The following is a 54,324-nucleotide window of genomic DNA, read 5'->3' on the forward strand; positions in this document are numbered from 1 at the left end:
CCCTTCCAGCCACAACCCATCTCTGGGAAACATCCACACACACTCATACACTATAGACAATTTAGCCTACCCAATTCACCTGTACCACATGTCTTTGGACTGTGGGGGAAACTGGAGCACCCAGAGGAAACCCACACAAACACAGGGAGAACATGTAAACTCCGCACAGAAACACCAACTGACCCACCCGAGGCTTGAACCAGCGACCTTCTTGCTGTGAGGCGACAGCACTACCTACTGCGCCACTGCGTCGCTTAAAAGAACTAGCAACAACCAATTATTAGGCCTAAAAAAACTGAACATTTTTTTTTACTGAAAATCTAGACTGAACCTTTACTAAACTACGTATTTTGAACTTTATAATGAATTAATTAATCAAAGAATTCATCTTTTCAAATTAACCTACATTCAAACTGTGATAAAATTAAAATTGTACAGTGTTAATATGGCAAGTTTTAAATGAATTCTGTAATTGGGGACAGTTGCAACCCTGATTAAACTGTCTATGCAAGGGAGATACAATGCTTTAATGCTTGATAGCTATACCCATTTAAAGCTAAGAAAACAGTGATGAATAATGTTTTTTTTTACAAAAATAAATAATGTTTTACAAAAACAGATCAGACAGTATGAGAAATTTTCTGAACATTAAATAAAATACTTTTTTAACCTCAAATTGAGTTTTATAATGAAGGAATTGTGACATTTGACTAATTTCTCTCAGATTGAAGGAGGTTCTAACTGAGAATATGTAGTATGAATATAATCACTCTAGCTCATTCCTAGAGGAATAAGTCTTGCTGCAACTGCCCCGTGTTGAAACCGTCCCCACTCTCCCCTGTAATTCTAAAGTTGTTTACAATTATGATGATATAATAACAGTAACAAAAATATTAAGAAATAATGTGACATTATATAGAAAACAATTAGTCTAATATCACATAAGATCTGAGGCATGCTGTCTTTCTGTTTGTAAACATTCAAAGTTACAGTTGGCTAAATTATAAGTCCACAAATAGCCCACATGGTGTTTATTTTGTGTCAGTAAATTGTTTATCATATTTGTATCTGTTTAAAGCGATATTGTTGCCAACTCCTTTTAATATATTCGATTTATGCTGCTCTCCTGTCTCAACAAAACTATCCCCGACCCCTGGCCTGTCCTCTTGTAAGATCACAAGATCTTGTTAGTGTTGAGAGCGCAGCAGCCCATTCAGCGCATGCGCACCAACCCATGTATTCATGTGCACTAAAAACCGGACCCTCTTTGAATAAAAAAAGAAAAACTAAACGGAATTAAATTAATCTCGAGTTGAAGAGATGGATCTTAGGAAATGAGACGAATAGCATTTCCTGAAGAGCGCTGCAGGAGTGGCTTCGTAAACATTGTATTGTTCGGCGGTGCGCGCGCTGTCATGCAGGAGTAAAGAACTGCGCGCTTCTTCCACGCGCGTCAACTACATTTCCACTACTGGATTTGATGTATTCCCATAATAACGACGTGTAGTACCTGACAGGAATGAGAGGAGACAGCAATCATGCCATTAAAGCGAATTGGGTCCTCCAACTTTTCTGCATCTCCCTCCTGACTCCATTCGGGACAGGAGAAGATGGGTCTTGCCATGGAGCCTTTGATTTATATTTTGTGTTGGATCGGTGAGTTTGACATGCCTTTGTAGGTTTATATGCCCATGTTTTACAGGCTGTGTGTTTATAAAATGTACAAACACGTGTTCTCACACTTGACTGAAATATTATCAATAAAATAATGACTCCAGTGAGTTCATTAGTAGTCCTGGTATTTTTAAGTAGCCCACAATTTATTATTTTTTTCTGCAAAGCTCTCAGGAGCCCTTATATGGCCCTGTTTATCTTGTAAAGCATTGAGTGTTCACCATCATTCTAGGTCAGGCAGTGTGTCTGACAACTGGCTGGAGATCTATGGATTTGTGGAACAACTTACGAATCGTTTTGTAAGGTAAGAAACTAAACTACTTCTTAATAAGTTCATTTTTTATACCAATCAAAGCTATTGGATGGGTTAAAGAGTTAAAAGTCTTGCCTTGTACCACTTGCCTAACCTCCTGCACATGTGTTAAACTAAATATAACTTAATTTCAGATTACTATGTTTAACTTCAGTGTTTGTAATATGTGTGTTTGGATTAGTGTGTGGTATGGTGACCCAGTTAATGCAAGTTTAGAAATGAGGGCACAATGGTCAACCTCAAATAGTGCCATAGTAGTAATTTACACCAATCATGGCACTGCTAAACAGTCACAGTGTATATGATACAGTATAATTTTTCTTACTCATGAAAAGGGTAAAGGGCCGGATATACTCAAGAGAAAGTTTTTTTGTCTTTCTTTATTTGAGGAATAACTAAAATTCTTAAATGCCCAAGTGGCAATACTGTTAGCAAATATGTTGAGAGCGACTTTTAGACTAATATCTGCTATGTTTTGTATTGCCTTAAACTGATTTTACAGTTCTTAACTGATTGTCTTCACTTTCTTTAGCCCGAAAATGAGGGTGTCCTTCATAGTCTTTTCATCTAGTGCAGAAATAATCTTGCCTCTCACTGGAGACAGGTGTGATTTCATTTATTATGTTGAACCTTACCACAGTAAAATTCTTTCTTTACCACTGATTAAAAGCATAAAGCTTATTTGTGTGTGTGGGCATTTAGGGTGGACATAGATAGTGGTCTGCAGCAGCTGAGCAAGATCAGACCTGCGGGTGATACCTACATGCATGAGGGTTTAAAAAAGGTAAATAGCTAATATTTTCTCATCTAAAAGCATTCATTGATCTACTATGTGGTCATAATAGATGTAAATATATTTTAGGCAATAGAGCAAATGACTTCCCAGGGTGCAAGGGCATCCAGCATCATTATTGCACTGACTGATGGAAAGCTGGAGGTGTTTATGAATGAACTTGCTATAAAAGAGGTACAGTAGCAAACCACATATATGTGGACATTTGTGTTGCATAATCTATGGAAGCATTGAGATATTGTAGGGGGTCTTATTATGCTTTTCACACTGTCATCTTCCTAACGTTCTAAATGTTCTGTATATGTACATTTTGTGAATGTGTTTCTGATGTGAATGACACACATCATCTGTTTAATGAAAAAATAATCTATTATTGTGCATAGAGATTAGCGTGTATTTTACAAACCATAAATATTATGTTTTGTTAGGACTTATGTCTATTTCATGTTGGAAAGCTAAAATAAATGCAGTTTTTTTAAAAACATTGATATACAGGGTGATTCAAAAAGAATACCACAACTTTTGGGTTGATGTCACTCGAGTATCTGGAGGGGGTCATATTGAACATGTATGAACTTGTTTCCTACTGAAAAAAAAATGTTCATTGATTAATTACACAAGGTTCCATCATGTTTCTTTGATTAAATAGATTCACAAAGTTATGGTATTCTTTTTGAACCACCCGGTATTATGATTTATGACAAGGGTTGAATGCATCTTTTTCTGGCTCATTACAAGTCATTGCAAAAAAAAAGCTGATTTGAGTTTAGCAGCAGATCACGTGACACACTGAACATTCTAATCACACCAGTGTGATTGTATGCTGATCATACTGGAGTGATTGTATGTGTTAAGAGGTTAAATTAACATTATTCACACCTCCTGCGTGTGTTTTGTGTGGGTTTGTGTTTGTGTGTGTGTAACTGACCTGACGCAAAGAAAACATTAATTTAGGTTTAAATCTAATGATACAGTTGGCGCCAGTGTCCTGTCCATTAAAGGTTAAAAACGGCCCAAAAAATAATTATTAAAAAAAGTCATGATGCAGTGCCATTTTCTGTGTCCTTGCATCATAAGAAATTAAATTGACAATACTTTAAAATGCATGCAGATGTTTATTTATTTATTTTTTTGGTTGTTGGAGTAACTGAAGCACAGACTAATTATGAGCTGAAACTCAATCTTGGGACATTTGTGAGTTATTTTAACAAATAATATGACCCCATTAACTTGTTCCACCTTGTTTGCGATGCATTTGTTCATGCTTCATGGGTATATTTAAATAAAGTGTGCATTATTTTTTTAAAAACAGTTATTAACAATCATTTATTAATTTATTAATTAATTAATTTATTTATTCATTGATTTATTTATTTATTTATTTATTTATTTATTTTCATTTTATTTTCATTTTATTTTCTCAGGCTGATCTGGCGAGACAATATGGAGCAAGGGTGTATTGTGTTGGCGTAAAGGATTTTGATGCAAACCAGGTAAGACTTTTGAAAAGTGAGATGAAGCCATAGAATATGTTTAAAAATAGGGCTTAATATTAAATGTTGAAAACAGCTAGAAAAATCCATATTCTTACATCATATATATTATCAAGACAATATAATATCATAGAGAATTAGAAGTGGACCACTCTAGCTACTTTATATATAACAACGAACACCCTTAGTATGTCAGCAACATCTGGAAACCATCGAAAAAACTCAAACATAAGTGAAGCTATCAGAAAAAAAAAATCCAGTTTATAACATTCTCTTCAGTCTGAGTCTATTGTTGTTCCTCAGTTGTTAGCTGTGCATGGGTTTAATTGTTGAAATGAGAATTTTGTTGTTGTCATGACAGTATTGTTTTATTTATATGCAGTAGTAAGAGCATTAGTGCAACAGAGGATCTTTTATATTGACTTTGGTTGATGTGTTTGTCCGGGCAGAATGCTGAGAGTAATTGGATTCTGCAGAGCACTTTCCGGCCCATTTTACATTAGCAAGAGCTTGAGTCTGCTTTGAGGAATGGTAGCAGTATTTCATCAAGAACTGAGACCTGGGTCAAAGACAAGATGTCCCATTTTGGTCAATTTACATTTTGAAAATAAAATGTCAAAATATGGGTCAAATAATGACCCATTCATGGACTGTAACTTATTCTTGTTGATAAATCGGTAAAAAATGGATAAATAAATAATTAATATTCTATGATAGTCTTTTATCATGTCATCAAATGATTCAGCTTACAGAAATTGCAGACAACAAAGATCAAGTGTTTCCTGTGGTGGATGGATTCCAGGCCCTCAAAAACATTGTAAATTCGGTGAGATTTATCATCAGTAAAAATGCCATTCATCACATGCAGTTTATCTGCTGTTTTCTAACACATATATGTATGCACAGATTTTACAGAAGTCCTGTGTAGAAGTTTTTAAGCTTGAGCCCTCCAGCATTTGCGTGAATGGTATGAAACACATCTTAGGGTATGTTTACACAACAGAGATGCACTAAAAATTGAAAAGTTTTCGGAAATGTGTTTTTGAAAAGATGTCAAAATGATCCTCATTCATTCAGTAAAACGACAAAACAATTATGTATTGTTCATGCAAGTCCAGTAGACAGCCCTGTCTCTTTTGTACAGAAGCGATATGTAGTCCACCATTGTTGCTGTTATTTTTAATGCAAAGTATGTAGGATTAAAGTATGTAGGCTAAACTAGGTATTTCAGTCCAAATTCAAAATATTGGGAAGTGTTTTTTTCACCCAGTCGCTCTGAAGTCGGGTTGGCGCAAACTCAGGTTGCCAGATTGATTACACATACAATGCAAGTATGCAAGAATGCCTGACGATCAAGCCTTACAATTAAAGATGCTCAGCTAATGTTAACAATTGTTTTATATATATTATTTGCTAAAATAATTCAGCCACACCCACATACATTGAGGCAGATTTCATGACTTAAACTAAATATGCTGTTTTCCACCTAGGCGACCTGGGATGTCAAAAATATAATTGGGTAAACTGGCAGTGGGCAGGTTATCGAGACCAAAACAAAGACAGGCATTTCAACATTCATTCATTAATTTTCTTTTCGGCTTAGTCCCTTTATTAATCCGGGGTCGCCACAGCGGAATGAACCGCCAACTTATCCAGCATGTTTTTACGCAGCGGATGCCCTTCCAGCCACAACCCATCTCTGGGAAATAACCATACACACTCATTCACACTCATACACTATGGGCAATTTAGCCTACCCAATTCACCTGTACCGCATGTCTTTGGACTGTGCATGTTTCTTAAATATATGCAGTATCTACATATTATGGTATTTTTCTGCTTCAGAAGAGTCAAACCATTTTACAAAAATAACACCATTGAAGTCTGCACAAAAAAAAAAAGACTTTTTTTAAAAACTTAATTTTCAGGCTACCAAAATGCGTTATGGTTTCTAATTTTATTGTAAAATTATGTTGTGTAAACAACCCATAGAAAGATCCATGTAAACTTTTCTCCCCTTTGGATTCAAAGCCATGACTAATTTCAGCATAAACGTTGTGTTCTAGAATCCTTCAACATTGTTTTGAGAGGAAGAGGGTTTACTCAGGGAAGAACCTCAGAGGGTGTGGTCTGCACATTATCTGTCAATCAACAGGATCCTTACAGTAAGACATTCAGTGCATTCCATCTATTATGAAAATAAAAAAGACCGCCCGGTCTTACAAAACAATCCATATAATTCATCTCCCTATTCAACAAATGAACAAGAGGCATGGAAAGCCACAGAATTTATGGCAAGCCATTTAATTATGTAATATGTAAAAAAATGCTAACAGTTTTGGGTTAAATATTAATATATTACAATCTTAAGATCTTAATCTTACAAAAATGCAAAAATAACACATACTTTTACAGTGCTAATGTAAAGTGTGTGTTATGTTATTTTTCTACAATTATTAATATTAATATATTTATTAACAATTTGACATGCATACATTTTTTAATATATTACTTTTTACCCATCAGTACATACTAATATCTATATTCATGCTATTAGTACCTATTTTTGGATACTATTAACTATTCTATTAAATACTGCTTATTCTTCAGGTACTAGTATGTAATAATAAGCACTACTATATAAAGAATAAGTATTACTAAGTAACAAATAGGAGCTAGTCTGTTCAGATTACTGGTATCTAATGATTAAGTACCAGTATCTAATAAATAACAACTAGTATCTTTTAAAAAGGCACTAGCAGCCAAAGCACTGGTAGCTAATCCTTAAGTACCTAATGGAAAAGCTACTAGTATTTTTAAGGAAATAGATACTAGTACAACTTATAGATCAGATGTTAATAAGGCTTGCCAACAATGCTATTATTTTATTTGGAACCAAGTGAGATCCTAAAATCCACATGGCCTCCAGAAGCTCTTTTTAGCTGATGAGGGAGCAGTACTGAGCCACATCCTTAAATAAAGCCTCTGTGTTTCCACCAGTATTTGGCATTTCACTATAGTCTCATGCTGCTCTCTCTTCCTTCTAGATGAGAGGCCGAGTATAGTGAAGGATAATTACGTGCTGTGTCCTGCTCCAGTGCTGACCGAGGTTGGACAGTAAGTGGCAATCGGAGAACAGTGGCCCTCCATTCAGAGCAGCAGCTGTTACAGGCCGACATGCAAAGACAGCGAGTTCATCATTTTTTCTCAGGGGGTTTATCTCAGTTTCTGTTTATAGCTTAGCTAATAGACAACTGATAAGAAGCAGGCTCAGCACAGGGCTGAAACAAAGCACTGTGTGTGACGGTGGCACAGTTTTGTTTGCCGTGGTGGACTGCCTTGACGTGCAAAATGAATCACCGTTTGGCAAATTTGTTTTCAGAAAATGAAAGCCACTTCTTACAAAATACAACAATTTCAATGTAGCAACGCTAACAACCAGCTAAGGACATGCTTAAAACATTAGAAACATGCCAACAATGTGATAAAACATATATGAAACATAATATGTGTTCAAAGTTTTAATGTTTTTTAAACCTGTTAGTTACATGGTAGCAGCATGCTAATTCATTAGCATTACTTCACCTGAGAAGTACTAAACATTAGAAACATTTGAACATGCTATTTCAACTTTTAGCAGCATATTAATTCATGTTAACATTATTTTAACAACATGCTAATTCACACAAGAAACATGTTAGCAATGTTAGAGCTAATATGCTAATATATGATTACAATTTGTTAATTAATGCTAGAAACATGTTAAAACATTCTAGAAGCAAGTTATTAATGTGCTAATTTATACTAGCAACCAGTTAGCCATCTTAGACACCAATGTTGTTTTAACATATTGGTAGCAAAAAAGGAAACATGGTGTCAAATGTTAATTCATACTGAAAATATGTTATCCATGCAGGAAGGATTCTGAAAATCCTTGCTAATTCATGCTGACACTATGTTGATCATGTTATAAAAATGTTAGCAATAGTCATGCTAGCATTGTGAATAAAAATACTGTAGAAAAATGCTAATTAATGCAAGCAATGTGCTAATATTGTAAATAACATGTTAGCAGTGTGTGTGAAAACACTAGCTGGCTAGCAAAATGTTAAGACATTATGGTAATAAATTGAAACATGTTTTGCCATGTTTTTAATGTTATTACAGATTTTCTCAGTGGCTTTGGTGCATTTCTCACTACACTATTTACATTTGCACAACAGTTAATGCATTTCTCAAAACAATTAGTCATTTGTGCACATCATAGTAGCAGTTTCTCATTCCTTCGAGCAAATTGCAAATGCTTTTGGACATGCATCAGTTGGTTTCATACAGCTCTCTGCTGTTTTATAACATCATCATTTGCTTATGTCATGTCAGTCAAAATGAACTAAACTTGTGAATGCTGAATAGTCATTCCATATAAAGCTAATAGTCCTCATTACATTACTTGAGTCATTACATACAAAATGTTGAACTAGTTGTCAAATCTGTCAAGCAAACTTTATAAAACATTTTAAATCTTTTTTTCCTGAAAATGTCTTGTAAATTGAACAATTTCATGAATGATTTATAGACCTATGTATGTTTTAATATGTACTGCAATATTGTTTACAGTTGTGCACAGCTATACCCCAAGGAAGTTTATGTTTGTTGTAAATAAGCGTGTGTTTATTCTTTTGCACAATGCTGTGAATAAATTAGAATTGCAAAGAGCAAATGCAGTAAAAATGTGAAACATACATATTCAGTGTCTTGTGCTCAGATACCTCACTAAATGCAGTGATGTCTTATTTTACTGTAGTTTTCAAATGGCTGTGCAAATAGTATATAGTGCTGTCTTGAGCATTTTCAGGAAATGACACCAAATTCAGATTTTTTTGGATTGGAAAAAATTGGATAGCCATTTGACTATCTTGTTCATAAACAATGTTGTCAGGACTTTTCATCTTGATGACACTGACACTTTCATTGGCATGGATACTTGCTTTTGAGGAATGAACTACAGTATCCATTTTAAACAAGTGATGCTTTTGTAGGTTATCAACTAGGTTTTGCAGTTTGTGCTAATTATTTTGAGAAATGCATTAACTGTTGTGCAAATGTAAACAGTATTGTGAGAAATGCACCAAAGCCACTGAGAAAAACTGTAATGTGCTGCAGCATGCTAGCAAAAGGCTAACAAGACATAACTACAGTCCTCAGCATAATTGAGTACACCCCGTTTTGAAAATGAATATTTGTATCCAATTCTCAGTGAATATAGGCAATGTATTTTGGTGCATTTAAATAAAACAGATTTATTAAACAGGTATATTTATTAAAATAATATTTTAATCACCATAATACAATTACATTCAAGCAACATATTGCAAAAAAAAAAAAAAAAAAATACAAACTACAACATTTCAACAAAATGTTTCAATTTTTTGCTTCTCTTGATTTTTCCTTTTTTTTAATTTTTTATATTTAATATTTTCTATAACATAATCTTGGGTGTGCTAATTTTTGGACAGTTGTTGTAAGTTATTTTGTTAGATAAGCTCCAGATTTGGCTTCGGTACTGACTAGTATAGCTTCCTATTAAAGTATGAATTTAAAAGAGAGATTTGTGAGGGGTATACTTATATACAGTTTAAGTCAGAATTATTAGCCCCCCTTTAAATTTTTTTTCTCTTTTAAATATTTCCCAAATGATGTTTAACAGAGCAAGGAAATTTTTTACAGTATGTCTGATAATATTTTTTCTTCTGTAGACAGTCTTATTTGTTTTATTTCGGCTGGAATAAAAGCAGTTTACATTTTTTAAAACATTTTAAAGTCAAAATTATTAATAATTGCTTATTTTTTTTCCAAACTGTCTACAGAACAAACCATCATTATACAGTAACTTGCCTAATTACCCTAATCAGCCTAGTTAACCTAATTAACCTAGTTAAGCCTTTAAATGTCATAGAAGTGTCTTGAAAAATATCTAATAAAATATTATTTACTGTCATCATGGAAAAGATAAAATAAATCAATTATTAGAAATGAGTTAATAAAACTATTATGTTTAGAAATGTGTTGAAAAAATCTCTCCGTTAAAAAGAAATTGGGGAAAAAAATAAACAGGGGGCTAATAATTCAAGGGGGCTAATAATTCTGACTTCAACTGTATGCTGAGCACTGTACATGCTAGCAGCATGTTACAACACAATACAGTTCTATCATGATGCTAGAAACATGTTAACATTGTATACCTCATGTTAGAAAAACATGCAAGCAGTGTGCTAAGATGTACTAGCAGCAAAACTTTTAAATTCGGCATTCTCAAGCACACATCAAAGCTTGCTTACAGTTTATCTGGTTCTTTTGCATATATTTTAGCAATGCTCTGTTGGTCTGATTGACAAACAGTGGCCGTCTATCATTTAGTCATGTTATAATGGACTTTCTTTCTCTCAACAGATCAATCGATGTGCTAATTAGTCTAAACAATGGCCAGTCTTTCATTTCAACTCCCATCACAATATATGCCACCACATGTGTGAGTACATATTATGTATGGAAATAATTAAGAGACCAATAGAGAATTCTCAGTTTGGATTCACTACATTTATTAGGTAGCCTATGGGTTTTGATTAAAATGTTAATATTTGTTTTAGTCTATAAGGGTCCGATAACATTTCTTCTGAATTTCAAGTGAAAATATTGTGATTTAGATCATTTGTTGACAATTAGTTTGGTCAGTTTGGTTTACTTCACCAAATCCAGATTTTCAAACTCTTCCTCAGTTCAAACTATTTTATTTTATTTTATTTTATTATGTTGCCTAAAACGAATATAAACTTGTCTGAAATCTTTTGTGTTATTTTGTACATTTTAATTTTAAATTCAGACAAAATTTCAAGAGCAGTTTACAGAATAAAACCCAAAAGAAGTTTTGCTCAAGCACATAACTCCTGACATTTACATGTTTAGTCTATCATTTCAATCGTCATAGTCTGATGGGATGGTGGCGGTGATTGTGATCCTGGTGCTTCTGGTGCTGGTGGGTTTGATTCTGCTCTGGTGGTTCTGGCCTCTCTGCTGCACTGTGGTAAACACCAGATTAACTAATCATCTATTTATTTCCACATACATGCATATTAATGAGAAAACTTCACAAGGGTTGTTTTTCTTCCCCTATAACAGGTTATCAGGGATCCACCACCATCTCGCCCGCCGCCTCCTCGTCCAATACCTGTAGGTTTACAGCAGCTTAAAGTATATTTGTTTTAGCTGAACTGGTGATTTATTTTGAAATGCTTGGTGTATGTAGGAGCCTGAGATTGATCCTTTGCCGAAAAAGAAATGGCCTACAGTGGATGCATCGTATTATGGTGGCAGAGGGCCTGGTGGTATTACACGCATGGAGGTAACTCAGCATTTTTAAGGTGACATATAATTTTTCCTTGTTTGAAGGCTTAGGGCTGGGACACACCAAGCCGATGGTCGGCTATTGGGCTTCGTTGGTCCATCTGTCAAGCTAGTTGGTTTGGTTTGTTCCACACGTCGTTTCTCATCGGGCTAATGTCAGATCATGGATCTCTGTGGAATCTGTCGGTCATTGGCTGAAGAGAGTGCTCTGATTGGTTATTTAATAACCAGTCAGAGCATGGGTTTGATGTAGTGAAGTTACATAGCAAGTAATCAATTCAAGCCAAGAAAGGTAACAACGAGGCCCGCTGTAATTTTGTTACATTTCTCAAATATTTGTAAATGATATGAATTATATGATCATTAGACATATTTGCCGGACTGAATCCCTCAGTGGTGAGTGATAATTACTGTGATTATGGTACTGAACACTGCTTTGTTTATGCTTTGACTGTGTGCATCAGAATTTCCCTTGCTCAGAATGCCGCTCTCATTTCGGTTGGCTTTTGTCTCTTTGGTGTGTTCACACGCCACTATTTGGTCCAGACGCGATCCAACGCAAGGCTACAACACAATTGAGTTTCGTTTACACTGATTGTTTGGCTTCGCTTGATGTGTCCTTGCCCAAGTTCACCTGAGTTCACCCTGAAAACAAAATTCTGTTAAAAACGTGCAAATGAGTTGGTGCTATAGCCTAGTGGTTAGCACGCCAAAATATGGTGCAGTAGCACGTCAGCGCGTCTCAAGTTTGAATCCCAGCTTGAGAACATTTCCCTACCCTACCCCCCTCTCTCTCTTTCTCCAACTTCGCTTCCTGTCTAAATACTGTCCTATCCAAAAATAAATCTTAAAAAAATGTGCAAATGAAAATTAATTATCCTCATGTCATTCCAATTCTCTGAAATTTACAGTAAAAAAAACCCAACTGTAGTTATGACTTTGTTTGGCTCTATCTTCTATCCTGTGTCAGGTCATGGTGTGCATTAACTATGCGCAACACACAAGCTTTATATGCCTGTAGTAAATGTGAGGACATTGGCGAACAAACTCATATTTACAGTTATTTGGTGAACAAAAGTGTTCTTGGAGCTTCGTGTGATTACAGTCGATTCACTGAAGTGACATGTAATGTTTTGACAATGTTTTTGATCATTTTCTGGATCAGGTTCGTTGCTTATTTTACATCTTATGAAAAACATAATATGTCACCTTTAATACAAGACATACATGCAAAAAGTAAATTTCTGTGGATATACTAATATACTATATGGTGGCACTTACAACATCTTTAGGTTCGCTGGGGTGAGAAAGGCTCTACAGAGGAAGGAACGCGGTTAGCAAAAGCCAAAAATGCTGTGGTCAAAATGCCAGAGGAGGAGTTTGAAGAGCCTGTAATAAGACCCCCTCCCAGACCACCACCAACATTTCAGGCCCCGGTCCCAGACAAGTGGTACACGCCCATTAAAGTAAGTTTAAAGTCAACATGTTGGATGATGTGTGTGTTGAGCAATATGCTTTTGATAAAGCATTGTTGTGTATTTTACTGTAATTTTAATGTTTGGGCATTTTTAGGGACGGTTTGATGCTGTGGCAGCATTGCTGCGGAGACAATATGACAGAGTTGCAATCATGAGACCTACAGCAAATGATAAGGTACAGTAGCCATGTTTCCATTAAATAAAGTTTGCATTAGCCTATTTGCCTTATTCTGTGATAGAAGTTAGCTCTTTTCTGCGATCGAGGGCTTACGATTCATTTGGGGAGTTCTTTAAAAATGAAGATGGAGTAATGCTAGACATGCTATTTATTGTGAGTTTGGATTAATCCGATTGGCTTGCTAATGATTACAGGTGAGAGACCAGCCTCGGTCAGTCATATCACATGCTCCTCTCGAAATTAGTTTGTGAAACTTCACTTATGGTAATACATAAAAATAATATAACAATCTTTTTTTAATGCCTAAAACTCAATAGAAGATTGAAACAGGAAGACTTGACACAATTAGGTTCCAATGGCTGTACACACTCTTATGTAAGAGAATAAAATCAATTGCACCAAGTGAAAACTGCATTTGACCTGAATAAAAAAATCACTGATAAATCAAATTTGTGTTTAAATCATATTTTATCATTTAATTTTTAAATTAAAAATACATATAACTAAAGAAGGCAGTGTCTAGTGTTTGTACTGTACACGGATTGGAATTCTTTTAATAAACATTATAAATGTATTGAAATTTCTGTCGCTGCACAACAAATTCTTTACAATGAACAATTTTCAGATCAGAACATATTGTTGTGGGATCCCCATAAACAATAATTAATAACTCATAAACAATAATTAATTATAATTAATTACCATAAATTTGCCTTGGCAATTTTATTTTTGGCATAGTTTTCTTGCAGTATATATGTTGCTTTATACAACTTATGTTCTTGAAAATATTGTAATATGTAAGCTTTTTGCTTGCCAGTTTGTTTATTTTAATCAGGACAAAAATAGTTTTTTTAGTTAATTATTTAATTAGCAAAAGGAGTAGATCTTATGAAAACGTTTGATCTTATGATCTTTTGAAAAAACTAATTAAAATGTGAAGTAAATAATAATTTAATAAATAAAATATTAAATAAATAAAATATTTATTTCAAAACTTGTCTAATGACCATTTGAAATATTCTACATAGAGAACAAATGATGTGGCATAGAAGTAGCACTCTTCCTATTCACCTTATCCTCCGCGTATAAGCGGGCGCAGCCATTTGAATCTTTTAGGCTCGAAACTTCTGGTCTTATTCACTTCCATTCATTTTTAGAGGTTAAAAACAGCTTGTTATGCTGCTTGATGTTGCAAACTGATCTTTTCATATTATATTATTCTACTTTTTATGTATTGTATACCGTTTATTATTTCTAGTCATTTCTCCCATAGGCAACTGAATCGGAAGTCCTAAAACAATCACAAAAACGAGCGCACTTCCGTGTTGTAGAATAAGCTCAATAAAAACAGCACTCTTAAAGTGATAGTTCACCCAAAATTGAAAATTCTGCCCTCATTTCCTTAATTTGTTCCAAACCAGTTTGAGTTTGAGAAATCACTGACTTCCATTTTGTTTGTTTTTCTTACTATAGATCAATGGTTACAGGATTCCAACATTCTAAGTTAAAAAATGAGTAGATGATGGGTGAACTAAAGCTTTACTATATAGACAATGTATGACACTTATCATTTTCAATAGAATGCTTTTGTTGATATTTTGTGTAAGAAAGCCCAGCCACTAAGAGCAACTTAAGCATCCTTATTAGTGTCTGCATTGCATGCCAATGACAGTAGAACTGAGGGTCTTAAATTTGGTGCCATGACCCAGATGGGTGTGAGGTCTGGGGGGTGGGGGTATGATGATGTCCAGCTAAAAACAAACTAGTAACTGACGCTGGAAAGAGCAGTATTTAGTGTCTTTATAAAGGGGCCTTAAAATGCTGCATATATAAACATCTCACTAGGCTTTTAAACAGAGCCATTGTGTTGCTCATGCAGCCACTCGGACCTCATTTGGTCCTGCTGAAAGGGCTCATTAGCACTAATAAGCTGCTCAGACGAGGCTGACAGTCCTGTCACAGACAGAGCAGATCACGCACACAAACACACTGTCTGGTCATACATCTCGTTAGTTGTGTTGGGTGCTCTGACTGGTCATGAGCTGACCCTCAAACACACACTCATCAGGGGAGTCGTCGCTATTACAATCATTAGGTTGGCCTGACTGTCAGAGTTCAAGTTGTCATTGACGCGACCCTCGTCTGACACTTCACTGCCGAGAGTGACCTCTGACCTCTCGCTGATTTCACTGTCACACTTAGTTTGAGTTCAACCCAACGTCCTTCTAGGGCACAATGTGAATATTGTTGAAGTGTTTGACTGTAGGCGGTGGTAGAATATTTTGGAAGTAGAGCAGATTATTTTGCTAAAATGCGTAAATTTTCAGTTTTTCTTAAAATCGAAGAAAAAAAAATAAGAATATAAATATTAGGGCAATATTAATTATGGAAAATAAAGCAAATTTTTCCTCAGGTATCTGGAAACCATCTGTTTAATAAGACAAGTTTTGCCCAAGAGATTAGAACGATTTAAACAGATACTTCCAGTCCTTGATTCTGATTGGTTGAGCCTTGTCACCTGTCTCCTTCCGGCATTGTGTATGCTGATGTGTCTGTGTTGCAGCCACAACAGTTTCTGAGGAACTCCATTATTTGGTGGAAGAATATTTCTTTTTTCATTTTATTTGTTCATTCATTCATTCATTTTTTTTTGGCTTAGTCCCTTTATTAATCTGGGGTCGCCACAGCGGAATGAACCGCCAACTTATCCAGCATATGTTTACGTAGCGGATGCCCTTCCAGCTGCAACCCATCACTGTGAAACACCCATACACACTCATTCACACAGATACACTACGGACAGTTTAGCTTACCCAATTCACCTATACCACATGTATTTGGAATTGTGGGGGAAACCGGAGCACACGAAGCAAACCCACGTGATCACGGGGAGAACATGCAAACTCCACACAGAAATGCCAACTGACCCAGCCGAGGCTTGAACCAGCGACCTTCTTGCTGTAAGCGACATCGCTACCCACTGTGCCACCGCGTCATCCATTTTATTTGTTTTGTTTTGTAAATCTTGTTACATATATGAAACAGCTTTTTAATAAAAAGCAATAAGCCCTGTGAAGCCATGGTTTAGAACTGCCATGGTTGTGTTCTGATTTATGTCTAGCTTCTTAACTGCTATAAATTCACTGTAAACCATGATTATATGGGGCTTATTGCTTTATCACATAATTTTTTTATTTTTTATTTTATTACTAATTGTATGGATTGAAATGGAAATAAGAATTAAAAGAAAACTTTGGGTACAATCTGAAAATGAACATGAAAATGGGTTTTAAAGAGGACGTTTTTGTAAACGCTGCTATTGTCTTGTATATGTAAACATGAAAACACCCAAAAACGAGAGTCTTTGATACATACTTTGCGCATCTTACACACATTGCAAACTTCTAGATAAACATCAGTGCAGAGTCACCAATTGCACGACGTCACTTCCTTACAGGTACTGTTTACTAACAAGGTGACTGCACCAAATGCTGGCCTGGCTTATGTAATGCAGTGTTTTTGCCCATATTGTGTAAACGTGGGTCATTTTGAAAACATTATGGTGTAAATGTGACACTTTTTTTAAATGCAAGAGAAAAACTTTTTTATTTTTGGCTATGTTGTTGTAAAAATGAAGCCTAAGTAATACAAAAACAATTCAAAGCATGTGTAATCTTAATAATTTTGTCATCAGTATGGCCAAATGTTTACAGATTTGTGAATTTTATTGCGATACTTTGTAAATGTCAATCAAAAGAAACTGCATTTTATATATATATATATATATATATATATATATATATATATATATATATATATATATATATATATATATATATATATAAATGCAGTTTCTTTTGATTGATATATATATATATATATAATGCAGTTTCTTTTGATTGATATATATATATATATATAATGCAGTTTCTTTTGATTGACATTTACAAAATATAACAATTTGGGGAAAAAAAATACAACACAGACTCATTGAAAATACATGCTTTAGCCTACATTTTTTTGTGAAACTGCAAAAACGAACTTCTACATGAGTTTGACTGCAGTTTCTAGGTAAAACAAATGCTACAAGGCAGGATGATGCCAACAACTTATCACACTAATGATATTTATCGGTACATATTATCAATGAATAAAGGATTTTTTTTCACAACGACAAATAAAAACCACAAACAACTTAACGGTGTCTATGATTTGTAATCATATATGTTTGCCTCACCTATCCATCTCTTCATATAGACAATCTTCTGATGTGATGAGTTTTTTCGGTGGTTCACTTTGTAGAGTGTTGTACTTGTGATACAGAGTGCATGGGTTCAAGTTTGGTTACGTAGGCTTCTACAAAAGAGATAAAAGCAATGTAAAAAAAAAGCTGGTGTCTTGCAAAGTTTACGTTCAACCCCAATCAGACACACCTGGGCTAGCTAATCGAGCTCCTGCTAGGCTTTCTAGAAAGATCTGTCCAGGTGTGTTGAGGCCAGCTGGAGCTAAATTCTGCAGGACACTGGCCCACCAGGACTTTGGGGGCCCCTGGGCTAGGTGATCTGTATGACAAGCCCCGCCTTTTCGTGGACGTGTACAAGAAGGACATGTATCTGAAATGTATAACAAATCATTCTGTAAGTAGCATCTTTCAGATTTGCAAAACTGTAAACAGTGGATCTGTCATTTGAAACGTGGAACGAAAGGCAACAGGAGCAATGTGTTTTTTTTTTTACATTTGTTAAAAAATGTAGGCTGAGGCACCTATTTCCAATGAGACTCTGTTGGAAGAATCGCAGACACAGGACAAGGATGAATCTTTCCAGCGTTCATGTGTATGAAAAAGACTGTACTTTTAACTGCAAAAGCAATGTTGACATGCTCAATTTCTACAATCATTCATTCATTCATTTTCCTTTGGCTTTGTCCCTTTATTTATCAGGGATCGCCACAGCGGGATGAACCGACAACTATTCCAGCATATGTTTTACACAGCTGCAACCTAGTACTGGGAACATTTCTACAATCATTTTGTATAAAATCTTGTTGGATATGTTTATTTCCCATCAGACATGTTGTAAATCAGCCTTTAATTTTAAATACTGGTACCTGTTTTGCTTTCGTGGTACCAGATCTGTCCAAACAGCGTTTGTCAAGCATTAGTGTTGCTTGATCAACCTGTCTGATCTCCATCACTGCCGCTTCTTTACCACCAATTAAAATCACATCTCCTCTCCATTGAGCTCAATTATTCCAAATTAACGTACACGTCAGCGTGACAAAAATATTGTCAAAACAATTATTTTTTACCATATGACGTGCATTAAAAAAAATCCAGCATGGGTGATTTAGCATCAGTACTGAGTTAATGTGATATGGACTAGTCAGTGAATGGTGGAAGAACGGTCTTTCACCAGTCTCAAAATGAGGGCATAGCTTGTAACATGAGGCAGGGACATTAAGAGATCTGATTTGTCATATTTCACATTTATGAGAGATAATGGGCTAAAAGGATTGTGGAGATGAGTGTGTTTGTAAGAGGGGGTTAAAGGATAGTCAGTCCTCCATTATGGATCTGTAATGTACAATAACATCATGCTTTTTTCTTTTCTTTTTTGTCTTTCAGGGGCGATGCATTAAATTCACGCGGGTGCAAAGGCACTGACCACATACAGTGAGCTTGGATCAGTTTTAAGATACTATCAGGAAAGCCTAGAAATTTGGAGTGTTTGTACTTGTAAAGTATATACAGAGGGTTCAAAAAGGTCATTTTTTTCTGGCATGTTCAGACTAGGTTTGGGGAATCTGTTGGGATACACTGTGCTAGGCTGTACATCTGAATTATGTTTGTTTTGGAGTTTGTTTATATATATAATTGAAGTCAGAATAATTAGCCCCCCTTTGAATTTTTTTTTCTTTTTTAAATATTTCCCAAATGATGTTTAACAGAGCAAGGAAATTTTCACAGTATGTCTGATAATATTTTTTCCTGGAAAAAGTCTAATTCGTTTACTTCGGCTAGAATAAAAGCAGTTTTTTTTTTTTTTTTTAAAACATTTTAAGGTCAAAATTATTAGCCCCTTTAAGCTATATATTTTTATATTTTTATAATGAACCATCATTATACAATAACTTGCCTAATTACACTAACCTGCCCAGTTGACCTAATTAACCTAGTTAAGCCTTTAAATGTCACTTTAAGTTGTATAGAAGTGTCTTGATAAATATCTAGTCAAATATTATTTACTGTCATCATGGCAAAGATAAAATAAATCAGTTATTAGAAATGAGCTATTAAAACTATTATGGTTAGAAATGTGTTGAAAATAAATCTTCTCTCCGTTAAACTGAAATGGCGGGAAAAAAATAAACGGGGGCTAATAATTCAGGGGGGCTAATAATTCTGACTTCAACTGTATATATCCTGCTGATTTTTGCCTTTAAATATGTTTGACTTTGCAGCTTTTGTAACAGTTACCTTTTTAAGGTTTTCTAACTATAAAACAATACAGTGCCTTCTTGTGAATGTGATATGAGTGAATTTGAAAAGGAAGGAAAATGTCAATTATTTTAATGTCCATCATTTCTTTCATTCTTATTATGAAAAGATGTTAATTTTCCAGTTTATTTGTAGATTTTTTTTTAATTTTTTAATTGACGTGTTTATTTATGACAATTTCTTTTAATCAGTAATTAATTATGGAAAAAAAATGCATCAAAAATAAATCACTGCACTTGTGAGAGTGTTTTGTTAACGAAATGTTTTTTCAGTTACATGTATCCAAACTAACATGTAACCTATATTAGCATAAAAATAACATGTAAAGTGGTTAATTTGTAAATTTCATGAATTTTTGATTACTGATATGCTTGATTTATATAGACTGTTGACAATGAAAGCAAAAATCTGCTGGGCATCAGAGAAATTATTTAGGTAATCAGGGATTAATGTGATGCACAATCAACAGACTGTTTAATGTTTGATCATGGCATATTAGAGTGTCTGGATATTACAAATGATAATCCTAATCTCTTATCTTGTGGGTCATTAAACTGCTGAAAAGTAAAAGGGGATTAGGAAGCAGACAGCAAAATTAATATATATAAATACATACATGTATGTATACTCTAAAATAAGAATTTTGTTGTTTGTTCAAACTACTAATTTAAAATGAGTTGAGAACACTATTCTTAAACTTTTGGGGGACAACTTGATTGTTTAAGTACAATTCACTTAAATTTGTAAAAACGATTACATTAACTTAATCAATTTGTGTTGGGACAATGTGAAGGAATTGGGTGGAACAGAATTTTTTTACAGTATACATGTATTTGTGGGGGGAAAATAAGACTGCATAAAAAAGTTCAGTTTCTTTTAATTATGATTTATAGTTACGACAATACTTCTTTTTTTATTATTTAGTTTTTATTTATCATACCTCAAAGGGTGGAAACCACATACTTTGTAAGCTATTCAAAGGAAATCTATGTTAGTGTAACCATTAGCCTTCTGATTTGGGCAAAACCTAATATTGTTTTGTCTTTTGTTCATTTGCTAAATATGATTTTGAGACGTGTATTTATATATCAATTCAACTAAAACAAGTTACGTTAATGATTGTTTGATTTCTTCGCATACGCTATGTAAGCTTTTTCAATAAAATAAATCCCCCTCCTTTTTTGTGAAGCGAGAGTGATTTTCCGTCGCACTGTGTGTTCGTCGCAGGATTTTAATGTCACACACTCACTTTAGCCTTTAGCTTGACGGCTAGTTGCCGGGTCATCAACATGACGCCCATATGGTGTTATTAAGTAGAAGATAAGGAATATAAAGGACCGAATGGGATAAACAGCAGGTGTTTACCTGGAGGTGAGAGGTTTGCTGTAACTACAGAGAGATCTAATAGGTTTAAAAGCCTAATCTAATCCTCATTGAAGCGCAGTTGTTAGCATACAGCAGCGAAGCAATCAAAACATTTATACACGTTTGATATCGGCTTTAAAGTAATAAATGGAAATGTTTTGCTTTTTTGTTTGTGTTTATGATATATTAGCTTCTATGGTATAGTAAAACCACTGTTTTTTAGAATTATAATTTAAGATATGCAGAATATGAGTCCAAGTAGTCTCTTTTTATATTAACATTGTGCTGTACTTTTAGCACTTTCGCTTGAGATGTTTGTTTTCCTCCATCAAAGATGCCTACAGTATTTTGAGACATCGCTATAGCATATTTACATCTATACTGTAACGTTATTTACGTAACGTTAGATATTGAAGTTTAGTCCACTCAGAAATGAATGAAATGATCTCACTATAGTATAAAATATATTTCCTCGTCCTCTAGTTGTTCTTAACTTGCATTATTTACTTTCTTCTGCTGCTCAAAAAATTTTATATTTCTAAGACTTGGAAACCGAGCAGTTTATGGGCCCCAATTTTATTCTCACAATAGCTATAGTAGTCAGTGGTCCCCATCAACTGTTAAGTTGCCAACATTCTTCAGAATATCTTCTTTTGTATTTGACAGAATACAAAATTGTGTCAGGAATTAATGACGCAAATTACAATTTTGGATAAACTTCCCTTTTCTTTCTTTTTAAAAAACAACATTTTCTTTCTTATTCCAGCCACATGAACCAAGATGCCTCAAAACATCCTGAAAAGCACTCATTACATTGAGCTGGGCAGCTATCAGTACTGGCCAGTGCTTGTGCCGAGAGGAATCCGCTTGTACACCTATGAACAGATTCCCATGTTTCTGAAGGAGAATCCGTACATCACAGATGGATACAGAGCACACCTGCCATCAAAACTTTGCCTCAAAAGGTGCTTTACTCGCCGTACTCTTTAATAAAGTGTGTGGATAATTATTATTAAGCAAGTAGACATTGGTTGATATTCAATAATTCAAAACATCCTGTTAATGAACATTACAGTATCGATACTATAGGTACTTAAAAATACTGTGGATAATAATTAATTATTGAAACTTTTAGAGTGCTTTTTAAAAATATTCAGTGGCGTTCATAACAGCACCAAATGCTCGGAGATTCAATCGGTCAGCTTAACATTTAAACATTAACATTTTCACATAATCTGGACTACAAGCATTATAATAAATCTATATTAAAAAAAATATTTGATTTTTTTTTTCTGTTCGTAGATTGGCTTAAGTTTAAGTGCTGTAAAAAAATTGGGGAATTTTTTTCAAGTTACTTTGATATGTTGCCATATGGCAACAACATCTAATAGTGGATCTAACTTAATAAATTCAAATTTAGAACTTTCATTATAATTAAGAATTTTGTTGTTAGAAATTATTTAATTGGTGTTGCACTAATATAAGCTTTAACATACACACTTTCCAACAACTCATATTCCAACAGTTTTGATTTATTCCATTCTTTTTTGCTGATGATGAATATTATTGAATACAAACATAACATTGTATATAAATATAAATATTTCCTCCAGTAAACATTACAACAAATAAAAACAAGTCTAGTATATCCAGAAGCAGCAGAATAATGTAGCTACTAGCTAACAATGTTTATATATAATGCTATACTACACCTGTCTTATCTGCCTCTGAGCAAACTCACTTGAACTGTCTCCATCACCACACTGTTCCCTGTGTTTTTATCTAATCAAAAGTATTGCCATTAAAATTAGATTTTATCCATAATGTTATTGCATTAACATGTGACTAATCAACATTATATTACTAGCATTCATGTTGTTATTGTTACAACTTAAAACATCACAGCTGACCTTGCTAACTAGCTAACCTACTGCAATATTGCACATTCCACTATTGCACCACATACATTTGATTGATTTACAAAAAACGAATTAGATAGTAACTTTTTTGAGTTGTGAATATGTCATCATAACTAACTGGAGGTGATATCTCAGATTTATTTGTGGATTTGACATGAGTGGATCCTTTGTTTTATTGACATTTTTGAGAGTTAAAGCACATCATTGGCTAAACTAAGGTCTTCTCTTTCCAATGAAAAAAATTAGAACATCGGTCTTAAAGAGCCCCTATTACAGTTTTATGAAAATGACCTTCCATGCGGTGTGTAACACAGCTCTAAGTGAAGTGAAATAACTTCATATGAAATTACGGGAGTTTTCCGGGAGAAATAACAAAACTCGAGGGTGGCGGGAGATGGGTCTGAAATACGGGTGACTCCAGAGAAAAACGAGAGTGTTGGCGGGTATGCTCACACTTACACTCTGCACTCTGACTACTACAAAATTTTTGATGGGGAAATGAACATAGATATCATGTTGCCATATGGCAACACCATGCGGTAGAGGGTTAAATATTGATTTAAATTATTGTACCAATTTTTTTAGGACTATTGTACATTGAAACACTTTACGGTAAGGCTCCAATAGGCAATACGGATCCAAAAGTTTACAGTAGTTAATTTAACTAAACTCGCAAAGAAAACTACAAAAGCTTTTATTAATCTTACGTGATGGTAAATTCTTAGTTAATGCTTAATAACACTTTGAAATCATAGTTGTAATCATGTTATTAAATGTAGTTAATGACTTATAAAATTCTGTTGTTTTTAACTGAATATTAATATTGTAACTGTCTTTTTCTATCTGTTGATTTTAATTCAGTAACTAACTTTTACTAATGAGATTTTATTGTAAAATGTTCTCTATTGTACTTTTATAATGGTTTTGCACTAATGAAACATTTGTGTACTCTGTGCATGTGTACAATAAAACAATACATTAAGTATTGTTTGTTATTATACCTGTTAAAGTAATCTTTTTTGCAGCTTAGGTCAATATTGTCACAATACTGTAATATACCGTTTTCACAAGTAGAACATTTTATACTGCCATAAGCTTATATGCAAGTCAATATTCTGATCACATTTTTTAAATTTGCACATGTAGTCATTATTAAGTCTTGAGCTTCTTGGTGGCTCCAAGCAGGCTGCAGTTGTGGAAAAATGGTGGTATTGGAGACAGAAGGGTTCCTGATGGTTTCATTCATGGTTTCACACCTAATTCTAGACCTTAATTCTTCAAGGCCAGGTTTCACAGACAAGGATTAGCTTAAGCCTGAACTAGGCCTCAGTAAAATTAGGATATTTAAGCAGCTTGTAGAAAAATGCCTTAAATACTGGTGTGCATTTGGAAACAAAACAATAGCGATGAGGGCCAGGCGGAATCTGCGGACATTTTTTCTACTTCTGCAGAGAATTTTGTTAAATATATGCGGATTTACGCGGAATGATTTTGGGAGTATCATAACTAAAAACTTAATATGTTAAATAAAAAATAATACCTTTTAAAATTTTATTTTATGTTTACAATGCAAATCCATTTAGATCCACTTTATTTGGTAAACAAACCACGTCTCTCATATAATATATCTACTAAAAGACAGAAAATATTACAGTGCAAACTGTATTGTAAATAAATTATTTTAATATTTTCATATTAGTCAATAATTATATTTACACACATTTACTCAGGTAAATAAATAGAATCAATGATGGGCTAAAAATCTGCAAAATTCTACAGAATTCTGCGTGTGCAGATTACGTGTGGGCCTATGACATATTGTAATATGTCTTTGCAAGTTGTGTAAAGTTAAGACGGCTCAAACATGACTTAATCTGAGACTAGCTTTAAAGTCATAGGGTTCATTTAACAATTGTAATTCTCACCTTTTATTCACACTCAAGTGGTTCTTTTAAAACTTTTAATTAATGTCAAACACAAAATATGATAGTTTGAAGAATGTTGAAAAACTAGCACTAATTGACATCCATAGTAATAAATAAGTCTATATAAAAATATAATGGAAGATAATGGCTGCTACTTTCCATCACTGTTCAGAATATCGTCTTATGTGCTTAACAGAACAATGAAACTGATTTGGAAGTTGTAGGATGAGTAGTTGATGCCAGATTTTAAATTTAGAGTGATTTATGATCATCCTGCTGCTCCGATCAGCATTTCTAGTCCAGTGATTATAGCTTAATTTTGCAATTTCCATAGTATTGCATCATTCTTGTTTTAGACATTTTAGAATTTTTGACTTTTCAGTATATTACATTTACTTTTGGGGCCATTTTACATGGAAAACCTGCATAATTGTGATGTGTTCATATATCGAAATAGATGTGTTCCATATCGGAATTACTGTAAATACAAAAATAATCTCCTCGTAGAAGTTGTAATGTGTTGTAATTGTGATTTTCCTCAGAGCCACATCTTGTGGAACCTGAGAAAAACTATACTTTCAATAGTAAAATGTTATTAAGCAGTTATGTCATACTATTTATGTTTATAAAAATGCACGAGCCTTATGCTGGCAATGGAGCAAGAGAGAGGAGGAAAGCTGGAAGCCATGAGTAGATGGGCAGTGGCTTGGCCACCACTGTCGACCCACCAGCTGGAGAGTGTTGTGGTAAGGGTCGAAACACTCAGGGAAGGTTGGGAACCATCTGATGACATCTACTTGTGGCAGAAAGCTATGGTTACATAGTAGAGTAACCAAAGGAAGCACCAAAAAGGTGTATGTCATAATTTATAAAAATGCATGTAGTTGACTTTTGTTAATGTGAATGTGTTAAAAATTTAAAAGTATTGTGAACAATAGAAAAATATTAATCACAGACTTTACGCTGAAATGTTAATTACAACATGAATGCAGCACAATTACATTTAAATCTATTATGACGTATAATGATTATATCCAAAATTAATAGTAGTTAATAAATGAATATGGTTTGGAATTGGTACGGGGTGGATAATTATTATCCATTCACTGTATATTCAGAGGTTGCACTGGCAATCATTTACTCCATATTTCTCATATTGTGCAGCATATTCTTTCTGTCCAACGAGACGGTGAACATCTGGAGTCATCTGCTGGGCTTCCTGCTGTTCTTCTCTCTAGGAGTGAATGACATGGCCACAGTCCTGCCATCTGCAGGGGCGTCACGAGAGGACTACGTCATTTACTCAATAGGACTCTTCTGTTTTCAGGTGAAGTAGGAGATTTTACATGAAGCTCTCTTGAATTGAAATTAAAGATGCTAGTATCAGTATGCTAGTCATAAGGATATTTGTAAACTAGTGTTCTTCAAAACAGTTACAAAATTCACATTTAGAATATGCAAACGTCCAAAGCTTGCAGTTTGTCACTTCCGCCTAAATGGATCAACAGTTTCTTTGTAATTACCTCATACTTCAATTTCTCATCAGATCTTCTGACCAATCAAATGCTCTACAGTATCTGACATGCCCCGCCCCTTCAAGATCTCATTTGCTTTTCATTTGATGCGCTTGAGCTCAAGCACTCTCACTGGCAGAGCTGTAAGTAAGCAAGCATTTATCGTGTATGGACGTACACCCAAAGCACATCACAATCATGAGAGAGGGGTCTCCCCACTCCACCACCAGTGTGCAGCATCCACTTGGATGATGCGACCGCAGCCACAGGACAATGGCTCCAGTGCGCTCACCACACACTAGCTGTAGGGGGAGAGAAGAGACAGTGATAGAGCCAATCGGTGGATGGGGATGATTGAGAGGCCATAATGGTGAGGGCCAATGAAGGAAATTTGGCCAGGACACCAGGGTTACACTCCTACTCTTTACAAGATGTGCCATGGGATTTTTAATGACCACAGAGAGTCAGATCCTCGGTTTAACATCTCATCCGAAAGACGGCTGTGATAATAACAAAGTGCTATTGGCTGTCTTTTAAAGGGGAGGAGCTACTCTATGTCCCATCCTGTCTTCATGTTTTAGTTAAGATTACGTCAAACAGTTGGCGCCAGTGTTGTAGTGGTTAGTGCGTCGACGCGAGTTTGATTCCGCCTCGTGGTCCTATGCCAATCCTTCACTTCTCTTTGCTCCCCATGCTTTCCTGTCAATACTCTCTACTGCCCTATACAATAAAGGTGAAAACCCAGAAAAAAATCATTAAAAAAAAAAAGATTACGTCAAACACTGAATAAAAAAAAAAATCACATTTTAAAGCACTTCACATGTCCTTTAAAGCTGCAGTTTTTACTTTTTAGGTAAAAATTATGCAAAATGAAGGAGTTCATCTTCATCCAAATGAAACGAATGACTGGTTTGAATGAACTGTTTGTCTTTTGTTTTCCCATGGGGTGCCAAGGTGTGAAAGACCTCTGACCAACACTTGCAGAACTGTATTTATTGCTAAAAGACAGTACCAGCATTTTGAACTAACCTAATCAGCATTGGCCCTGTTGTCACCATCATGTGACAACGAACCTCAAACTCATCAAACTGGTTTTTGCCATGTGTCTTGAAGACACAGAGGAAGTGAAAATCTTCTCAAAATTCTACAGAAAATTACATTACAAAAATAAACACCAAATGGAGCAAATCCACTTCATATTCATTCATATAACTCTACATGTTACTAATGAGGGCATATGAATACTTGGGTACAGATCAACAATACAAAGTGATGATTGGTCTACTCAAAATGTTTAAATTAATTTCCGAAACTGTTTTGGAAAGGGGATTATGGAAAATATTTAAGACGCAATTCTAACTGTGGACTTGAACTATGTAAATATTGTTCACACCAGGATAGGGCTCCACGATTAAACGAAAAAAAGATTGCGATCTCGATTCAACCTTACACACGATCTTAATTCAGCTTTTCTACGATTCAGTCAATTGTATATTCAAGGTCAGGAGAGAAGCCTACAGGCGGTCGCACAAGACTTCATATTGTTTTATATACATTGCTCAGCAACATGGACACTTCCAAATGGTGTTAAAAGTGTCAAATACTGTATTCATAAGGTGTAATTCACCTCAAAATGTAATTTCTGTCTTAATGTAATGATGTAGTCGCGGCCGCGGAGTCACACATAAGCTAACACGCTGTTTGTTTACTACTGAGAGGATGCCCGCGTGCCTGTGAATGTCTGCTTTATTGAACAGAACCTGCATAGACTGTGAATAACAGGTAAATAACATTCAGTTTTTTGCACAGTGTTTGGGAGCCGCGCGGGAAGTATGATTTGCCTGCATGTTTTTTTCCATGATAGTAGCGCACGCGACAGTGAAAGTGAAACCGGCGAGCACATCATTCAAATGATCATATCGCATTTAACAATCATGATTACGATTAAGTGTTGTGAGAAAATAAATGTTTACTGTGTCGGTATAACCAAAGAGCTTGACCAAGAGGGGACACTCAATAGAACATTCTATTGCAACAGCAGCGCCCAGCAACAGCCCTGGATTCCGCCATTTTGGAGTGAAAGCGGTCGGCTGTCCATTGGATCTTATTGCTGTCGCGATGGCAAGCACAATCAGCACTTTTAATAGTTTATTTTACAGACTTAAAATATGCTGGTGTTCTATTGGAATTTTCATTCCAAAATGGCCGCCCCGCCATATAGTGGCTGTTTCCCAAATCGCACTAGAGTGTCGCCTTTAGGTGATTCTATGGTCTTTGGTATAACTACTCCAGCCTATTTAATGTTGAATATAATGCAAGAGGGAATCTGATAATGACACATTTCTCAATTTAACAGTAAATAAAGGGTCTAATAATATTGTCAATGACAAATGACGAGCATATGTTCAAACAATAATTCAGCTTCAGAATTATGAATAATTGTATTCTGATGTCATCACTTTACTGTGAATTAAAAATCAGGACATATTTAAAGTCTGTTTAAGTCCGCCATTCCAAGTCTATACAAAATTTAGCATTTTAACCAACAGTAGACCAACACAAAGGCCTAATATTATTATTTTTGTTTAACCATATGTTTAAAAAAAAAACAATAATAGCCTACTCGTATTAATTTTTATTTTACATCCACAGAATCTTGAGAAAATCGTGATCTTGATTTTATGCAAAAAAAAATTGTGATTCTCATTTTAGCCAAAATCGTGCAGCCCTACACCAGGAGTGATCACTCAGAGGCCAGCGTTATCCAACCACAAGGCTGCATCTGAAAGGCAACCTTTCGTTGCAATTACCTCCTATCTTAGAAAAGATAAAAATGTGGTAATGTTTACAAAGTTGTGTCATAAGGAATTTAGAATTTTTTTTTAATTGCCAGATGTTGTTATATTTCAATTTTTGCAATTTCAGATGTTATCACAAGAATGTATATTCTTTTAGTTCAGAGAAACACAATGCATATAAAATAATGGCCCAATCCCAATTCTATTTTGTCCCCCTTCCCCTTGGCCCTTGAAACAGAGCTTTAAAATTTACCTCTTAAGAAATAGGACAGCACTACAACACCTGCACACGTCATCATATGTCATTGCAAAGTCTTGCTTCATATGAGATCGACAGTCGCAACTGCTGTAGTTATTCCAGTTGTTATTTTTTTTTTTTGTATATCTTCAGGAAATCACTGAAGACAACGATATGTTGTTATAACAATATAATGTGGCAATAAGATCGTAACTTTACTGTGTATTTCCACCATGGCCATATTCATCTATGTAAACACACAATAACAACATTAACATTATAGCAGACACTGTAAAATGCTCATTCCCAGCCACTAGACTTTTTCTTGACAAGGTATTCGAGTGTCATCGAATGACAGAATGTTGTGGGACTGGTATACAAGAATTATTATTATGGATTATCGATAGCGAAATTTTGCGTTTTTTATTTTAGCTTATTTTTTTTAAAGCATGACGGTAAAACATGAGCGGTTATGAATGTATTAAAACATGCTTGTTTGTTGTAAAATTTCCTAATAATGACAAAAAATACTAATTTGGGCATCTCCGTGTGCAGCCACGCTGCCGTTGAAGATGGTGTATTCTGGGAAATTTTCGTACCCTTTGGTTTCAAGTGTGGTCCTGAAAAATTTCTGTTTCAAGGGGTATCTAGCCCTTCCCCCTAGCCGTACATTTTTAAGCTAAAGAGAATTGGGACAAGGGGAAGGGCTAAGAGGTAGAATTGGGATTGGGCCAATGTCAAGACATACCTTTCTAGATGATCTCTTATCATGCACAATAATTAATATTAAGCATTATTTATGTATTTTTGTGCAGGTTTGTATGCTGTGCTCTGTGGGCTACCACTTGTTCTGTTGCCATCGCTCAGAGAAGACGTGTCGCCGCTGGCTTGCTCTGGATTATGCTGGAATATCAGTGGGGATTTTGGGATGTTATGTGCCTGGAGTCTTCTACGCCTTCTACTGCAACAGTGTATGATGCACATCTTTTTAAACAAGGAGCTATATGTATACTGTATATATCATTCTTTTATACATTAATAATACATTATTATAGTTATTCCAATTTGAAATGTCGGAAACAGAAAATCAGTATTCCAAATCTTTTAAAAGGTTCTGCATGTCAGCTGAGAGAAGTTTGACATTTGTACTGGAAGATCCACTTATGAAATTGATTAAAAACAATTATATGCAGAAACGAATAAGATCGTGAACATTTTGCAATTAGTTTTATTGACATAAATACTTATTATTTTTATTTAAAGCATATGCCATGATATTATCACATTACACGCACAGCATTGTCTGTGGAAAGTATAATATAGTTATGATTAAATTTACAAATGTAGATTTAAACTTTAAACATTATTGTTATATTATTGGTAACACTTGCTGTTTGCTTCAGTTTTGGAGGCAGGTGTACCTGCTGACGGTGCTGGCTCTGATCTTGGCTGTGTTTGCGGCTCAGATTCACCCGCTCTACCTCAGCCAGCAGTGGAAGAAGCTGCGCTCGCTCATGTTCTGCTCAGTGGCTGCATACGGCATCATCCCAGCCTGCCACTGGGTCTGGATCAATGGCGGATTCTCCTCAGAAATCGTAAAGGTGACCTATTAGCTTGTGTTATCTATGCATCACTTGTCCCCGATAAGACTGCGCTGTTGATATGATATAAATGGTTGAATCACTTGATTGATGAAGCACTTTCTGTCTTTGCAGGTGTTTTTTCCACGAGTCATGATCATGTATTTGATTGCAGCCTCGGCGTTCCTTTTTTACGTCAGTAAAATCCCAGAAAGATACTTCCCAGGTAATTAGTTTTCTATATTACACACCTATCTAATATTTAATTCTATTCTGTTATGACAACTCTTGAAGAGATTTAGCATGGTAATAAATATGCATCTGGCAATGTTGATGTGTTTGGTTTTGGCAGCATAGATCTGCTACGCTGCTGCTGCTTTTATTATTTGGAGAACAAATGGAACTCGATTCTGTGTATAAACAAAGTTCCATCAACAAACATGCATTTATCCACACAAGTTGACTCAAATAGAAAAATTAAATGAACACCCCTTAAAACAAGCAGATCTATAGCCAAGGCATGCATTTCCCCCCCCCATTATGGGCTATGGGACCACATGCCTTACTATCTATGTGCACCTGGGCTACCTTGCTGACCAGTAAAACACTTGTTAACTAGACTATGTATGCCTGGGCTACCTTGTGGGAATGGCTTAACACTACTGAACTAGACTAAACGTGCACCTTGGCTACTTTACTGACCTGCCAAACACTAGTGAACTAGACTATGTGCACACATTGGATACTTTACCGACCGGCTTAACACTAGTGAACTAGACTGTGTGTACCTTGGCTACTTTACCAACCAGCTTAACACTAGTGAACTAGACTGTATGCGCACATTGGCTACTTTATTGACCAGCTTAACACTAGTGAACTAGACTATGTTTGGGACCTGTCTATTTTACCGACCAGCTTAAGACTAGTGAACTAGACTATATGTGTGCCTTGGCTACTTTACTGACTGGCCTAACACTAGGGAACTAGACTAGGCACGTACATTGGCTAATTTACTGACCAGCTTAACACTAGTGAACTAGACTGGGTGCACCTTGGTTACTTTACAGGCCAGCTTAACACTAGTGAACTAGACTATATGTGTACCTTGGCTACTTTACCGATTGGCTTAACACTAGTGAACTAGACCAGTGGTTCTCAAACTGTGGTACGCGCAGTTGTGTGCTCGCAGTTGTGAAAAATAATGCGTGTTTTCGATATATAAAGTTAATTGTTTTGTAAAGCAGCGTGGCTTTCAGTTTAGTTTGTTACCTCAGATTTAGGCTAAGTAATTTGGATGTGATTTAAATGGCGCAAGACACACAACATAGACTCAAGCAACGTTGCCATGCTTGAAGCTTAGAGGTAGGGAGACGGAGAGGACTGCGAACTGTACCCGAGTCTGCTTGAATACAGTGGTCAGTGTGCGGTTAGCGCAAACTTCACAGTTCACTTAAGATGTGATCTCATTCACACCGAATCAAGGAAATACCACACGTATGAATTAGTCAAGCACTGTATATATGCATTTAATCACTTGCTTTTCTTACACACATAGGCCTACTGTAAATGCCCAGCAGCAGATCTAATTTCCAATTTAAATATGTAATTCCAAATCATATATTTAAAAGTTACAAGTTAATGTTTGGATTTCAAAGATACAAATATGTCTTATGTAAATGCAACATGTTTCAAAATGTATAAAAAATTGTATATATATGTATGACATATAGCATTTATTTATCAGGTCCAAGCTACATTTCCAGGTTTTGATGAATAGGCTATTTTTACAAGTACAGCAGTTTTCTTTTTACATTTTAAGAACAGTGCCATTTTTTATTAACTTTTAAAAGCACATTTTAAGTTTTTTGTTTGTTTGTTTTTGTCTGCAAGTACAGTTAATGTTCAGACTATTTGTTTAAAGTGGCTGACAATAATACATATTCTTAATAATAGTAATTCATCTGCCTGGTTTTTGAACTGTGCAGTGCTGTAGCTGCTTAATTAGGCCTATTATGCTACTGCATTTCAATACTGGTCATTATAGTGGTACATGGAGAGACAATTTTTTTCCTGAGATGGTACTTGGTGAAAAAAGTGTGAGAACCACTGAACTAGACTATGTGCGCACCTTGGCTACTTTACCAATTGGCTTAACACTGGTGAACTAGACTATGGCTGTTTCTCAAAAAACAAGCAGGGGGGCTAATAATTCTGACTTTAACTATATATATATATATATATATATATATATATATATATATATATATATATATATATATATATATATATATATATATATATATATATATATATATATATATATATATATATACACACACACACACACACACACACACACACACACACACACACACAAAAACTTTACTAATATACTTTGCACAATACAAATAAAACTGTTTTTAATATCAATCTCGGCAAATAAATACTCTTAATGTGCTTTTTATTAAGATTTTCATGTGACTGTTTACTTTCACTGTCTCATTTAGGGAAATCCTGAGTTAAATAAGTTATCTAAAGTTATCTAAACTAATAATAAATCTATAAATGCTGCACCTCCCACCTCCTTTATTCAGCCGCAATGACTTCTGGGATTTTTAGAGCGAGTACTATATGTTTGCCTTGGCTACTTTACGGACCGGCTTAACACTCGTGAACTAGAATATGTACTGTATGAGCCTTGGTTACTTGCTGCGATGTGAATGCGGCCTAAAGAAGTCCTCTAATTACAGCCAAACACATTGTGACTAGATTCAAACTGAAACACTGGCAGAGCAAATACTAACATCCCTTTTTGTTTTTTCTCCCAGGGCAGCTGAACTATGTTGGTGCCAGTCATCAGCTGTGGCACGTGCTGGTGGTGGTCATGTTCTACTGGTGGCACCAAACCGCTGTTTACATCATGAACTACAGACACAATCAGCCCTGCGGCAGCACTTAAGCACGCTTATCAGTCTTTCTGAGCCCTTTAGCTTCACCATATCCACTTGTTTGGCATTATTTTAAAGTCGCGCTAATAGAATCGAACCAAGTAACTTTACCTCTCATCTGCCTTTGAACATTGTACCGTAGGGTTACGTGCAATTTTAAGCTGATCTGCCTGAAACATGTTTCATATACAGTGTTTTTGTCTGTTACTTTTTGTTTTTGACTTCTGTTAAGCCTTTTTTTCCATTATGGTATCAATGGGCTTGTGAATCCATCCATGCTGTTAATATGTGGCCTCATTTTATTGGATTGGCCATCATTTAAATGACCTGAACTATCACTCTTCTCTGACTGATGAATTGTGTGGAGGTTGATACTGTGATACTGTAAGCAATAGGTCTCAAACTCAATTCCTGGAGGGCCACAGCTCTGCACAGTTTTGTTCCAACCCTAATCAGACACACCTGATCCAACTAACCATAGCGTTCAAGACTACTCCAGAACACCATAGTTAAATCAGCTGTGTTTGATTAGGGTTGGAGCAAAACTGTGCAGAGCTTTGGCCCTCCAGGAATTGAGTTTGAGGCTCATGCTTTAAGCTGTTTTATACTTGTTTAGTAAAGGGAGCCATTTTGATGTATTGAACACATTGAATTGATGTACGTACGCACTGGAAACTGGGAATTTAAATGACCAAGAAAGCATTACTTCAGTACTTTATGTGAACAATGGGTGAAAATCACTATACTTGCACTTGTTGATTAGGAGTTGATTATGATTATGTATTATGTATTGAAGAACTGTTGACTGTTTCTCAATCTCATCCTTTTTTAAACTTTCTATTGGTTGTTTGATTTTCTTTCATTTCATATTTTAATCTTTTGGAATGAAATCAACCTTTTGAATGGTGAAGCTGAATTAAAAAATACTTGTTTGTACTCATGGTATTTTATTCACTGGATATGAAATGATGGGTTTACTGGCAGCTGGTATGTAATTGGTTGAGTTTTTTTTTTTTTTTTTTTTTGGCCATCTAGGAGAAAAGAAAGTTGATCTAAAATGCAACAACAAAAGCTAAATTAGTATAGTGCTGATGTTACTCTTATTACATTTAATTCTTATTGTACAAGGTAAAAAGTGATTAGTTTCTTAAAAGTGAGTAAACCTATTGTAACTTGGAACTGCTCAGGGCCCTGTTTCAGAAAGGCGGTTAAGTGAAAACGAGTATTCTAACCCTGAAATGAGAGAAAATGAGGGTTTTCTGTTTTAAAATGGCAGGTTTGTCAACCTCGAGAAAGCAGGGTAAGTCAAGCCTGTTTCTGAAAGAGAAGTCATTTTTACTCTGGGTTAGTTACCGAGGTAACTTACTCTATGAACCTAACCTGGTCAGGAGCAGGTTTTATTCTCTAAACTCTGAGTTTCTGTCAGTCTCCTCCCCTTTTTTATAAATGAAGTGGTATTTCTCATCTTAGCCTTAGTCATTTCTTTGTCTACATTTCAGTCACACAAAGAACAAAGTTACGAGAATGGCTTGTCCTTTACAATCAGATTCAATAGCATAGTTTTAAGTTTTACCTTTGATATTACTGCAAAAAATAAATAATTTGCGTAAATTCGCTGACTTTCGACAGGGACATGTACTGTAACTGGATTAATGGGATTATTACACGTTCTAATAACTATTTAATTAGTACTGCCTACATTCTGAATGTCATATCAACCTCTACCACTTGATCAGTAAGAAAGGCAGACACAAGTGCACTTTTAAATCTTTTAAAAACTCAATTTTAGAAATTTGATCTTAAACTGATCAATGTGTGTAAAAGTAAAAACCTTAAATTAAACATCTCCAATGAACATTGAGTTAAGGTTATATGCATTCTTGTTTTGTGAAATTTGTTGTAGAAACTATGCCTATTTTAGCCTATTTTATGTCATTTATGCAATTACATCTGAAATAACTTCAACATTTCGGCCAATTCCCCACTTTTTCAAGAGAAAAGTTAATAACTGTCACACATTACATTACTTATTTTATTATACTTTAATATTTAAATACTTTTAATATTTTAAATGTAAACTTTTGCAGATCTCGAATACAAGCGACCGAAATGAGTTTCCTTCGAAGGGTGGCAGGGCGCACTCTTATGGATAGGGTAAGGAGCTCGCTTTTTAAAATTCCTAATTATCTTGTTTAATCCTGCCGCTTTTCGCGGGGTCGTACAACAGAATTTCGCACCCACAACCTCTAGTGTGACTGCAACTTAATTCTGAATAAAGCTGCGGTCACACTGCACTTTTCTCCCCATAGACTTCCATTTATAGTGTACGCATGCGAATGTGACAGACTGGAAATGCAAGGTCGTGCGTTAAGTTTCGCAGGTTAGAGTTCACCAGGCTTGAACTTTGCACCGCAGCAACCTGCGAAACTTAACGCATGACCCTGCGTTTCCGGTCTGAAGCATTCGCGTGCGTATGAATGGAAGTCTATGGGAGGAAAAGCCCAGCGTGACCGCAGCTTTAGTCTCCTCAGACTTGATTGACCAAACTCGGATCAGCTGTTCTGAAACCAAAAACTCTGAGTTTTTAATCTCTTGGTAAGTCAACCCAGAGTTCAAGTTTAAACTCAAGTGCGTTAAACCTCCTTACTGAAATAGGCCTCAGTTGACAACTTATTATTTATAATTATGCACAAAGTTAGTTTACAAAATTTTAAGGCAATGGATTGACTTAGTCAACTAATTCTTTTAAAATCATTGGGTTTAATTGGGGTTAATATTAGGTTAGATTTAGGTCATCATGTCAGGTGACCAAAATTCAATGTCTAGTCAGCATCTAAGGACAACGTTATTTTGACATCCAATAATGACACCAAATTACATTGATGTTTGTTTTGAGTTTAGGTTGTGTTGGAAAGTGACCAAAATTCAAGGTCTGACAGATGTCATAGTGGTAACGTCAACACACGGTCAAGGTGTAACATAATTAGACATTGATATTTGGTTGATTTAAGATTGGACGCTGGACATTGGGTTCTGACGTTAACTCGATTTTCATTTCCAAACAAAATCCAATGTCCCCACGACATTGGGGTACATTGGGGTACAACGTCCTGTGTGTCTTGTATTAGTTTCTTTCTTCTGTTGAACACAAAACAAGATATTCTGAAGAATGTTGGAAACCAGCAGCCATTAACATCAATAGTAGGAAAGAACAAAGCATCAATAGTAGTTTGGAACATGTGGAGGATGAGTAAATGATGATAGAATTTTCATTTTAAGAACTATATCAAAAGTCATTTATTAAATAATCTCTTCATATATTTGAGATTTTATGCAGACACATCTAAATTAGCAAATGCGTCGTCATTCTCCACATGCTATATTAACATATTACAATTTAAAAATAAATCCACATTGTTCTGATCTTCCCTCATCTCATAATCCTTCAAAACAATGTGAGTATTAAAGTGGATTTTTATGTCATTAATCTCTTAATGACACCATTTGTCGTAGGCTGCATTATAGAGTTTTTGCTGAATTGTCTTAATCGTATTCTGAAATCTGTTGTAATCTGATTGTTTTGTCCTGCTGTAGTCATTTTGCAGGCCATTGTTCTTTTCCTGTCTGAAGGAGACTATAATTTAAGAGAGAGACCGTGGCTTACAGGTCAGTTTTGCTCTTAATAACAGCTGTAACGAAGGTCAGCTATAATCTGTCAGCTCTGAATTCTGACAGCAGACTGGAATATTAATAAATGTTTGAATTAGGCTTACTGTAGCCTATATTTAAGGCAATACTTCATGCAGAGGAATGGGGTAAAAAACATACTTATCACCATTCCCAATCAATTTATTAGGCTACATAGAGAATTTTTTTTTTTTTTTTTGCGTAAGTTTAATTAAATGCTTTTTTCTTTTTTTGTCATAAAAAAAGATAGATAGACAGATAGATAGACAGACAGACAGACAGACAGACAGACAGACAGACAGACAGACAGTTAGTTAGTTAGTTAGTTAGTTAGTTAGTTAGTTAGTTAGTTAGTTAGTTAGTTAGTTAGTTAGTTTAGGCTTGTAGCCAGCCTGGTAAAAGGGGTGGTTCTTTTTTCTCAAAAAGTGGACCTTTTTGCAGTTATTCACTTCATTTTCTATTTAATTATGAGGTTTAAATACTACATTTAGTGGCATTTTAAGCATTATTTTAGCTGGATTAGCTTGTGGGATGGTAATTATAATCAAACTTTTTGATGTAGCCTACTAAAAATATTTCATAGATTTAGAGTAAAAAAGACTTATGTTTAAAATACAAATGTATTACATCTGTCATTAATTTTATAAAATTATCATTAGGAAAAAAGTTTTAAAATTAAAAACTGTAGCCTATTGTCATTTATTATGCAAATAACAAAATGAGCAGCACATTCAACTTTCCTCAGATTTCCTCAACACTCACAATTTGCCCATTCGAATATTGAACAATTAAAAATAAATAATATAATAGTTATACTACTACTACTAATAATAATAATTATAATAGAGTTTGATGATTTTTCTAGCCTCTCTTGTAAAACCTACATTTGAAAATTATTGTATAACAACAACAGCCTAATTAGTATTAAAATTTGGTCATTTTTTCTTTCAAGAATACTGTAAGGTCCAAGATTTAGAATAAATTAAGTTCCTTGTAAAATGTTTTCCCTATTTAATAACAATAAAGGAAGTCCGGAGTGAAATATGACTTCATTTACGTCATAACGACATACTTCATTTTGCCTTTTATGGGTTATTTTCACTATTTATGATGGCATACCAGTCAAAGTAGGACCATTGACCTCATGAATTATTAGCCCCCTGTTTATTTTTTCCCCAATTTCTGTTTAAGGAAGAGAATATTTTTTCAACACATTTCTAAACATAATAGTTTTAATAACTCATTTATAATAACTGATTTATTTTATCTTTGCCATGATGACAGTAAATAATATTTGACTAGATATTTTTCAGGACACTTCTATACAACTTAAAGTGACATATAAAGGCTTAACTAGGTTAATTAGGTTACCTAGACAGGTTAGGGTAATTGGGCAAGTTATTGTATAAGGATGGTTTGTTCTGTAGACAGTCGAAAAAAGTTAGCTTAAAGGGCAATAATAATTTTGACCTTAAAATGGCTTTTATTCTAGCGGAAATAAAACAAATAAGACCTTCATTAGAGAAAATAATATTATCAGACATACTGTGAAAATTTTCTTGCTCTGTTAAACATCATTTAGGAAATATTTAAAAAAGAAAAAAAAGTTCAAAGGGGGCTAATAATTCTGACTTCAACTGTGTATACACACATATATATATATATATATATATATATATATATATATATATATATATATATATATATATATATATATATATATATTTAATATTGTTCTGTTTGGTTCTTGAATCTGATTGATTGATAGCCGTGCCTCTTAACCCTTCACCCTTGTGTATTACCCACATACAGCGATAAGCAGAGAACACTCTACAGTTTGACAAATATTGCTGCTTTTAGGCAACATAATGTGCTTTTGAGGCTTTTTTTAGGCAAGAATGTAGTTGTTGAGATTGCAACTATATAAAGTTTATTTATAATAGCGCCTATTTTTAAATATATCATTGCACTGTACTTGTACATGTGTAATAACAATAAAGTTGAATCTAATCTAATCATATTTATCATTTCTGAGAGACAGTACGTCGTTGACGTTGTTCATCCACAAAATGACGACAGAGACCACATAATAAGCCTTTACAGGAGGAAAACTATAGCGTAATTTTAGACTACAGCTGATCATATCATTATTAAACTGGTAAGTGACTTTCTAAGTCTATCTCTCTCTCTTTTCTCTTTCTTTATGTTGCAGTGCTGTATTTATACCATTGTAATTGTAGTGTGTTGAGTGTGAGACGAGACTCCTCTTAAAGTCTTAAAACCGGAAATGGCCATCTGTTTCCAATGAGTCTCCTGTTTTCCATACTGCATACTAGTGTGTTTAGATGCATGTGTTTAGCGTTGTTCCTTATCACAAACACAAAAGTAATCTGGTAGTGATTGAGTTGCTTTGGTTTTTCAGGGTTAATTATTGTGATCTCCCGATTGCAACAGAGAAATACTGGGAAATCTCTGTAGACTGATGACATTTCATGCTGTTCAGCCTTATAATCTTAAAATGTGTGCAAAATCCCCTGTTTAGTCATTACTTTAGATATTACGCTAGAGAATCATTCAAGCTCTAAAGTGTCATTGGTGCAGTAGCATAGGTTTCTGTTCTCATCTATCAGTGGCAGATGAGAATGAGTGGCGGAAGAAAGTAGTTCCTCTTACAAAAGGATTTTGAGACCCGATTACAACTGTTGTATAAATGCAAGTTCACACTCGTAGCAGTGAGATGTGGCAGTATATTCTCCCTGGTGGGACACTAAGGCACTTGGCCTGCGGCCACATGCCAACGCATGTGTGATGGTGTAGTGCAGCTGATATTGATATTGGAGTCAATCCAAATGTGATGGTGCTGCGCAGCTGATTGACATTGACATCATTCGTGCTGTGCAGCTGATTGACATTGACATCATTCAATCGGCACGTAGCGCCGCCTTTTTAAAGCCTGATTGGTTGTCCCTTGGGATGCATCACGTCTGACTCCGACGCACTTTGTTTGCGTGTCCGTCTTCGCAGCTACAGGTAGAGGCATTGTGTTCGTTCTGATAATGATTTTTCATTTGCTTGAATGGGCCAACGTTAAGTTACTTTTGGCATTGTTATAGTGCATTGTGGCTGTGGCATTTTTCTGGGCTGGAGTGGCTGGATGACTGTTCATCGTTGCAGGTATGTGATAGCTTTTAAGTGGCTGAGTAATGGGATTTGGCAGAATTTAACCTGCGTTTTTCATGCAGTAGAGATACTAAGTCCTGCACCTCGCTGTATTTGTATACCTGACCAACAAGTGCTCAAAGCATCCGCTTTGTGCACCCATTGGATTCTCCCTTGTTCTCTCTTGATCCCTTTCTCTCGATGTCTAAATCGCTTTGTTAGCTCTTATTCCTCGCTATTGCCGTGGTTATTGGAGGTCGTCTGGGCGTGTGCTACTGCTGTTATTCCACGCTGCTAATACTAACGCCGGTGTCATTGGCTATCGTTCAGATGCCACCAACGCAGCTGTTTAAAGGGGACTGCCCATTTTTGATCCGTGTGCCGCTTTGTGCTCCCCTTCATTCATTTGTTTGTTTAGGATGTATTGATTTGCGTTAACATTATTGGTGCTCTGCTTTTTGTTTTGTGAAATTGTTTTTTGTTTAGTTATGCAGAGCAATTATTTTGTTTTTGTTATTTAGATTTCTTTTTGATTTATTATTATTATTATTATTATTATTATTACTATTATTACTATTATTTTGAGTGTCAATTGTTTTGATTCAGAGTGTGTGTATATGAGATGTTGTAATCACTGCTGTAGCTGTCTCAACCAGATCATAGAGTAGGTTTGTTAACCTGATTGACTCCTTTATTGATGTGTTTAGGTTATTTTCTGTTTATTTACTTTAATTTTGATTTATTTCAGGAATTGAGGTTTCTCCCGGTGGATGACTGGTCCTTCCAACTGGTGGTGGTGCTTCTTTCCCGTGTGCTGTGAGACACTGAGTGCTTGATAGTGTAATTCGAGTGCACTGTGGTGTGCGTGTGCTGGGGTAAAGTCAGTCTGCTTGTATCCAGTCAGTGGGAACCTCAATCCTGTATGTTTTTGATTTTTGTTTATTTATTTTCCTTTTTTTATGAAGTGGGAGTTTCTGATGTGCTTTTAACAAATGAGTACAACTTTACATTTTATTAAAATAAATATTTTTGTACTTTTGTAATTACCCACGCCTCTGTGCCTTCTTGAGGGGAAACGAACCTATGTGTCTTTTTCTAATAGAGTTATTTCCCTGGGTCACTGCCAGGGTGGTGTAGTCGGTTATTTTTATTTAAAGATAGTTCTAACTCATATCCATACCCTCGTCACACATGCCTCCCACCAGTGTTGATATACAGCCACATCGCACTGCTACTCATGTGATATTGCTCATATATAAAACCCTAAAACAGTGTTATAGCTGACTCATATGCCAAACGTTTTAAAAGAATGTTCCAATCCAGAAAAATAAGCAACAGTGACCAATCACGTCATGCTAATGCTAACAGTGTCATACACCCTCGATTTCTGGTTTGGTTTTAGAGAAAACATGGAAACACCAAGCACACTGTATGTGTCATAAGATGTGGCTTAATAAAAGCTCCGATGTTCTTATGCGGTCACTCTTCACCAGCAATTGCTTTGCGGTCTAGTTTTGCTTTCTGAATACTTGAGCTCATCTGTGAAGATTTCTACAGCAGTAGGTTGTAATGAAGACAAATCTGATGATTCCACACTCAGTCACAATGTCATCAAAATACAAGTTTGTTTGTTAATTATGCAAAACTTTTAGTTTACTCTAGGCTTATTTTACTTATAGTATGTATTTGTACCATTGCGTGTTCTCAGCTCCTCCAGTTTCACACAGAACCTCAGAGATGAAGCAGAGGAAGCTCAGGATCAGGATCTGTTGTCCTCAGTTCCTCTGCCACTCCTGCTCTCCTTCTTCAAATCATTGACAGTGTTTATCTACACTGAACCTGACAATGCAACCCAAGCCATGACTGCTGGATTCAGATAAGTGTAAGGTCACTAGTAACCTGTTCAGTACAACCAGGGATGGTGCTCAAGATCAACTAAACTGGGATGATCAGCTGGCGCTGTTCTGAGGCACCAGCAAATCAGTTGATGGCACTCTGTTACACACAACACCATCTTCAGAAACACACACCAACACACTTCTGCTCACTCGTCACGCCATCTCTGAATGTGTCTGAATCTCTTACCTGTTGACACGTTCCTAGGGAAAGTCAGTCTGCTTCTGGATGTGACCCTCCGCACACCTCTGAAGGAGAAACAGTCACACAGGATGTTGTAGAGCGTCACTCCTCCTGACCAGACTGTAGCTGGAGTCACATTGTAGCGATGTCCACGAAAACTACTCAGGAGGAGCGTATGCAGGAGTGCCTGAGAGACATAAGAAGACCACAAACATCTGCTAAGAATGCTCCAGGACAGACAAATTCCCTTTAGTTGATCAGTAGAAGTTCACAAACATCAACACAACGCTTCCTTCTGTAACTCAAACCTACCAGAAAAGTATTTGTAGGCCGAGCGCTTCAGAAGATCTTCAGGAGGACATTTGATGTCCTGGGACTCTGTGGAGATCAGCAGGTTCTCTGGCTTGATGTCCCGGTGCAGGATGCCACGGCTCTCGCAGTGTTTCAGCACAGCGATCAGCTTCACCAACATTTTCTTGGCCAGACACTCGTCCAGACAGCCGTTATCCTCACAGAAGCTCTGGAAATCTTGGCAAGGAGCCGGATGCTCCAGTATGAGAACAAAGCGTCTGGGACGGTCAAACCAGTCCAGCAGCTAAAGGACACTGGGGCAGGCAGGAGCTGAAGTTACATGGGTCATCAATGCCACCTCCAGCAGCAGCCAATCCTGACCGTGCTGCAGGACAAACCTTCCATTATATACAGGACTGAATCAAACACAAGAGACTCACATCAAAACATACAACTTTCAGTCTTTCAGGGGTCCGGTCTTTTGACACATACTTCATGGCCACCTGCAAACAGAAAAAGCAGAGTAAATCACACCTGCCTGATAGTGACACATGACATTTACTGACAGCAACATTTCTAAAGCATGAAAATCTCTTACTGCCAGTCCATCAGACCTGCAGATCCCAGCAAACACTGAGCTGAATCCACCTCAGCAGCGGGCCCTTCAGGTACAAGTCTGCAACACAGAAGAGCACAAGAAATGAAGAAAGAAGAGAAAACATGCTGCAGTCTCTTCAATGACAAATCATTTCCTTACTGAACCATAAGATCTGGAAGATGAGCTGTGCTGACCTGCGAGAGCGTTTAGCAGGTCTCCAAGGAAGAGGTGGATGGTGTTTGCTGGCTGCTGCTTTGCCTTTTCCTCTTGCTGTTCCTCTGGTCTGTGGATGCAGAATCAGCCAAATGTGAAGGCAGAGAAGTCAAATAACCTGGAAGCTCAGCGGTGCTGTCCCGTGTGTCTGTGTCTGGGTGAAAGCAGCACTCCTGGGTCTCAGGCCTGTAGCCAGGGGGGGGGTTCAGGTGGTTCAAAAGACCCAGCCCCCTCTGACAAAGGTCCAGAATTTATCCCATACATGAGCTCATTTGTCCTATTTTAACTGCTAAGCCGTCATAAAATGTAAAAAAATAACCCAGGCTTTTAGACCAAGGCTTTTAGACCAAGCAGAATCTGACATAAGTAAAGTCATTTTTCACCACTGACCTACTGTATTGTTGTTAAATAGAGAAAACATTTTACAAGGAACTTTTAGTCTATATCTTGTACCTTATTCTTAAAAGAAAAAAATCACCAATAAAAAAGTGTGAAGCACCAAAAGTTAATATACATTTTTTTAAGTTAATTTTAATACTAATTTGGCTATTGTTGTTATCCTTGAGTTGCGGCTGGAAGGGCATTCACTGCGTAAAGCATATGTTGGATAATTTGGCAACGCCAGATTAATAAAGGGATTAAGACGACAAGAAAATGAATGAATAAATTAATGAATGTTATCCTTGAATTTTCAAATGTACTTTGTACAAGAAAGACTAGAAAAACTATCAAGCTCTACATTATTATTATGTTTTATATACAAATGGCCAAATTATGACTGAGGAAAATTGAATGTGCTGCTCTTTGTTATTTGCCTAATAAATGTCACAATAGGCTATCATTTTTAATTTAAAACGTTAGCAGATTTAATTTTTTGTAAACTAAATGTAGTATTTAAATCTCATTAATTAAATAGAAAATGAAGTGAATAACTGCAAAAAGGTCCACTTTTAAAAAGAAAAGGAAAAAAAGAACCCTCCCTTTCACCAGGCTGGCAACAGGCCTGGGTCTGAAACAGCTTGAGGCTAAAATATAAATCACATATACAACAAACACTTTCACTGGTCACTTTTATCAGACTTTAAGTTGCAACTTGCAGTTTTTATTGAGCAACTCTGTACTTTTCCATCATTATAATTGCTTTAAAGAATAAAAACATTTTATATGTATATTTTTTGTTAGATGTTAACTTCTATAATCTTTTTCTTTTTAATCAAGCATCTAACAGCATGCATGCAATGACATACCAATGACAAACAAATGAAAAATTAAAAACACTCACCTCGTCTTTCTTCACTCATGTGGGACATGAACAATTTCCTGCAACCTGCAATAAAACAAGGAAATACAGATAAAATATTAAATTAAATTTAAAACGAAGTAAAGGAAAAATAAGAACAAAACGAAGTGAAAAGTACAACAAAACAAATGTTTAAAGAAATAATCAGAAAACAAGAACTACAATAAAACTGATTAAAGAAATTGTGCCTTAAAATTAGTCTTCTCTCTGAAATCCTCGAACAGCTTCAGAAATCTCAGGATTCGCACAGAAATGTCCTGCAACGTCGCCTCGTCTCTCAACCAACAGATTACGATGCGGTTGCTTGTTTTTAATTTGCAGTCAGAATTTATATCATAACACGCTATAGCAACTAAAATATAAGCACATGTTTCTCAGAAAATAATAATTTTTCTGAAAGCAGTTTATGATGCCTGTAGATCCCACAAATGGAGAATAATAAATAAAAAATGGAGAATAATGAATTATTGAATAAAAAAGAATAAAAAATGGAGAATAATGAATAATAAATTCCATTTACCTGCATTTCGTTGACTTGTATTTGTACATGTGTGATGACAATAAATTGAATCTAATCTAATCTAATAATATCATCATCGTCCACTTCTTCACTATGGTACATGATCCCGTTTGTTTAGTATTGTTTTTAAAAACTTTATTTAGGCTACTTGAACTTCCGTGAGACTGGATAAATGTAAAGATTTCTCTCCTACTAATATAGGTGACGCAAGGAAGTTTTACTGAAAGCTGATTGGCCTCTTGAAAATAATTGGTCATACTGCAAATAGTTATTTAATTTTATAACAAGAGATTTTAATTATAACGAGTTTGTTTTATTTCGCATTTTGTCTTTTTGACGCATTTTAAACAAATAATAAATATAGGCACTCCACATATCCAGGGGCAGTTCGGGTGGTTCGAACGACTCAACCCCACGGCCTAAAGGTCCAGAATTTGTCCTTTTAATTGTTTTATGTAACTTTTAAATGATTATTTTGTAATAAATTTCATTTCTTAAACAAATATGGTCAGTGATTTGAATCACATTAACATGACGCCAGTCACGTGACATAACGGTAACTTTAACTGACATTTGAATCTTTGATGCGACATCCATGGTAAATAACTATATGGGTCGAAAAGAGCAAGAGAGACGGAGGAGAAAGCAGGCAGCAGCGTCAAAATATTAAACATTTGTTCAAAAAGAACAAACAAACAGGGTAAGGCTGGCGTTACTTCATAACAGATGAGAATCTGTCCTTTTAACCATCATGTTCTAGGATGGCCGCATTAGCCGGGGCGTCCTGTAACGTTATTGATTTGTTTCGTACATGACCTCCCCTTTCCTATTTTTGACTGCTAAGTTATGCCATTAACATTTTAGAAAATAATTGTCCGATGAAGGCTTTACTACCAAGCGGAGTCCTCAGCCGTCAGCTGTCATGCTAATCCCGTCTCGTCACAGTGTGTTACTGATGCTGTTTACGCCTTCATTGGTTTTATTCTGATCTGATATAACGTTAAATCCGATCGCTCAAACCACCTCGGACTGTGGTTTGGGGAACATTCCAGACGAAACTGGACAGGTCTAATTATTATTTTTTTTTTACACAAAATTAATTTAAATAACATAAATGATGACCTGGAGAAAATCTGACTTGAGTTGCGCCTGTTTAGAGAAACACCTGTAACGTTAGGTGCGCTTTTACAGCCAAACACACGTAATGTGCAAAATAAATAAATACATATTTACTGCTATTATCATAAAACATGTGTTCTCACTTTTCTTCATTTGCCAAAAAGTCAACTAGTCATGTTCAACAACTACACGGTCTTTAGACTAATATGAATAATTTTGTTTAATTCATAATTTTTACTCTTATTTGTTTAGGTATTTATTTCATTAAATTTTTTTCGTTCACTTAATTAATTTAGTTTTTTTAATACACTGAAGTAATACAATTAAAATGTTCAATTAATGGCAGCATTACATTACAGAGATGCAGCATGCTCCCCTAGTTCTGTGAAAAGAGATGAAAAATAATATAAATAAATATATTTAAAAAATATATATTATATGTATTTTTGAGCTTTCATCACGGAATGTCACACTTCATATGTTATAAATTTATTATCTGACAAAAACAGCAGCTGTATGAATGACGAAACCTGCAAAAACAATAAAGAAATTAAGAAATACATATGAAAATTAATTAATTAAATAATCCACAAGTTCCTGCATAAATAAAACAATAAATAAATATGCAAATAAATAAATATATTTTTAAAAAAGATTCCTGCATAAATAAATATATAAATAGTGCATGCAGGTAAATAAGTAAATAAATTACACGGATGTTGGTGAAATAAGAAAATGCTAAACTGAAAGTAGATTTTTATGTATTTATTAATTTATTAATTAATTTATTGTTTTATTTATGCAGGAATTTGTTGGTTTATTTATTCATTTGTTTGCGTATTTATTTATTTACTGTTTTATTCATGCATGAATTTGTAGATATAAATATACATTTATTTATTTATTTATTTGCGTATTTATTTATAAATTGTTTTATTTATGCAGGAATTTGTGTTTAGTTATTCATTTAATTATTAATTTGCGTATTTATTTATTGTTTTTTGAGTTGTAGAGCTCAACAAAACTTAACCGATCGGAGCGCCATCTTGGATCTATACCCTTCCATATCCACCCCCCCCCCCACCCCCCCCCCCCCCTTTCTCCCGCCGATGACAAATAAAAAGAACATAAAATAGAACGCCGTTACGTCATAGAATAGAACAGCATACAGTTCAGAATTCCGTCAGAGTGACAAACTAACGAGTACAGTGAACAGTGATTTGATGACAATAGCGACTTGTTTTGTATCTCAAATAGCAAATAATATGTCTACTGTGTTTTTTACTCGAGTTAATATGATCATGTCTAAATTTGTCAACGATAATCAGAGTGACATGATGGCTTCTTCTCCTACACACCCTGCCATGATGAGAAGCCCAACAGGTAAGATGAGAGTTTAAAGAAACGGTGTATTCCCACGTATTATTTAATAAAAGATAAAATAATAATAATAAATCGCTATACTGTATAAGGCGACTTATTGAAAACTACGCAACCTCTCCTGATTGTAATTTTGTCGTGTATTGTATATTTTCTGACTTCTGATTGAGCCCAGTTCTCATTATACGTATTGACATTTACTGGAGGAAAACACTTTAATATTACTTAAATTTAAATCCTATGTGTAGACCTACACTGTAATGTTGAGGTAAAGTTGGTTTTATATTAACACATTCGTTCAGTATCAAGTTGTGACATGCTTCCTATATTGTTTACCATGGTATTTTAAATATTCAGTCTGAATCACATACAAGTTTGACTTCAAAACAACATTAGCACTATTTTTTTTGACTTGAACAATGTACTTTGATGGTCATTGGCTGCTAATATGATTCCCTATGTAGAATTAGCAAGGAATACTTTTCTGAAATCATATTTTTAAGGAGAAAGTCTGAATGTGTGAATATTAAACCAGCTTTACCTCAATCACAGTAATTGTCTTAAGTTACGGTTTTGATGGTGTGGAGAAATATTTGTTCTATTTTTGCAAACTGAGTGAGAATGTTATATTTAAGTCCTTATTTGTTCAAGCAGGGATCAATTTAAAAATGTCTATGGCTCAGTTTCTGTAACTGAAGTTCAGGAGCAAGACTTGTATTTTATTTCTAAGACTGATTGTTAAATGTTTTAAGTTATAATTTACTCACAGATTTCTTAACTGCAGATCCAGAGCAAGAGACTTTGAGTTTGATGATTGCTAATGGAAAGCTGTAAAAAATGTTGATTTTCATTAGTTTTTTTATACCGCGGTAAAGTTAGTTTGACATTCATTAGACATTCGGTTTCAAACCAGTTAAATTCGTAGCTCCTGTTATAGCTTGAGCCAAAAATATATCAGGTAGACATAAATATGTGCCCTTTATGTTGCACAAGGCTTAATTTCTCGATTAAAAAAATCAACTATACAACCGAATTAAACAATTCAACCATATGAAATTATACAATAAAAGCAGAAACAAAATGTTAGAAAAACATTCTGGTTATTGCACAAGATTGTAATAATTTTAAAATTACTTTTAAAATGGCAAAAGTCAGTTAAACTAAAAAGTTTAAAATATTCAAAATATTCTGTAAAAATATTCAAATCAACTCTTAATTTGTCATTCATTTATTAATTCAGTTTCAGCTTAGTCCCTTTATTAATCCGGGGTCGCCACAGCGGAATGAACCACCAACTTATCCAGCACATGTTTTATGCAGCGGATGCACTTCCAGCCACAACCCATCTTTAGGAAAACTCTTAATTTGTCTAAATATTATTCTCTATGATGCACAAGCTTTGATTTTTACAGTTATTCCATTGTTGATTTTATATATAGTAATGAATCTATATTTTCAGTATATCAGGTATGCTCTAAACACTTAAATTAATTAAACTCTGACATCATTTGAGATAAAACATTCAAATCAACTCTTAAAAATTTCTAAATATTATTTCTGTGATGCACAGGCTCTGTGTTTTACAGGTCTGCCTTTGTTGATTTTATATACATTAATATATACGTTAACATTATAATAAAACATCTGTTTAAATTTTCCAGAGCAACTGACCACAGAGTTATAAGACCAGAAAAATATCAATCTGTAAACATGTTTTCTACCTTAAATGAGGAGAATAAACACGCGTTATGGATGTGACCAAAAAAAGTATGCGAGTTTGCAGTATGCAACATGCTTTGTAGATATTCTGGGAATTAAACTGCAAAACCCCCCAAAATGCTAGTCAACAGGATAAGAGCTGGCTCACTATAGAACAAACATGATTGATTTTATTTTATTTGACATTTTTGCATTTATGAGGAAAAAGATTTGTTATGGATGTGACGTCTCTCCATTATGGATTAGACAGATGAGAAATTGCCACTCGTGTGACTTTGGTAAATCAAATAAAATTGTTAAAAAACATTTACAGAGACATTTTTGGAGTATTTCTAAAGTACTGTAAAATACTTCCTTCCACAAAAACATAGAAACGGTTTCGGTATTTTGGTGAAAACTTATTTTTCATGGCAAGGTTGACATTTCTTTTGTGTGAATGTCATTTATATGTCTAATTTACAGCACTTTGTCTATTTTAAACCTGTGGTTGAAGAGTTTTCTAATATTTCCTTGTTTATTTCCTTTACTTTAGAAAACCCAGAGAAAGGGAGGAGAGGGGGAAAAGTCTCTGCTTTCTTTAAGAGAGCATGGAAGGCTGCAAAGCGCCCTTTCCTGTGCTGTGACCGGAACAGAGTGGTTCACTTTGAACAGTCAGATATCGATGATTTCGAGCATCTGCCTGTTCCAGGTCCCTCCAGGATCGTCGCAGCACATGCAGACCTTGAGCCGGTGTGGCTGCCAGGCCAGGTCTGTGAAGATCCTCAGCTGTTGAGCGTTCCGGGTCTTTTCAGGAACAAGCAAACGGCAGATGTGCCGAATGCAGGTCCGGCCCGTCCTGAGCCCTCAACGGCCCACAGAAGTCATGTGATACTGAGCTGGTGTGTCTGCCAGGCCAGATCTGTGAAGATCCTTGGCCCCATCAGTGTCCATGGCCCTCAAAGGTTGAGAAAAGGATGGATGCAGATTCGGCTTGTCCTGAGTCGCCTCCGTCTGTTCAAGACCCCTCTAAAATTGATGTGACTGATGGTGAGTCCTCCTGAATTTGGTTCATTTTAATTCTGCTATCTGTTATTTTTTATGTTTTGTTGTTTTCAGCTTAAAAATCCTACAGCGTCATTTGTTGAACTGTTGGTTTTGTATTAATAAGTAGTTGCAGCTCTGTTCATGGAGATGTTTCTGTTTGTTTTCTTCATTTTAGAAAATCCTGAGAAAGGAAGGAAAGGGAAAAAGAGTCTCTGCTTTTCTTTAAGAGAGCATGGAAGGCTGCAAAACGCTCTTTCCTTTGCTGTGACCGGAACAGAGTGGTTCCCTCTGAACCAGAGTCAGATATCGAAGTTTCCGAGCATCTGCCTGTTCCAGGTCCTTCCAGGACAGTTGAAGCACATGCAGACCCTGAGCTGGTGTGGCTGCCATGCCAGGTCTGTGAAGATCCTCAGCCGCTGAGTGTTCCGGGGCCCTCTAGGATCAAGCAAACGGCAGATGTGCCGAATGCAGGTCCGGCCCGTCCTGAGTTCTCAACGGCCCTCACAGGTTATGTTGACACTGAGCTGCTGTGTCTGCCAGGCCAGATGTGGGAAGATCCTTGGCCCATCAGTGTCCATGACCTCTTCAAGATTAGGAAAATGACGGATGCAGATTCGGCCTGTCCTGAGTCGCCTCCGTCTGTTCAAGACGCCTCAAAAATTGATGTGACTGATGGTGAGTCCTCCTGAATTTGGTTCATTTTATTTCTGCTATCTGTCATTTTTTTTAAGTTTTGTTTTTAGCTTAAAGTCCTACAGTGTCATTTGTTGTACTGTTGCTTTTGTATTAGTAGTTGCAGCTCTGTTCATGGTGATGTTTCTGTTCATTTCCTTTACTATAGAAAACCCTGAGAAAGGAAGGAAAGGGAAAAGAGTCTCTGCTTTCCTTATGAGAGCATGGACGGCTGCAAAGTCAGAGTCCGAGCCAGAGTCTGAGCCAGAGTCCGGGCCAGAGTCCCGGCCAGATTCCGAGCCAGATTCCGAGCCAGACTCCGAACCAGATTTAGAGCCAGAGTCTGAGCCAGATTCAGGGCCAGAGTTCGAGCCAGAGTTCGAGCCAGAGTCTGAGCCAGAGTCTGAGCCAGAGTCTGAGCCAGAGTCTGAGCCAGAGTCAGAACCCAAGCCTGAGCCTGAGCCTGAGTCAGAGCCAGAGCCAGAGCGGGATGATGAAGTGGACCCTGAGGCAATGCCTGTTGAAGTTATGCCTAAAACCACAAAACTAGCTGACCCTGAGTCAGTATGTGTGCCAGGCCAGGTTCCTGAGGAGCCAACAGAGGCTTCTGTGCTCACTTGTAGTAAGTCATAATTTTCTTCTATTTTTTGTAATTCATAATTAATATAAATTAGTAATCAATTTACTCCTGCCATTCTGATGGAAGTCACTGCTTTTAGCTCACTCCATTAGATCCAGGTTTAAAGAATAAAAGTCATTTATTTTATCCGTTTCATACCAGACAATCCAAGTGAATGTCCATGTTCTTTTTCTGTGTGTTTTACAGGATTTGAGTTGTCCCGTTTTGAAGTAGACGCCATGATTGGAAGAGGAGCTTTTGGCAAGGTCTATGTGGCATCTCACAAATTTAATAAAAGTGAAAAGGTAGGCAACTATTCTTTAAGTTCGGTCAACATTTTTTCTCCTGATTATTTAATATAAATAATTTGTTGGCTTTAATTTGCCATTTTGAGAAAAATTGACTGTTTTTTTTTCTTTCGCAGATTGCCCTGAAGTATATCGTCAAGCGTAAACACGACCGCTATCTCAACATTGTAAGTTGAATAATTTACACAATAATGAAAATGTGCTGACCATTTACTCATCCTTCACTTGTCCCATACCTGTCTAAACCACTTTAAACTGAACTCAAAAACAGTTATGTTGGAAACAGGTAGCCACTGACTTCTATTAGAGAAAAAGAAAATACTTTTGAAGTCAATGCTTACTGGTTTTCAACATTCTTCAAAATATCTTCTTTTGTGTTTTTTCTTTCTTTGAGTCAAATTTTAAACACATGAATGTAGGGCTGTGAAATTAATGAAAATTCATTTAACTTTAAACATTTATAGCCCCTTGTAAAGCATTAAGTTCTACACAAGGCTCAGTTTCACATGGAAATCAGTGGAGTCATGTAACGTGACTTTTGCAGCATGAGATGTGCTTTATTTATTATAGTGTATACGATTCAACGATTTTATTATAGTGTATACGATATCTTCAACAGTGCTAAAGAGAGCTCATGCTGTTGTGTGCATGTGCTCAGTCTCAGAGATGGACAGAACACACACATGTAGAGTCCTCTTTTAGCTTAAACTGCATGACTAAATGCTCAAATTAATTTATTTAATAAATTAATTTAAAAATACATTAACGTTATGTGTAAGATATCAGAATTGTTTAAGTAAATTTTATTTGCGGATGATACAAGTATCTTTTGTTGTGGCGATAATTTACCAAAACATTTGGAGTTGATTAAAACAGAAATGAATAAATTGAAATTGTGGTTTGACGAAAACAATTTGTGATTAAATATAAGTAAAAAATATGTTATGCTATTTGGGAAAATAATACTAGATAAATATCGATTTATATAATATATATATAGATATAGATTAATAATATAGATTTAAAATTGATAATGAAGTTATAGAAAGAGTATATGCAATTAAGTTTTGCAGTAATGTTATATTGCATAAAATTTGTTGGAAAACTCAAATGAATAATGTAATATCAAAATTAGTATAAACTGTAGCAATAGTGTATAAAGCAAGATTTATCTTGGACAATAAATCAATGTATGTATTATATAACACACTTATGTTGCCATATATGAGTTATTGTATTAAAACTTGGGGGAATACATATAAATCTAACTTACCATCCTTATGTACAATACAGAAAAAAGTCATTAGACTGATAGAAAATGTGGGGAATTCGGAATATGTAAATGTAGATGGAGTCAAACATAATATGTCAAAGATGCCAAAAGCATAAAATATGTCTAATGTAAAAAGAAGAGATAAAGTATAAAGAAGAATAAGTTATAGACCAAGTGTGTCAAAACTCGGGCTTGGAGGGCCGGTGACCTGCATATTTAGTTCCAACCCCAATTAAACACATGAACCA

At 35.4% G+C, this 54,324-nt stretch overlaps 2 protein-coding genes and 1 pseudogene across 3 annotated transcripts; 2 read left to right on the plus strand and 1 right to left on the minus strand.

Moving 5' to 3' along the window:
- The first annotated feature begins 1,237 nt into the window (after positions 1-1,237).
- antxr2b (ANTXR cell adhesion molecule 2b) lies at positions 1,238-19,998 on the plus strand. Of its 2 annotated transcripts, XM_056466205.1 has the most exons (17): positions 1,238-1,656; positions 1,907-1,978; positions 2,520-2,591; positions 2,690-2,771; positions 2,850-2,954; positions 4,205-4,273; positions 5,019-5,099; positions 5,180-5,240; positions 6,340-6,438; positions 7,321-7,390; positions 10,724-10,802; positions 11,259-11,354; positions 11,450-11,500; positions 11,577-11,672; positions 12,967-13,140; positions 13,247-13,327; positions 18,957-19,998. In XM_056466205.1, the coding sequence occupies exons 1-17, from the start codon at positions 1,520-1,522 to the stop codon at positions 18,993-18,995; spliced, it is 1,464 nt and encodes a 487-aa protein (XP_056322180.1). In that variant the 5' UTR covers positions 1,238-1,519; the 3' UTR covers positions 18,996-19,998. The 2 variants fall into 2 exon arrangements, with proteins under 2 accessions (XP_056322180.1, XP_056322181.1); XM_056466206.1 differs by lacking the exons at positions 11,259-11,354; positions 11,450-11,500.
- Positions 19,999-21,059: 1,061 nt separating this feature from the next.
- paqr3b (progestin and adipoQ receptor family member IIIb) lies at positions 21,060-35,052 on the plus strand. Its single transcript, XM_056466209.1, has 7 exons — positions 21,060-21,200; positions 21,961-22,159; positions 26,203-26,365; positions 30,404-30,559; positions 30,992-31,189; positions 31,304-31,394; positions 33,997-35,052. Exons 2-7 carry the CDS (start codon positions 21,975-21,977, stop codon positions 34,125-34,127), a joined length of 924 nt encoding a protein of 307 aa, XP_056322184.1. The 5' UTR covers positions 21,060-21,200; positions 21,961-21,974; the 3' UTR covers positions 34,128-35,052.
- Positions 35,053-42,911: 7,859 nt separating this feature from the next.
- On the minus strand, positions 42,912-45,272 carry LOC130236738 (serine/threonine-protein kinase pim-3-like; annotated as a pseudogene).
- Positions 45,273-54,324: the final 9,052 nt, after the last annotated feature.

Source organism: Danio aesculapii, chromosome 10 (genome assembly GCF_903798145.1).
Source record: "Danio aesculapii chromosome 10, fDanAes4.1, whole genome shotgun sequence".
NCBI classification, from domain to species: Eukaryota; Metazoa; Chordata; class Actinopteri; order Cypriniformes; family Danionidae; genus Danio; species Danio aesculapii.

Excerpts from the sequence above, each read along its gene's own strand:
- paqr3b (XM_056466209.1), top strand. The coding sequence starts at position 21,975 with ATGCCTCAAAACATCCTGAAAAGCACTCATTACATTGAGCTGGGCAGC. Across the intron at positions 26,366-30,403 it reads TAGGACTCTTCTGTTTTCAG|GTTTGTATGCTGTGCTCTGT; the intron begins GTGAAGTAGGAG and ends ATTTTTGTGCAG. Across the intron at positions 31,395-33,996 it reads CCCAGAAAGATACTTCCCAG|GGCAGCTGAACTATGTTGGT; the intron begins GTAATTAGTTTT and ends TTTTTCTCCCAG.
- antxr2b (XM_056466205.1), top strand. The coding sequence starts at position 1,520 with ATGAGAGGAGACAGCAATCATGCCATTAAAGCGAATTGGGTCCTCCAA. Across the intron at positions 1,657-1,906 it reads TTATATTTTGTGTTGGATCG|GTCAGGCAGTGTGTCTGACA; the intron begins GTGAGTTTGACA and ends CCATCATTCTAG. Across the intron at positions 4,274-5,018 it reads AGGATTTTGATGCAAACCAG|CTTACAGAAATTGCAGACAA; the intron begins GTAAGACTTTTG and ends CAAATGATTCAG.